This window comes from Phoenix dactylifera, chromosome 6, assembly GCF_051530095.1.
Source record: "Phoenix dactylifera cultivar Ajwa chromosome 6, Ajwa_hap1_PhDact_Kaust_v1.1, whole genome shotgun sequence".
NCBI classification, from domain to species: Eukaryota; Viridiplantae; Streptophyta; class Magnoliopsida; order Arecales; family Arecaceae; genus Phoenix; species Phoenix dactylifera.
Window position 1 is genome coordinate 21,623,797 of NC_143195.1, and position 71,850 is coordinate 21,695,646.

Genomic DNA, 71,850 nt, shown 5'->3' on the forward strand with positions numbered 1-71,850 from the left:
AGTCGACTCGAACTTCCTCGGAGTCGACTCGGCTCTCAGTTTGCGAAACACAGCCTTCTGCCATCTTGGTGTAGCGCTGCCTTGGAGTCGACTCGAGCTGTCTGGGAGTCGACTCGAATCTCAGAGGCAGTAACTTGGTTTTCTGTCTGTTGATGGTCGCGGAGTCTCGGAGTCGACTCGTGCAATGCGGGAGTCGACTCGAATCTCAGAGTCCCAAAAATGCTCTCTGACTTTTTCCTTGTGTTCCGCTGAGAGTCGACTCTTGCTTTCTTTGGAGTCGACCTACCAACCATCGGAGTCGACTCGCGTTCCACTGGAGTCGACTCGAATCTCAGACCCGAAGACTGCTCTCTGATTTTTCTGCTTGTGACTCCTAGGAGTCGACTCATACTTCTCCGGAGTCGACTCGAATTCCACTGGAGTCGACTCGAAGACTGTTCTTTTGAATTTTTCTTTTGATTTTACTCCTCCAATTTGAATCCTTTGAACTTTAAACTTGGGCCAATAAATTGTAGCTTTCTTCCAACTTGAGAGCTTTGGAGGCCTTCTTGTGTTCTTCCAACTTGCTATGTTCCTTGCAAAATAAATATCTTTCTCCTTGCAATATAAACATTAGTATCTATACTTCAAGGTTTTGTGATCATCAAAATCAATCTATGAATCAATCTTTGGGTCATCAATCTCCCCCTTTTTGATGATGACAAAACTTGGAGTATATGCAATATAAAAGATATTGTTTTCTAGAAGTAATACATAGCAAAGTTGCATGAAGTAGAAAACATATATATTTAAAAAACATACTTCATGATAATGCTTTAGATTTAATCAACTTAAGATAATCAATATATGTCAATTCCAGCTGATTTGTATTCAATTCAAAACATAAAGCATTATGAGCATATACTTAGATATTTCTCCCCCTTTTTGACAACATCAAAAAGATAGGGAAACATTAAGCACAAAGATCAGAATACTCATATATTTCTTTTCCTTATTGTACTCTGATTTGAATGTTAAATTATTGCAAGGATATGAATCATATAACTCAAGGCAATAATATTGGAATCAGATTAATGAGCACAGATCAGAGCCAATTAAGATAATTTCAGAACAGAACACATTAAATGTGATTTCAAGAAGTTTTCTAATTTGATACCACAGATAGTTTTCTATTCAAGTGTAGGTGGAATCTTCCTTAGGTTAATCCAAGAAATACTACAAATGATATTCAAAGAAAACACGAGTGGAAATCTAACCTCTCTTCACTGAGTATGAAAGCTTGTTCATTTAAGACCTTTTGCCCAATCTATTAAGTATTTTATCAAACATGAGAGCAATTTTAGTTAATTTTCAGAGTAAAAGATCAAAACTTATATATTTGAGAGACATATCATCATGTTGGATCATTAATTTTTAATGTCTTCAAAGTTCTTTTATTCCTTTAGAAAATAAGCACAATTTGATACATATATAAAAATATGAATTGGCACAGAATTGACGTTCTAAAGAGCAAGCTAATTAGGACTTATTAGTGAATTTCAAAATAAATTTTCTAAGAGATACTCAAGACCATTCAACACGTTATTCTCCCCCTTTGTCATTAAGTTAAAGGCTCTTAAGATCAACTTGCAATTTGGTTCATGATTTATGCATAAGATATACTAACCAAATAACACGCCTCAAGGTGTATCATAAAGGTTTTCAGATTTAAATTTCAGATGATACATATTGGAGAGTATTAGGATCACTTTTCATTTAGTATTCTTTCTCTCTCCTTTATAAATTTATGCAATTAAGTTCCATCAGACCTCTCCTTCTGAAATTTTCTTTCTCCCCCTCAATTGATCATTCCATCTAAGAGTTTTAAAATTTGAAGATAATATTCAATAAAATCGTCAATCTCAAAAATATATTTTCTATAAGTTTCAGCTTATTTTCACAAGACTCAAGGTTTGAGATAAGACAACCTTTATAGAACTCATCTCAAGGTAATTAAAGCATGTCTTGCAATATAAGGAGGTTCATCAAAATCAATCCATAAAGTGCAAGGTATGCATCAAATTGAAGTGACTTTAGGATAAGATACTGAATATCTAAAGCTCCCCCTTAAAAGATGCATTCTTCTTTAATCTTTCTTTTCTTTTGTCGAATTTCAGATTTTAATGATAAACGTGAATAGAGCTGAAACTTTATGATATCAAGAATGTAGAGTGATCTAGAAATATTCACAATTTATAGTAATCACTCTTTTTAATCTTTTAAGAACAAGTTATGCTTTCTCCTAATCTTAGAGAAAATGTATGAAAATATTAATCAAAAGTAATTCATTTGAGGCTTAGTTTCTTTCAAAAGCATTTACATTTTCTTTCTTTTAGATCATTCACTCTATTGATGAAAGTCTTTAATGATATAAGAGAGAAAAAACATATAGATGATCATGGAAGTATATGTATTTATAGAACTCAATTTCTTAATCACAATTTTTCAGCAATGTATACATGAAACTCAATAAATTTTTAAATATTAAAATAAAGTCATATATTTTAAAAATATTTACTTGCAATCAAGATCATTGAAAGACACATCATTTAGACCAATATTGGTACATTTTAATGATAAGAAAAGATATGTTTCGGATGCGTATCGGAGCAATCACCAAAGGCATCAAAATTAATTCTGTTTTTCCTAAAGTAAGACTTTATTTAAAAAATCACATTTAGTTTAAGCTTTTATACAAAATCAGATTCTGAATTACATAGGATTTTCAATAAAGGCTTTCAAAATCACATTATAGCTCATCTTAAATGATTACGATTGAAAATACATATTTCAAACATATAAGAGCATATTCAGAATCTTTGTATTAAATGTTGAGTTTTGGTACTAAATGGAGGATTTTTTAACAAGTATTAGGGTATTATGTATCAAAGTTAAGCAAGTTGATGGATAAGACAAACTCAATTCATTTTGCCTAAATAGAGATATCCTTCTCTTCTCCCTTTTTTTTACAAATTTATTTATCTTTCAGATTTTAACGATGATTGTGAATAACAAATCTGAATTTTCTTTTCAATAAAACCAAACAAAAGATGTTATGCAGCATTTCAAACATTCAATCAAATTGTCCAAGTATGGGGTACTACAAAAGATATTGAGAACCCATAATTTAAAATATCATGCCACATGCAAAATATAGTGTGTGTTGAGTCATACATTAAAATATTAAGAACAAGCATGTCAAGTATCAAAATCAATTCTTTTCAAATAAACTCCCCCTATTTAAACATAATTTTGCACTGATTTCATCCTTAAAGTGTGTTTCCATGTGACTAAAAATTTGAATTGATTCTTTCTTGTATACTTTCATTTACTTTGTCTTTCTTTTAACTTTCTTAAGCTCTATACTCTATTTGCACCCTATCCGGTGGAGTTGGGAAGGGGCACGAGGTACTACTACTAGCCTCCCCATTGGCACCATCCCTATGATGAGCAATATAGAAAGGTTAAAATGTTTACTTCAAACTCTCCCTGTTTGAGTGTAATTAATTATAGATTTTATCCCTTCCAAATGTGCCGAATATATTATGCTTGTTTTGCTTTTCCTTAAGATTGAAGTACTTGCCTTTCCTCAGATTTTTCATCTCTTGAACAATGTCCATTTTCTTTTCTTTATCTCTCTCTCTTTTTGTTATTCTCAAGTAATCTACATGAAAGAGCAGAATAAAGAAATAATGAAATGTATCGTATAGAGGTATATCATGCAAACACTATTTTCATTGTGCCCAAGAATTCGTAGCTTCTCACAAGTCATTCTAAATCAGAGTTTTAATCATATACTTGTGTATTTCATGGTTATGATACAGCCATAGAAATATTTTAGATTGAGCAAACCATGAAACAATTTCTAAAAGTATAAGTCAGTCAATACACATATAGACATGATATCAAAAATTAATAATTAAAGAATTTAATCATGCCATAATAGGATTTAAGTTATTGACCTTGCTCAATTAATTTGTGAGAAAGGTATCTAAAATTACCTATTCATTATATGTTCTTCAAGCCAAACTAGATTTCTTATGTGTGAACTTTTGGCTGAAGAAGATCCTCTCTCTTGTTTGCATGTGAATGTTTAGTGTATCTTACATGAAGATATCCTTCAAGTTGAAATTTCTCATTTTTCTTTCTTGAAGGAAGGTCATTAGTTTCTTTAAGATACAAAGCATTCATCCAACATATATATATATTTTTTTAATTAGATGACTCAATATGAGATATGACAATAGTTGCATGTTGAGTCACTTTACACAAGAGATTGCCTAAATATAAGCAAGCACATATCACTTGAACTAAAGAGATAAATTCATTAACCAAGATAGTTCAAGGACAAGCATGTGAGGCAATAGACAGATTTATCAAGGTCAAATCAATTTAGTTTAGATTCTATTTGCTTAAGATAATTATCAATAAGATGTGTTAACTAAGTTTTAATCAACTTATCTTAAACGTTTGTTTCTATCAAAATTCAGATTGTGACGTATTTGTTATCAATAAAATATGATTAATTAAAGTTAGATTGAAGTCTTGCACAATGTCACATAATGAGCATACAATCTGGTCTACTAGCTGTATGATAAAATAATTATTCTATCATACTTCAATACAGCTTTAAACAATAGATCTACTTTGCTCATCCTTTACAATTTCTACAAGATGGGGTCATAGATATACCTTCTTCACGCCAATCTTCTATAGGAGTTTTCTTGTGGACTAACGTTGGTCAATGAAGATCCCCTTTTCTGTTTGTCTTAATTTTGGAGTTTGAGAGAAGATGTTAATTCATTCATCATACGTATTTCAAACTCTCCTTGCATGAGCTAAGTAAAGTCTTCATATAACTCTTTATTAGTAGAACCAAAAATGATGTCATCAATGTAAACTATGAGCAAGTAAGATATCTCAAATTCTTCTTTTTGATGCAAAGATTTATCACTATTACTTTCTATCAAAAAGGTTGCTTAAGCTTTTGTATCATGCTGTTGATGCTTGTTCCACATTATATATTGCTTTAACATATTTGTAATGAGTGTTTTCAAATATGGTGGTTATTTTTCATAGATCTCCTTTTTAATGAAGTAACCACATAGGAGTGAATTCTACACATTCATTTGACAAAATATAAAGCTCATGAAGCAAGCACATGATAATGATGATCTTTACTTCTAATCATGCAAGAATCTTTATCAAGATCTATTTCCTCTTTTCTTGATTTAGTCTTTTAGTAGTCATCAATTTTTCTTCATTAAGTGCATATCTGAAAAATCCAATTTTGATTCTAATTATTAACAAGTTTTCAGATTGTTATATGTAAAAGATTAACGGTATACATATATAATTTAATTTTAGTATCTTCATAACAAATCATTAGTCTCATAAAGAATAAAATGAAATGATACTTCTACAACTAGAATTTTTCATGAATGTTCTATATGCATTGCTTGATGAATGGTATCCAAGGATAGAAATATCTTTATTAGATTTGGCATTCCTTTTCAAGAGAATATATCAAGCATAACATGTACGACTGAAAAATATGAGAGATACGCAATAGTTCATTTTTTTTTTATTTTTCAGAAGATCAAAAGAAGTTTTCATCAAAAATAGATCTAATAGAAGTCATATGTATGACAAGTATTGATGATAGCTTTTAAAAGGCATTTAAGTAGATGGCTATCATACAACATTGCCTTTTTCAATTCTTCAAAGATTCTATTAATCCTATTTTACTTATAGTGTTCTTGGTGCAGAAACAATTGTATTCAATATTATTTTCTGTGCACAACTTAACACAAAAATTGGTTTTCAAAACTATGCCGTGATTCATAGTTTGCAAACCTTTATCATTTGATCGCTTTTTGTGAGTTTGTGCCAATACAGAAAATATTTCAATTTGAGTGCCAAGAACAAGGCTAATGTAGACTTTTGAAAAATTAGTGTTGGAAACAACATCTCTAGATTTAGAAATTATTTTTGTTTGTTTTCTTAGTTAGCATGCATAGTAAAACTTTGACCTTTAAGAGGATAATCTAAGTGAGCCTATGGCAAGGTTTTTGAGATTAAGTACATACTAGCATGAGCTGATTTCATATGCCAAATATGGTTTCTTTAATCTTGGTATTCATAGTGCATATATTCAAAAGCATACCAAGTACACATTATCATATCTATGATCAATAAACAATAATGCCATAGATAAAAACTTTCAATCAAGCATATAGAAAATTCATAGAGTTATTCTTAATAAGTTGATTAATCATTTAGCACCTTATCCAATAGTGAGTAGAATGAAATGATTTGATTATATTTCCAAAAGTATTTTCTATATCACAAAATTGGTCACTAATAGCAAATCATATCAGATACTAAAGGACAAATAATGATGAGATGCAAGAATTACTGATTTCATTATTTTTTTGTTAATAACTTTTTAAGTTTCTTTATGTTCCATGGGTACCTTGGTACACCTATGTGTACATCCTCATTTTCTCATTTTGGGTACCCAAGCTTGCTTGAGTCCTTGAGAGTTAGGACATATGGTTCCTTTTGGAACCCATATCTGTTTAATAGTAATAACTTTACCATTTGATTTAATTATACTAGAACGATAGGTAAAGTTGTTATTCCCATCCTTTTCATTTTTGAAATAAGTTATCTTATTTAATGGTTTGCTTGATGAATTGATAACCTTTTTCTCTAGAGATTTATTGTTAAGTAAAGGAATCAAGCCAAGTTTTGATTTATCACAAGCAACATATTGGCTTTCAAACATCATTTTTAATCGTTCTGAACTTACGGTGAATTTGTTAATAAAAGATTTTAATTGATTAATTTCTTTACTTAAGTTTTGATTTTCTTTAATTAAGCTATGATTTTTCTGAATCAATTCTTCTGAAAATGACCTCAAACTTTTATTTTCAGAATTTAGTTTGTCTTGTATTTCAGTAATAGAATTTCTTTCTTTTGAAATTTCCAAATTTAGCTTTTTAAGATTTTTATTTTTCCTAGCTAATTTTCTACATTCACTATACAAATCATGAAAAGCATTTAAAAGTTCATCATAAGAATATTCTTCATGAAAGTCATTTGGTGTAAGATTAGATTCAGATTCTACTTTATCTTCTTGTACCATAAGACATAAGTTAGTTACCTCTTGTAGTTCATTGTTGCTCCTAACTTTCAATTCCTTGTCTGACTTTCTCTTGGTCAAGGCTTTCTTGCGCTTTACCTCTTTCTTCCTTTCTTCTTGCTTCCTCTTCTTCTTTGTCTTTAGGAAGCTGATTTGCCTCGGAGTCGACTCGGACCTTATTGGAGTCGACTCGACTAACTTGGGAGTCGACTCTGAGCTACTTGGAGTCGACTCGACTGAGGGAGATTCATCACCCTTTTCTGCAGTCTCATTGTTAGTATATAATTGAAGCATATGAGAGCTAATCTGAGATTTATCATAAATATTTTCTAAAGTATCCCAGATCTCCTTAGCAGATAAGCATGCAGAAATTTCATTAAACTTTGTTTCTTGAATAGCACAATATAATATGTTCATAGCATTAGCATTTAATTGTGCTAAGTCCTTCTCATTAATATGAGAGAGTGTGTGAAGGTCATTTATTATGATTTTCCATAGATAATAGTTTTGTGATTGAATGAAAATGCGCATGCGTATTTTCCAATGTGGGTAGTTTATACCATTAAACAGTGGAGGTGTATCAATTGATTGTCCTTCTCCTAGAAAACTATCTATTTGAGTTGTCATGATCTTTGGCTCTAGTCGGTTAAGACTACAAATAATATTTGAGCACCTGCTCTGATACCACTTGTTGCCCAAGATGACAACCCAAGAGGGGGGGTGAATTGGGTTTTCTAAAAATTATGCTCCCTAATTTTTACTTTGAATAGAATGCAGCGGAATAATAAGATGTTATTTACTTAAGCTCTAGGCAATTATAAGTAAAGCAGTGGAAAATTAAGCTAGAGCAATTATACTATGGCTTTAGGGTGTAATTGATCTAAAATTAACTTATAGTTGTATGATCAATTTTAATCTATGTGTATGGTAAGGATGGAATGGAAGCTAAGCAAATTCTAAACTATCACTTATAACTCTATAGAAAACAAAGCTAGAGATATTACACAATCAAGCATGAATGTAAGGCATGAAATACAAGAGATAAGGCATCACAAACACAAAGATGTATAGTGGTTCGGTGCACCCCAGCACCTACATCCACTCCCCAAGACCTCTTGGGAATTTCACTATAATCCCTCAGATTACAGTCGGTTGTTTTACAAGCTCACAACCCAACTTGTTGTTTTGCGAGATCACAACGAACTCGGTCGGTTTTCACAGGCTCACCGACTAGAACCAACCGATTGTTTTCACGGGCTCACAATCCAACCCAGTTGGTTTTCCCAAAGGCTCACCAACCACAACCTTACAACGATTGTTTTCCGGGTTCACAATCAACCCAGTTGGTTTTCCCCAAAGGCTCACCAACCACAACCTTACAACGTTGGTTTTCCCTTTGGCTCACCAACAAACCTTAACACCGTTGGTTTTTCCTTTGGCTCACCAATAAATCTTAACCTCTTGATTCAATCCCTTGATTGAATCAAGTTACAAGATATTAGACTAAGAATTTAAAGCAAATACAAGCTTCTTAACTAAGCAAATATATCAAATATAAACAAATGGAGTAAAGAGAAGCTCTCAAACGAATTTTGAAGATGAAGGAACTCGGCTTCTTCTTTACTTGACCCTCTTCTGATTTGGCACGAGGTAGAGGATGATTGAGGCAGCACACGGATGGAGAGGAAGCTTTGGGATTCACTTGGATGCTCTTCTTCTCTCTATTTCGCTTTGGATGGCCCTTTTGTGCTTATGGAAGATTTCCCTTGTAATCTCTTTGAAATCTCTTCCCTAAATATTTTCTCCCACTTCCATAACATCTCCCCTAGCTCTCTTCTTGTTTTTATAGCTTTAGATAACGTGGAAACAAGAATATAGCCGTTAGAGACAAAAATAGAGCCGTTGGACACAGTCTGCACTTCCTGATAATATTACCGTTGGGATCGGAGTCGACTCGCGCGATCAGGAGTCGGCTCGCCTGTTGCAGGAGTCGGCTCGTGTTTTACGGGAGACGACTCGGCCACTGTTCCAAATTTGAATTAATGTGCTTGCCTCGACTGGGAGTCGACTCGACTTAACCCGGAGTCGACTCGCCAACTTCTGGAGCTGACTTGGCAATTCTGGAGTCGGCTCTTCCACTGAAGTCCGTGGATCCAATTTTGAATTTTGTCCACTCGAGTCGACTCGACTGTCCTGGGAGTCGACTCGAATCTCAGAGCCCGAACTCTCGATCCTCTGTCTTTTGGCTCATCCAGTCTTGGAGTCGACTCGAACTTCCTCGGAGTCGACTCGGCTCTCAGTTTGCGAAACACAGCCTTCTGCCATCTTGGTGTAGCGCTGCCTTGGAGTCGACTCGAGCTGTCTGGGAGTCGACTCGAATCTCAGAGGCAGTAACTTGGTTTTCTGTCTGTTGATGGTCGCGGAGTCTCGGAGTCGACTCGTGCAATGCGGGAGTCGACTCGAATCTCAGAGTCCCAAAAATGCTCTCTGACTTTTTCCTTGTGTTCCGCTGAGAGTCGACTCTTGCTTTCTTTGGAGTCGACCTACCAACCATCGGAGTCGACTCGCGTTCCACTGGAGTCGACTCGAATCTCAGACCCGAAGACTGCTCTCTGATTTTTCTGCCTGTGACTCCTAGGAGTCGACTCATACTTCTCCGGAGTCGACTCGAATTCCACTGGAGTCGACTCGAAGACTGTTCTTTTGAATTTTTCTTTTGATTTTACTCCTCCAATTTGAATCCTTTGAACTTTAAACTTGGGCCAATAAATTGTAGCTTTCTTCCAACTTGAGAGCTTTGGAGGCCTTCTTGTGTTCTTCCAACTTGCTATGTTCCTTGCAAAATAAATATCTTTCTCCTTGCAACATAAACATTAGTATCTATACTTCAAGGTTTTGTGATCATCAAAATCAATCTATGAATCAATCTTTGGGTCATCAGAATGTTTTGTAAAAAGAGAAAGCATCTCCCCGTTTGTTTTTAAGATACCGCATGAGAAACAATTATTGACATGTTCATAAAATTTCCGTTGAATTTTAGAGAGGAGAGAGAAATAAAGATAAAAAATAAGTCTTATTTTTTGAGATAAAAAATTTATTTGGGAGTCTAAATTAAATATTTATATTTGAGTAGGTTTATGTTTAGATAAATATTTAATATTAAATTTTAAAATTTTATATTCTGAATTAAATATTTTATTAATAAACAACAGGCAAACAATGTTAATATTGCCAACTTTTATATTGAGCAAACTATATTTATAGTAAGCACTGACGTCCCCGATAAAATTGAGGGATGGAGGCAAGGATGATGGTGCGGGAAGATGGGAGTGGATGGGTGAATGCGTTAGCAGTTAGCCTTGCCAAGTCCTACGCTGAGCAAAGTATATATAAAGTAAGCACTGACGTTTTCCTTAGTGAAGTCGTTTTTTTTCTTTTTCAAAATTCTTTTTCTTTGATCCTAAATCACTTCTCCTTTTCTCTCTCTTGGCGTTCCGATGCATTTATACCACCAAGGAGTAGTTCAAAGATACTTTTAGCAATTAGATAGAACGAAATAGCCGTTGAGATATAAAAATGACCGTTCTGATTTATAGAAGAACTAGTCATTCCTGTTGTCAAGCATAGACGAGTCGACTCGACTTCTTTAAGGGTCGACTCATGATCCTTATGGGTCAACTCATAAACTTCAGACGTTGACTCGAAATAACTGTTGTTTTTATTGAGCTCTATCTTTCTCCTATGGCCATGATGGGGTCGACTCTTTTGGTTTAGGGGTCGACTCGTCCATCGATAGGGGTTGACTCGTTATCTGCATAGGTCGACTCGCCAATAAGCTATTTTTGACTGCTCTCTGTCTTCTATCTGTGGCTATTTAGGGATCGACTTGTTTGCTTCTAGGATCAATTCTTGTTTAATTGAGGTTAGCTCGTGAACTTCATTGGTTGGCTCATTAATATGCTATGTTTACTTGCTTTTTGTCTTGTGTTTGTGGTCATTCAGTGGTCGACTCGTTTCAAACGGGTGTCAGCTCATGAACTTCATGGGTCGACACATCAATAAGTTGAATTTTACTGCTCTCTGTCTTTCTTCTAAGATTGTTCTGGGGTCGACTAGTGAAGGCATATCAGTCTATATCAATGTGCTAGGGTTAACTCTTGAGATAGCTCAAGTAAAAATTTACTACCATTGTATGAGTGTTAAAGGGTCACTTCAAGTTGTTCCTAAACATGAATCTTTTTGTGCGGAGCTTTAGATAATTAAGTTTCATTTCTTCATATTGAAAGTTATTAAAAAATTTCTTCTTGGCTTTCTGCAAGCATTTTAATACACTCTAAGCAACTGATTAGTAAATTTTTTTACTCAATTATTTTGTATCATCAAAATCAAATCATTTGGGTCAACATCAAATCATGTCAAAAGCAGCCATGCCATATTGATAATCACAAAGGAGGATTTTCCGACTCTTTTCCACTGACGCTATAAAATAGCGTCGCTAATTTAGCCACCGTGCCAAATTTTATCCGATGGTAGTGGCTAGCGTTGGTATATTACGACGCTTAAAAGCGTCGAAAGTGAAAAGAGAGATACGACGATGCTTATAAGCGTCGTCGAAAGCCTAACCCAACACGATGCTTTATAAAAGCATTGTCGGAAACCATAGTGACTAAGGTGACGTTTTAAAAAGTATCATCAAAAATTTTAGTACGCTAGGGCGGCACTTTAAAAAGCATCGTCAAAAATTTTAGTACGCTAGGGCGGCACTTTAAAAAGCATCGTCGGAGGCCTAATCATCCCCCCCCCCCCCAAAAAAAACATAAATCCCAAATCATCCTGCCCCCTATTTTCTTCCTCCCACCTCCCCATCAAAATCCCTCAACTTAGCCACCATCATCCCAAACACCCCCCCCCCCCCAAAACATAAATCCCAAATCATCCTGCCCCCTATTTTCTTCCTCCCACCTCCCCATCAAAATCCCTCAACCTAGCCACCATTAGCCACCATCATCCCAACCCCCCCCCCCCCCCTCTTCCCGATCCCAGCCCCCTTTGCATCTTCCAAACCCTGCCTTTTCTGTACTGCCTCCATCAGCCGGAATAAGGACAAGGTAGTGGTGGACGTGGAGGAGGGCCGCCGTCAGAGGGAGGAGGAGAGCTTCCAGAAGAAGCGCCGCAAGGGCATGCAGGCCCAGCCCTTCCCCCCCTCCTCGATCCACACCTCTGCCCTCGAAAAGAAGGTGATCTACTTTGCCCTTTTGATCTGTAGTTCTAGGATCCTGGATTGCTAGATCGGCTCGACTGATGGGTTTGCTAGGGTTTTTCTAGTTGTAGGTCTAGGGTTTGGGATTTGGAGCTCACAATTCTTTCTTGTTTTGCTGTGAATTTGGAGTTGGAGAACCTAGGATTTTGTGGTACCTCTTGTCAAGGAGTGGGGAGGAGGAAGAGCTCAAGGAGTGGGACAAGGGCTTCGTCAAAATAGAGAAGCAGGAGCTGTTGGAGATTGCCATAGTCGCCCCCTGCCTCAACTCCCAGCCGCTGTTCGATCTCTACTGCCAGGCGGTGGCCAACACCATCAAAAGGGGATGCATTTGTTTTCCTGAGGTAAGGGTCCTCGCAAGAAAGCATTTTGCCTCTTCTTTTTCACCATTCGTGTGGTGTCAACTGCCGTGTGCCAAGCCCTTAGACGTTGGATGCGTTTCTACAGAGCAGCAAAGCATGATTCCAATATCAGTGATATATATCGAGCCAGAGTATGCATCTTGGAGTGCTTGTAACTGCATCGCATGCTATTTCAACTGGTAGTTTATTCATCGTCTGCTACAAACCAAGGTTGGAAATGCTCCTTCAGTTTGTCACCAGGAGGCCTGTTTGCTCCAATTGTCTTTTTTTGTTTTCGTTTTTGTGAGCTGATGTAATTATTTGCACAAACTTGTGCCCCGCGTCTATGTTATTCATCGTGGGTGTTAACAAATACTTGGAAGCTGTTAAGAACGGATTCACGGTTGGGATGAGATGCAGAATGAGATTTGAGGATGTCCAGTTTTAAAATGAGATATTGGAGTTGTAACTCTAGTTTCCAGTTTGAAATTTTTTCTAAATATATTTTTTAAAAAGAATAATGACCCTTTAAAGTGTCATGCAAAAGCTTCAAATTTGTCGAGCAAAAAAAAAAAAAAGAAGCTTCTGTTTTAGCCGATGCTTTTAATAAGTGTCGGTAAAAAAAATTTCCACTCTCACCTTGCCGAAGTTTTTGCGACATTTTTGTGACGCTTTTGCAACACTTTTGAAAGCGTCGGTATCAAAATTATCAATACTTATATGCGTCGGTATAGGCTCTAAAAAGCGTCAAAAAAGACTATTTTTTGTTGTAGTGCTCTTGAATCTAATTGAACAGTGATTACTTTTACTTGCTTTCCTCTCTATTATCTTTCCACCATCCATTGAAGTTTTGTCACTAATGTCTTCCGTTTCTCAGATGAAAAGAAAAGAGAAAGGAACATAAGAAAGATCTGGCCTGCGCCACTAGGTTCGGGTGCAATCATACTAGCACTAATGCACCGGATGCAATCAGAACTCCGCAGTTAAGTGTGCTTGGACGAGAGTAGTGCTAGGATGGGTGACCCCCTGGGAAGTCCTCGTGTTGCACAAAATTAAATATGTGAGGACCCGTGCGGGCGTGTGTTTAGTTCCACATCGGTTATTTGCTGGGTAGATCTTGGGTACTTATACAGGATCAAGGAACCCAAATAATACTTTTCAGCTAGCCATATTGGGTGAGGTCCTGGGTTGTTACAAATAGTGCCAGAGCTGACCCGGCTATAACCTATGTGGACTATGAGACACTACAGCACGGATCCATCGAGACTGACCACAGGCCGATCGTGGTTTTGTGATTAGATTTGAATGGATTTGAACCCTTAGTTTAACGATGACGTTAGAGCTTAAACTGAAGAGTATGTGAGGATTCGTGCGAGCATATGTTTAGTTCCACATCGGTTATTTGCTGATAGATCTTGGGTACTTATATAGGATCAAGGAATCCAAATAATGTCTTTTGGCTAGCCATTTTGGGTGAGATCCTGAGTTGTTACAGGCCACACGTCTTGCTCTTCCACAGGTGAAAAAAAAAGAAAAAAAAGAAAGTAGGGAAGAAACACAGGAAGGATGCTTTATTTCTCTTTTCTCTCCCTCCGGCACCCCTGTCCGTCTGCCGCCTCTTTCTCCTCCTCCCCACCTTCCCCTCTCTTCTTCTTCCTTACTTCCACCTGAACACACACACACACTCTCTCTCTTGCCAAAGTTCTGAGAAAGGGAGAAAAGAAAGAAAAGAAAGAAGAAAGAGAAAAAGAGAAGGGAAGGTTCCCTCTCTCCCTCTTTAATCCAGGTATTCGTACTCACTCTTTGCTAGACCTAGAGGGGCCTATAAGAGTGCCACAATGGTAATCAGTTGTATCTACACAGTAGGAGTATAAATGCACCGCAGTGAGGGCTGTAAAGCTAAAAGAATTAGGTACCCAGGTTCAAATATATAAACATGAGTATAATTATGATATTAGACATGTATCGGACTCTGATATGCTGTATTGATTCTCTATGTCGATATGATTGAAAAGATCACATATAATTTAGTACATGAATATTATTGAAAAAAATGATATAAACTTTACTTGGAAAGATGTGTTATATCTTATGTGATTTAATTGAATTGCATTACTGAACTAGTTTTATAAAATGAATTTGTTACTTACTAAGACGTGAGGCTTATAATCTTCAGTTGATATAATAATGTGTTATATGTGGATTATATATAAATGGTCTAAATACTGTAAGTTTTGAGATGTAAGTATAATAGTTAGTTATTTATGGTAAACACCTTTGTATGTGTATGTAATATAGTATTTTCCAAATTATATTAGGTTGATTGATAGGTAGAATACCTTGCACGCTTATATGGTAATTCCCTATGAGCATGCGGCGGCTGTTTGCACCCTCGAATAGTAATTTTAGGATTAGGGGCATGATGGTTAGAGGTTTCTGAATGATGTATAAATAGCTTAAATACTATAAGTTTGGATTGTTAAATTTAGAAGAAATTTTGTGGTATGACTTGTATGGTATATATAGTATATGTGATATTTTGGGTTAATAGCTTAATTATTCTGATATTCATTGCCTTCTACATATGACTTGTATAATTTATATAATTTTCAAGTTATATTGGATTCATAAATAGGTGGAACGCATTGCTTTCGAATTGTGATTTTATGGTTGGAGGCGTCATGTAAGCACTGACGTCTAAGGACGGTGAAGGTGGCACGAGAAGATAGAGACGATGGATGAATGATTTTAGTATTGCCCACTCTTATGCTGTGCAAATTATACGTGAAGTAAGCACTGACGTCCCCACCATGAAATTCAGGTACGAACGCGGGGAAGATTAAGAGGATGGAAGAATGGTGTTAATATTGCCAACTCTTATATTGGGCAAATTATATATGAAGTAAGCACTGACGTCCTCCATAGAATTGAGGGACGGAGGCAGGGAAGATGGCCCAAGAAGATAGAGTGGACCGATGACCGATGTTAGCACTGACCGGGTCCATCTAATATTTTCTAATCTAAAACACCTGCAGCCGCACCTGAAGCATGACTGTCAGCTGAGTAAACAGTGCCTGCGTTGGTCACTATATATATCCTGGATAACCCACCATGCAAGGCAATAAAAACCCTGGCATATAACTAATCCAACCCACGAGCAAGGGAAGAAAACCTACTCTTCTGATCGGCTTCAGGCATGGAAGGAACCATTTGCAGCCCCACAGAGAAGAGGTATGCACTCATCTCCTGTTACTCAATCCCTTCGCAAATTAAGCTCACTGCTAAGAACAAATTAAGAGAGCGCTAAGCTTTGATGCATACCTTGTTGCTGCTATCAGGATTGCAGTTGTTACGGGAGGGAACAAAGGGATTGGGCTGGAGATATGTAGGCAGCTGGCTCTTAATGGGGTCAGGGTCATACTAACAGCCAGAGATGAGAAGAGGGGTCAGGAGGCAGTGGAGAAGCTCCGAAAGTGTGGGCTCTTTGATGTACTCTTTCATCAGTTGGATGTGACCGACTCTTCCAGCATTGCTTCCTTTGCGGATTTCGTCGGAACCGAATTTGGCAAGCTTGACATTCTAGTAAGCTCTCCTCTCTCTCTCTCTCTCTGTGTGTGTCTCTCTCTCTCTCTCTGTCTCTGTATCTCTCTCTCTCTTGCATAACCTCTCATAAATTGATATCTACAGGTGAATAATGCGGCTATTGTAGGACTGACAATAGACGTTGAGGCTTTACAGGCCTCAAAACAATCAAATAATGTGGTAATCACTTGTTTTTGAATTCTTTGTCAATTTCTTGTAGAACTAGAATTAAGTAGTTTCTGGTGATAATCAAGTTGTAGAAATTCAGTTCTTATGATACATTGCATATTGATAATCAAGTACTAAAAAATTGAATATGTAAATAGTACGATACAAGATAAAATTGAATTGTCCACCACACTGACTATATGTTGCGGATATCATCATCAATTGAATTATGGACCTTAAAATAGTGTATAGTTTAGATAACATTATTTCTCACATAATATGGTTGAGAAGTTTTGTTCATGTGCAGCAGGAAGCCAAAGATGTTAAAGATATACCAGATTGGAAGAAACCTTACATGCGAGAAACTTTAGAAAGAGCAGAAGAATGCTTCAAGACAAATTATTATGGCACCAGAGATGTTACAGAAGCATTAATTCCCCTTCTCCAGTCATCAATTTCTGGAAGAGTAGTAAATGTTTCTTCTAGCCTTGGGCAACTCAGAGTAAGCAACCTACGCCATCTTCTCGTAATATCATACTCAACAGAAATGAACATATTACCTATTCCTTAAAATATTAGGCTTCTATTTTCTTTCTTGCTTGACAAACCCGAGATTATGCAAAAAGTTTGCCATAGTTTGTCAAATCCTTGCAAGGTCCATCATGGCCTGAGTGAGGCATGAAATCTTTACTCTTTTGATTGCCTAAAAACTGTGCGCTATATATTTTCTTTCTCATTCTTGGTTTCCAGGTTATCTCAAATGAAAAGCTTAAGCAAGATCTATCAAATGTTGATGGCCTAACAGAAGAGAGATTGGTCGAGCTGTTGAATTTGTTTATCAAAGATTTCAAGGAGGGTTTCCTGGATGCCCATGGTTGGCCAACCATTGCTTCAGCATATAAACTATCTAAAGTACTTATCAATGCCTACACCAGGATTCTTGCAAAGAAGTATCCCGCCCTATGCATAAACTGTGTGAATCCTGGTTATGTCAAAACTGATTTAAACGGGAATACCGGGATCCTAAGTACCAAAGAAGGTGCTGAAGGTCCTGTCATGTTAGCCTTGCAAACTGGTACCGGTCCTTCAGGCCTTTTCTTTGACCAAACCGAAGTGTCAACTTTTTGAATGAGATTAATAATACTTTGTGGATGGGAAGATGCGAAAGAAGCCTGTATAACATTGCATAAGCTCTCCCCACCAAGCTCAATATGTTGAAATGAAGAGATCCAATTGTTAGATGTATGTCCTAGAAGCCAATCTGGCGGACACATTATTAATTCTGGGACATAAATTTGCACTTGACTTTATTATTATTGAATAATAAATGGGCATCTTTTCATTCATATTGTTTATGTGTCTATGAATCGTCCAAGAAATTAATAAGATGATGATACATATTCTCAAGAGTTGAGAATTTGAGCCATGTATCATTGATGATTAATTTCTAAATGCTCCTGATCAATGGATCATCACGAGGACGGTGATCGATCCGATCAGTGCACAGATCGCTTCCTTAAGGATGGACGAGACTCGAGTCCACAGTGTAGGGACACTGTTGCCCAGATAGACAACCCAAGAGGGGGGGGGGATGAATTGGGTTTTAAATTAATTTGGATAATTAAAACGTTATGGATGATTAATTAAAAACTATTGCAAGTTATTTAATTAATGCTAAGTGCTGTGAGTGATGTGAGAGGAAGAAGAGAAGAGACAATCCAATGCAAACACAGAGTTTTATAGTGGTTCGGAGCTACCCCTTGCTCCTACGTCCACTCCCCAAGTCTCTCTTGGGAATTCACTATAACCCCCTTGGATTACAGCCGGTTGTTTTGCAAGCTCACAACCAAACTTGTTGTTTTACGAGCTCACAACGAACTCGATCGGTTTTTCCAGGCTCACCGACTAGAACCAACCCCGATGATTTTTCCGGGCTCACAATCAAACCCTTACACACGTTGGTTTTAACTTGGCTCACCAACCAACCTTAATCCCCTTGATTCAATCCCCCGATTGAACCAAGTAAATACAGTGTGTAAAAGAAAACAGAAAATAGCTTCTCAAAAAGCAGATAAAAACAATATGAACAATAAATGAAGTTAAGAAGCCTCAAACGCTTTTAGATCGGAGATGAGGAATGGCTTCTTGAACTTCTGGTCTCCTCTTGAAAGAGTGGTCGACTTGAATGCAGGAGGAGGAAGCTTTTAATGTTGAGAAGATGTAGTTGGATGCAGTTATTGCAGATCTTCCCTCTTTTTCGTTGAAGAACAAGTTGTAGAGTTGAAAGCTTGAATGCTTGGAGTGGAATGGTTGTTCTCTGCCTTGCTACAGTCTTCTGTGGCTATTTAAGCCAACCCCCACGGAAACTAGCCGTTACACTGCTTTTTCTGTCCGTTCTGCACACTCTGCGCAGCCTGACAATATGACCGTTGGTGGGTTGGAGTCGACTCGCGCGATCAGGAGTCGACTCGGCTGTAGCGGGAGTCGACTCAAGCTTTTCCGGAGTCGACTCGGCAACTGTTCCAAATTTGAGTTAAAGTTGCCGTCACGACAGGGAGTCGACTCGTCTTGACCCGGAGTCGACTCGCCAACTTCTGGAGCTGACCTGGCAATTTTGGAGTCGGCTCATCCACTGAAGTCCGTGGATCTAATTTTGAATTTTGTCCACTCGAGTCGACTCGACTGTCCTTGGAGTCGACTCGAATCTCAGAGTCCGAACTCCCGATTCTCTGTCTTTTGGCTCATCCAGTCTTGGAGTCGACTCGAACTTCCTTGGAGTCGACTCGGCTCTCAGTTTCCGAAAGTTGGTCTTCTGCCTTTTGACATGAAGCTTGTCTTGGAGTCGACTCGAGCTGTCTGGGAGTCGACTCGAATCTCAGAGGCAGTAACATGGTTTTCTGTCTGTCGATGGTCGCACAGTCTCGGAGTCGACTCGCGTATTGCGGGAGTCGACTCGAATCTCAGAGTCCATAAAATGCTCTCTGACCTTTTCTTTGTGTACCGCTGAGAGTCGACTCTTGCTTTCTCTGGAGTCGACTTGCCAACCATCGGAGTCGACTCGCGTTCCACTGGAGTCGACTCGAATCTCAGACTCGAAAACTGCTCTCTGACTTTTCTTTGTGTACCTCTTGGAGTCGACTCTTACTACCCTGGAGTCGACTCGTTGAACATTGGAGTCGACTCGCGCACTTCAGGAGTCGACTCGTTGACAGGTTCTGAGATGAGGCTTTCTGTTCTTCTTTCTGTTCTCAGTCGGAGTCGACTCGTACTAGTCTGGAGTCGACTCGAGCTCGTGCCAGTGAACTTGATACGCTTGGAGTCGACTCGTGATACTCGGGAGTCGACTCGAGTCTCAGACTTTGGTTCAGCAGACTTCTTAACTTATCCAAAATACTATGAACCAAATCTAGAGACACTTGGACAGGATTTTCACTGAAACACTCAATTGAATTCATTAGTAATCACAAGATATACTCAAATGCTTTGAGCTCATCAAAATCAAATGGGGTTTTAATCAATCACTCCACAATCTCTCCCTTTTTGATGATGACAAAACTTTGAGTATATGTAAAATGACTTGCTCAATAAATAATGAAATAAAATCCATAAATGAATTCAAATGTCTGATAATTTAATTTATCCAAGTTTGAAAGGAGTGAAACAACAAATTTCGGAGTTAAAGCTCCCCCTTTCATTTGGAATTATATAAGCCTTCATATTATGCAATCAATTGTTTGGCTTATATGTCATTAATGATTTAGCTTGATTAAAATTCAGATTCTCCCCCTCAACATATGCATTCAACTATGTTTTGATTCTCTGAATTTCCTTTTAATGCTTTGAAGTTTTTGAACTGAATTTTTTGTTTTTAGAGGAAAAATCTGTCAATTTGTTCTTGAGTAGGATTCAGCTAATCTCCGAATATCCCTTGAATAGATTCTGGAGATTACTCCATTAGGAGCCCCAAAAGAGAGATAATGAGCCTCGAGGTACCGAATCCACTTAGAACAAATTTGTGTGTGTTTTTAAGAGTTTATCTTTTTATTTATTTCCATTGATTTCTTTTACATATTTTTTTCATATTTCTCCCCTTTTACACATTTTATACATATTTCTCCCCCTTTTTGTCATCATACCAAAAAGGAGGTAATCAACCACAATTAATGGTACAACCAATCATCAAATGGCACATAATTGAAGATAAGATGTCTACTCATTGTATTGATATGAATTGAAGTAGATTTGAGCATACAATAAGTAAAGTAAAACAATACAAAACAGAACTCAAACACATCTATGTCCTCCTCGAGGATGAAGCTCCCCCTCTCGAGGATGCATCTCCTCCTCTAGAGGATGTGGCTCCTCCTCTCGAGGATGTGGCTCCTCCTCTTGAGGATGGTGCTCCTCCTCTCAATCGGCTCTGCTCCATGAGGAGGGTGACTGCATCTGTGACATGGCCAAGCTGTGTGATGATAGACGTGGTGGCTCTGCTATGTGTAGTGGAGAGCTCTGTCACCGACGCCTGAAGCCCAGTCACCGATGTCTGAAGTGCGTCCAGCTTGTCGATGAGTACATTCGACAAGCGCTCGGCCCCCTCGGTGGTGGTGTGCATGTCACGACCTATCTCCTCTCGCATCTGTCGAGTGGAGCTCGTGACCTCACTCATGCTGTGGAACTGGGCCTGGACCAAACTCCGGACATTGTAGATCTCTTTCCGTACATGAGCCGTCATGTCAGTCACGGCTGTCAAGGAAGGGACCAACTGAGAAGATACGGGTGCAGGAGTGGGAGCAGGCACCGCACCTCGGAGCTCCCGAAGCAGCTCATCCCTCACCTCTCTGACTATCTCCTGTCGCAGCTCCCGGAGCTGCTCAGGATCAATCCGGACTGCCATAGAGGGTGGTGCCGAGGAGGAAGGTCCGGCGAAGGTGGTAGGAGCAGGAGGAGTGGATGGGAGGTCTGGATGGTTTGGAAGGTCTGGGTAGTCTGAATCGGGCTCAGGACTAGGTGAAGGTCTGGTGGTCTGAGCGGTGAGGGACGACTTCCTAACCCAGATCCCTTCTCTCTTCCGAAACCCCATCCTGTGCATGGTCCCCGTACACAAGCGATCTGTCCATCGCAATGCACGAGAGGGTTCCCTCTCAGGAATGGGAATCTCGTACTTCCTAAAGAGAAGAGTAAAAATCATGCCGTATGGGAGGGTGAGCCTAGGTCTATCTAGGGGCTCACACATATACCTATAGATGAGTTTGGGGAAGTTGACCGGGGTGTCCTGAAGAATGTAAGACATAATAGCTGTTAGATGTATGCCCTAAAAGCCAATTTGGCTGACACATTGTTGATTCTAGGAACATAATTTTGTACTTGACTATTTATTATTGAATAAATAAAAGGCATCTTTTTCATTCATATTGTTTATGTGTCTATGAATCGTCCAAGAAATTAATAAGATAATGATACATATTCTCAAGAGTTGAGAATTTGAGCCATGTATCATTGGTGATTAATTTCTAAATGCTCCTGATCAAAGGATCATCACGAGGACGGTGATCGATCCGATCAGTGCACAGATCACTCTCCTTCTGGATGGACGAGACTTGAGTCCACAGTGTAGGGACACTGAAGTGATAGTGCAGGTGCTTGTTAGAGAACAAGGGTACTGAGCGTGACCAATATAAGAAGTCACTTGGATGTCTATCCACTCGTCAGTGACTTGCTTGATGTTGCAGTAGTGTGACTGGTCCTTTGACCTGCGGTGCTTTGTCTACTCACAGTGAGGTTATTGTAGTTTGACTGCACACATACATGGTCTCTAGCCATATGGGTCCATGCAGTGTAGATTGGCTGCAGTAAGTTCACTGTAGGAGTAGGGTATGCACCTATATGGAATCTATCGACCTTGATAGATAAGGAGAGATCCTATGTGATTTATAAGACTGAGTTCGTAAGACCTCGGCCGGGGCAGTATACACAGTGGAGAAAGAGTTTTTCACTATCGAACTCGAGTCGAATAAATCTTGACATATGACAGACGATGGGGTTTGACGAGTTGTCCATGACCTCCGTCCTGTAGGGATCCACGATAGTAGGACTGTATCACATGTTAACTGCACCTAGAGGTTCATCATTCCATTCTGCTGGGTAGCCACTACATGCTGCTAGGTGTCACTGGTGGATGGTGGGACTCATAGGGATTATCTTGATGATCGATAAACCCCAATGAGTTGAGTTGGAATCGTTCCAACCCATTGAAAGGAGTTTTCAATGATATAGTGATAGAGATCACAATATATCTCACTACCAGTCAGAATAGAACCTATGGGGTCACACACACTAGAAGTATTGACCGATCCGATGGTTGAAATCGTGATTAGGAATCACAAGAAATCAATTTGATTGATAAAAGGTTGAAGAAGGAAAAAGGAATTAATTAATTGGACTTGAAACAAGAATCCTACTTCGGGTAGGATACCTAGAGTTCTAATTGGATTAGGACTGGGATTCCTACTTGGAATAGGATTCCTCAATCCTAATGAGATTAGGAATTTTGAATCTAAATCGGATTCCTACTTGGAGTAGGATTCCTAGGAATCCTAATTGGATTAGGACTTCGGATTCAAATCTAATCCTAATTGGATTAGGACTAAATACATCCTAATATGGATTAGGGTTTCTTAAGTCACAATTAATTATTAATCTAATGAATCAATAAGACTCCTAATTGGATTAGGATTGAAGAGTTCAATTGAGTCAAAATTGATTCAAGTTCTAATTGAATTAGGACTTACCTAGATTGGATCCATTGGTTCACCCTTGGGCTAAACCTAATAGGATTAGGGCTTGACCACATTAGGGCAATGCAAACCCTAATGTGGACTAGGTTTACCAAGAGGGAGGGGCGCAAGCCCCTCCCCCTTGATCCATTGGTGCGGCACAAGAGAGGGGGCCGGCGCCCCCTCTTTGGAAAGATGTCTAGGGCTCCTACTTAGTAGGAACCCTAGATGGCTATAAAAGGAGGTGTGAGGCCGGCGCCCTAAGCATAGAAGAACTCCTCCTTCTCCTTGCCGTGAGCCTCCCTCTCCTCTCTTCTTGTGATCAGCCGCAAGCAAGGAAGACCAAGGCCAAAGGTTGGCGGCATCCTCTTCCTCCCTTCTTCCTTCCAACGCAGGGAAAAGAAAGAAGGCTGCGTGGGGATTCTTCTTCTTCCTCTTCTTCAACCTTCTTCTTCCTCCTCTCAAGCACTTTCAAGAGTTGAAAGAAAGAGAAGAGATCAGCCATCAAAGGAGTCTTTGCAAGGGAGCTAGCACCCCGGGAAGACAAGAAAGCTTTGATCGGTTCTCTACTTCGTGTGGATACCCGTAGAGGCCGGACGTTTGAACGGCTTCAAGCGAACCCTCTCCCATAACCACGAATTCAAATTCGCGGTGATCGTCTACCCGCGCAAGGTGAAGATTTGATCTTCCTATTGTTTTAAAAGCTTTAATTCTTACCTAATTACGAAAGGTCTCGAAACAAGCGTTCATGCGATGAACGTCGAACCCGTGCATGCCGATTCCGCTGCCATCTGAAATTTTTTGAAATATCAGCGGCATGGGCGGGTTCCCAACAGTGGTATCAGAGCCTAGGCTTCGTAGATTAAGGTAAGAATTAAATATCTAAAGGCATATTAGATCTGAAAATTAAATGATCATGCATGCTGAAAAATTCTGCATGCAGATTTTTTCAGGGGTGCTGATTTTTACATGCTGATTTTTATGTGATAAAAAGATGATTCTAATTGCATTGTTAATGGGATTACAAAGTTTAGAATCATGATTAGCATGATCAGCGACCTATGTCATGATATAATCAGTTAAGTTTCAGATCTGAAAATTATAATTGTAGCATACAGTGATGATCATAGGATTCAAACCCTTTTGGTATCAAATGTAATGACCTGCGATGTGATCTGCGATGTCATGTAATTTTTCAGATGCTTGTATGCATCTTATTTGATGTTTTGAGAGGCCTGCGTGCCTCCTAAAAGGAGATGTAAATTATTTTTATTTTTATTTTACATCTGGTTGTATTTCTGTGATGTGATGTACATCAACGATCAAGTTGAAGCAAAGGCATGAGATGAAAGGTGATCCAAGCGGTTGATGGCGATGGGATCAAGGGTTGATCAAGGATCGAATCAAGGAGGCTTGGAACCAATTCAAGAGTTGAAGACCACTTGATCAATTGATGTGCATGTGCTTGTAATACGACCTAATTAGAATCCATGATCATCACCTAGTTAAAGTTTAGCTTTAATTATTGCCGCGATTATAACTGCCTGCAATGCGCCGTTTGCATGTGATGTGAATGAGAGTCGGATAGATAGGTCTACATGTGATGTAGCAAACCCAATTGAGACCTAAATCAAAAACCTCCTCAATCAAGTCGAGAGTGAACCGACATGAGCAAGTCATATTAGATTAATTGATCTAATTGGTGTCTAGGAAAGCATGAAAGGTGGTTACTTAATTAGGACCTTACTCTCTGAGTAAGGGGAGCCTCCCACCTGCTTACCTGGCCAATTGTTCGATTACCTCTTATGAAAGGCTCAAGTTGCAAACACTAAGACCTGATTAACCAATATTAAGTCAATAGGTCTTCCACTGTAGTAGAGCTGCTAAGGCCTTTCTGATGTTGACTTGTCTCGGCTGGATACAGTGGTCAAGTTGCATTGGGGGGCTGGACCTCTCTATAGACATGAGATGTTGTAGGGTAAAGGTGGGGTTGGGCACCAATAACTGTTAGGTGAGGACCCAATGACGACTTTATTCCTACGGTTATACAGTGGGTCTGACTTAACTAAGAAATGGGACCAATAACTGTTAGGTGAGGTCTTCATGGCTTAGAGACCAAGTTGCACTACAACATGCTTGAGAAGCATTGTACAAGAGTTGTACACTCATCCATCTATGTGTCACCAATAACTGTTAGGTGAGGTGGCATGTAAATTGGTGGGACCGCAGTACCCACTAGAAACCCTAGTCGTGTGGGATTTTCGTTTTCCTACCAGGGGAGTGTGAGGAATTCGAGAAAATAGTGGGAGTCACATTTGTTCTAAAAGACCTTAGGACAGATTAGGATCAAGTACAAGAGTCTAACTAGAATCTTTACTCTCTGCAGATACAATGTCGCTTCAAACCCTTTGACCCGTATTCTTGAGACCAACCGACTGACTGGAACCAATTACAAGGACTGGCTTAGAAATCTCAAAATAGTTTTGGACTGTGAGAAGATAGGCTATATACTCGATTCAGATATCCCCACATTACCAGCACGTCCCACTGATGTTCAGCGTGAGATGCATAAAAAGTGGTTGGACGATGACATTAGAGTAAAATGCTATATGATGGCATCTATGTCTAATGAACTCCAATGCCAGCATGAAAATATAAAGACTGCTAGGGACATACTGGCACACCTACAAGAGTTGTATGGTGAGCAGAGTCGCACAGCTCATTTTGAAGTGTCCAAGAGGCTTTTCAAAGCGAAGATGCGCGAAGGGCAGTCTGTTCATGATCACGGTCTGACCATGATCAAGGACCTAGAGGAGCTTGAGAAGCTCGGTATGGACATGCACAAGGAATTGCAAGTGGATTTGATCCTACAGTCACTTCCTGATTCATTTGGTCAGTTTATAGTAAACTACCACATGAATAAGATTGAATGCACTAAGACTGAACTAATCAACATGTTGGTAACTGCTGAGGGAGCCTTGAAAGGTTCAAGGGGCAATGTCCTCGCTGCTGAGTTGACTTCTGGTTCCAAGAGAAAGTCTACTTGGAAGAAAAAGAAGCCTGCAAAGAAGCAGAAGAAAGACAAGAAGCCAAAGAAGGAAGTTCAAAAGAAAAGGGCTAACGACAAAGGAAAATGTTTCCACTGCAATGTCGAAGGCCACTGGAAGAGAAACTGTCCTTCATACCTCGAGAGCCTGAAGAACAAGAAAGGTGACACACCTTCAGAAGGTATAGACTTGCTCATTATTGAAACTAATCTAACGGTTTCTTCTACTTCTAGTTGGGTTATAGATTCTGGTTCTAGTGCTCATTTGTGCACTACCATGCAGGGTCTAAAGGAAAGTAGAAGGCTGGCAGAAGGTGCGGTAACCCTTCGGGTTGGCAACGGGGCAAAAGTTGCTGCTGTGGCTGTGGGCACCTACCATCTGCGACTACCGTCTGGATTTAGTTTAATACTTAGAGACTGCTATTATGTACCTATTGCTAGCAGAAATTTGATTTCTGTTTCATGTCTAGCACAGGAAGGTCATGTTTTTACATTTGACAAAGACTGCTGTTCTATTTATTTGAGAAATAAAATAGTCGCACGTGGTTTTATGATTGACAGTCTCTATCATTTACATATGGATGTATCTGTGAATGTTACCGAGCAAGATGTGAGTGCCAAAGGATCCAAAAGATCCAGAGATGAGATAAACCAAAGATATTTGTGGCACCTCAGACTTGGCCATATTGGAGAAGATAGAATGAACAAAATGGATAAAGATGGGCTCTTAGGCTCATTGACTTCCGGGTCATATCCAGTTTGCGAGTCCTGTCTTCAAGGAAAAATGGCTAGACTGCCCTTTGTAGGACATGGGGAGAGGACCATTGAAATACTTACCCTAGTACATACAGATGTATGTGGCCCATTCGATGTGCTAGCCAGGGGACGTTATTCTTACTTCATTACCTTTACCGATGATTATTCATGGTATGGGTATGTGTATCTTATGAGACACAAGTCTGAATCCTTTGAAAAGTTCAAAGAGTTCAAGAATGAAGTAGAAAAACAAACTGGAAAACCTCTTAAGGCTCTTCGATCAGATCGAGGAGGAGAATACCTTAGTGGAGAATTCCGGGACTATCTCAAAGAAAACGGCATAGTCTCACAATGGACACCTCCGGGTACACCTCAACTCAACGGGGTGTCAGAGAGGAGAAATCGGACCCTATTGGATATGGTCAGGTCCATGATGAGCTTCACTGATTTACCTATGTTCCTTTGGGGAGATGCCTTACTCACAGCGATTTATTTATTGAATAGAGTTCCCTCTAAATCCGTTCCTACCACACCGTATGAGATATGGCATGGTAAGAAACCAAGTCTGGGTCATCTCAAGATTTGGGGATGTCCGGCCCACGTCAAGCGACTACAGGCGGACAAGTTAGAGGCTAGGACCATAAGTGCTCGTTTTATAGGATATCCTAAAGAGTCATTAGGATACAATTTTTACGTCTCAGAGGATCACAATGTGTTTGTGAGCCGTCATGCCATCTTCTTGGAAAATCAGTTTATCCTTGATAGAGGCAGTGGGAGGAAAATTGAGCTTGAAGAGAAAGTCTCTGAAAAGCAACGAGTCATGGATCCTAAAGAACCTATTCATAAGGAGCCAGTACACGATGTCCCTCAACCACCTCGTAGATCTAGTAGAGTCTCCCATCCTCCCGATAGATACTTAGGTATACTTGAAGAGGATACTGAGGAAATGTTCCTAGTGGGAGATAGGGATCACATACAGGATCCCAAAACCTACAACGAGGCGATATCTGATATCGATTCCGAGAAATGGCTGGAAGCTATGAAGTCAGAGATAGACTCCATGCATTCCAACCAAGTCTGGACCTTAGTAGATCCACCAGAAGGTATTGTACCTATTGGATGCAAATGGATCTACAAAAGGAAGATAGGTTCGGATGGAGAGGTAGAGACCTATAAGGCAAGGCTTGTGGCGAAAGGGTATAGTCAGCGCGAAGGCATTGACTATCAGGAGACCTTTTCACCTGTAGCCATGCTAAAATCCATCCGAACATTGCTTGCCATTGCAGCATTTCATGATTATGAAATCTGGCAGATGGATGTGAAAACTGCTTTCCTGAATGGATATCTTGATGAAGATATCTATATGGAACAGCCTTTGGGTTTTACTTCCAGTGATGGAGATCACAAGGTCTGCAAGCTGCAAAGGTCCATCTATGGACTAAAGCAAGCATCTCGGAGTTGGAACACTCGTTTCGATGATACAATCAAAACGTTTGATTTCATCAAAAACGAGGAGGAACCATGTGTTTATAAAAAGGTTAGTGGGAGTGCTGTCGTTTTTCTCGTACTGTACGTAGATGACATTCTCCTGATTGGGAATGATATTCCCATGCTAACCTCGGTCAAGGTCTGGTTGTCAAAAGAATTCTCCATGAAAGACCTTGGGGAAGCATCCTATATTTTGGGAATAAAGGTCTATAGAGATAGATCTAAAAGGATGCTTGGCCTGTCACAGAAAATGTACATAGAGGAGGTGCTGAAGAGGTTCAGCATGGAAAACTCCAAGAGGGGTCTCTTACCCCTAAGGCATGGAATTCATCTCTCCAAGAAGATGTGCCCCAACACATCTGAGGAAATTCAACGCATGAGCAAGATTCCTTATGCATCGGCAATAGGAAGCCTCATGTATGCCATGTTATGTACACGACCTGATATAGCTCTTGCTGTGAGTGTCACAAGCAGATATCAGTCGAATCCAGGTGAAGAACACTGGACAGCTGTGAAGAATATTCTTAAGTACTTGAGAAGAACTAAAGATTTATTCTTGGTTTTTGGAGGATCATCAGAGTTAAAGGTAGAAGGGTACACAGATTCAGACTTCATGACTGATGTCGATGACAGGAAGTCAACATCTGGATATGTGTTCTTGTGCAATGGTGGTGCGGTAAATTGGAAGAGTTCTAAACAACCGATCATTGCTGATTCTACTATGGAAGCCGAATACATCGCCGCCTCTGAAGCTGCTAAGGAAGGCTTCTGGTTCAAGAAATTCATTGCAGAGTTGGATGTGATGACATCAGATGCCATAACACTCTACTGCGATAATAATGGCGCCATAGCCCTTGCTAAGGAGCCAAGGTCTCATCAGAAGTCTAAGCATATAGAGCGGCGCTTTCACCTCATACGCGACTATGTGGAGAAGAAATATGTAGAGGTGCAGAGAGTAGACTCCGCGGATAACGTGGCAGACCCTTTCACTAAGCAGCTGAGTCAGCAAAAGACTGAAGCCCACCTTGAGAAGATGGGCCTAAGATATATGACCAATTGGCTTTAGTGCAAGTGGGAGATTGTTAGATGTATGCCCTAGAAGCCAATTTGGCTGACACATTGTTGATTTTAGGGACATAATTTTGTACTTGACTATTTATTATTGAATAAATAAAAGGCATCTTTTTCATTCATATTGTTTATGTGTCTATGAATCGTCCAAGAAATTAATAAGATAATGATACATATTCTCAAGAGTTGAGAATTTGAGCCATGTATCATTGGTGATTAATTTCTAAATGCTCCTGATCAAAGGATCATCACGAGGACGGTGATCGATCCGATCAGTGCACAGATCACTCTCCTTCTGGATGGACGAGACTTGAGTCCACAGTGTAGGGACACTGAAGTGATAGTGCAGGTGCTTGTTAGAGAACAAGGGTACTGAGCGTGACCAATACAAGAAGTCACTTGGATGTCTATCCACTCGTCAGTGACTTGCTTGATGTTGCAGTAGTGTGACTGGTCCTTTGACCTGCGGTGCTTCGGCTACTCACAGTGAGGTTATTGTAGTTTGACTGCACACATACATGGTCTCTAGCCATATGGGTCCATGCAGTGTAGATTGGCTGCAGTAAGTTCACTGTAGGAGTAAGGTATGCACCTATATGGAATCTATCGACCTTGATAGATAAGGAGAGATCCTATGTGATTTATAAGACTGAGTTCGTAAGACCTCGGCCGGGGCAGTATACACAGTGGAGAAAGAGTTTTTCACTATCGAACTCGAGTCGAATAAATCTTGACATATGACAGACGATGGGGTTTGACGAGTTGTCCATGACCTCCGTCCTGTAGGGATCCACGATAGTAGGACTGTATCACATGTTAACTGCACCTAGAGGTTCATCATTCCATTCTGCTGGGTAGCCACTACATGCTGCTAGGTGTCACTGGTGGATGGTGGGACTCATAGGGATTATCTTGATGATCGATAAACCCCAATGAGTTGAGTTGGAATCGTTCCAACCCATTGAAAGGAGTTTTCAATGATATAGTGATAGAGATCACAATATATCTCACTACCAGTCAGAATAGAACCTATGGGGTTACACACACTAGAAGTATTGACCGATCCGATGGTTGAAATCGTGATTAGGAATCACAAGAAATCAATTTGATTGATAAAAGGTTGAAGAAGGAAAAAGGAATTAATTAATTGGACTTGAAACAAGAATCCTACTTCGGGTAGGATACCTAGAGTTCTAATTGGATTAGGACTGGGATTCCTACTTGGAATAGGATTCCTCAATCCTAATGAGATTAGAAATTTTGAATCTAAATCGGATTCCTACTTGGAGTAGGATTCCTAGGAATCCTAATTGGATTAGGACTTCGGATTCAAATCTAATCCTAATTGGATTAGGACTAAATACATCCTAATATGGATTAGGGTTTCTTAAGTCACAATTAATTATTAATCTAATGAATCAATAAGACTCCTAATTGGATTAGGATTGAAGAGTTCAATTGAGTCAAAATTGATTCAAGTTCTAATTGGATTAGGACTTACCTAGATTGGATCCATTGGTTCACCCTTGGGCTAAACCTAATAGGATTAGGGCTTGACCACATTAGGGCAATGCAAACCCTAATGTGGACTAGGGTTTACCAAGAGGGAGGGGCGCAAGCCCCTCCCCCTTGATCCATTGGTGCGGCACAAGAGAGGGGGCCGGCGCCCCCTCTTTGGAAAGATGTCTAGGGCTCCTACTTAGTAGGAACCCTAGATGGCTATAAAAGGAGGTGTGAGGCCGGCGCCCTAAGCATAGAAGAACTCCTCCTTCTCCTTGCCGTGAGCCTCCCTCTCCTCTCTTCTTGTGATCAGCCGCAAGCAAGGAAGACCAAGGCCAAAGGTTGGCGGCATCCTCTTCCTCCCTTCTTCCTTCCAACGCAGGGAAAAGAAAGAAGGCTGCGTGGGGATTCTTCTTCTTCCTCTTCTTCAACCTTCTTCTTCCTCCTCTCAAGCACTTTCAAGAGTTGAAAGAAAGAGAAGAGATCAGCCATCAAAGGAGTCTTTGCAAGGGAGCTAGCACCCCGGGAAGACAAGAAAGCTTTGATCGGTTCTCTACTTCGTGTGGATACCCGTAGAGGCCGGACGTTTGAACGGCTTCAAGCGAACCCTCTCCCATAACCACGAATTCAGATTCGCGGTGATCGTCTACCCGCGCAAGGTGAAGATTTGATCTTCCTATTGTTTTAAAAGCTTTAATTCTTACTGTTGCTGGTGGTCCAAACCGAGAACGATTGACACAGCGGTGTGAACGGAGTTCCGTCTGAGTTGTCTTGGTTGGTGTTGGTTACGCTCCACCTTCCACCGGAAAACCTGCAAGCAAGCCTCGCACCACCACTGGGGTAGTGGGGGCCCTCCGACGATCAAGTCAGAGGAGATTGGAGGAGGAGGAGAGATGATAATTGCAAGCAAGAGAGTGCTCTGGAAGATATTGCTTACCCCCCCTTCTCCCCCCAGCCGCATATATACCTGGCTGGGGGGTCTCTCAGGGGGGTTTGTCATCGTGGGGCGCGATGGAGTGGTCACTGACATGGCCGTTACAGGGCGTCGTGGAGCAGCGCTGGGTACGGCCATGACAGGGCGTAGTGGAGTTCCGCTTTGTACGGTTGATACAGGAGATCGTGGAACAGCATCGGATACAGCCGTTGCAGGGAGTAGTGGAGCAGGAGGCCTCGGCGTGCCTCTGGGAAGCAGCCTGTCGTTATCAAGAGATCTCCGACTCGGGGTCGGAGTGCTGGATCAGGGGGCAGCCGACTCGGGGTCGGGCTGCGTTGCTGAGGACATCCGACTTGGGGTCGGATTGCTAGATTAAGGGGCAGCCGACTCGGGGTCGGATTGCTGGATCAAAGGGCAGCCGACTCGAGGTCGGGCTGTGGAGCCGAAGATGTCCGACTCGGGGTCGGATTGCTGGATCAAAGGACAGCCGACTCGAGGTCGGGCTGTGGAGCCGAAGATGTCCGACTCGGGGTCGGATTGCTGGATCAAAGGACGGCCGACTCGAGGTCGGGCTGTGGAGCCGAAGATGTCCGACTCGGGGTCGGATTGCTGGATCAAAGGACAGCCGTAGTCTTCATGGGCGCGCGTGCCGGTCACGTGGAGCATGGCGGCTTAGTTCCCCCGTAACAGTAGCCCCCCACTTCCGAGCCTGGAACCAGAAGGGGAGCGGGTGAAGGGAGTGATGCTTCGAGATTGCCGCCATCCCTCGGAGAGGCGCGCGCGCTTCGAGCTACCCGCCTTCTTTATGGCGTATGGCGGTTGTTGCTGATCTGGCAGTCTGAGGATTTTGGCGGACATCCTTCCTTAATGGTGTCGATTCGCCTTTGGGGCGCGAGCGACCCTTCGGCGGCCAGGCGTCCTCTGGCGTCATCGAGGCATCACCCGCCTTTCCGCCTATTTAACCGGGGACCCTCCCCCGTCCGTCTTCCTCTTTACAGACATTTTCGAGTTTCCCCTTTGCGCCGCCGTTGTTGCCGTCGGACTGTTCGCTTGCTTCTCCTTTGACGCTCTCGGAGCCGTTCTTCCTTCTCTTCCGGTGAGTTACCCCATTCTTCTACTTAGGGCTCTTCATACTTTCTCCTTTTGTACTAGTGTACCCCAGTCGTCCCGGTCTTTCCCCCCTTCTTGTCCCCGTCCTGACCGTAGGTTTATTGGCCATTAGGAATGGGCGAAGTGAGAGCAGACCACATTAAGTCGGAGCTGGTCGCCGAGGACTTAGACAAACTCGTGGCTCGGTACCACCTTCCCGAGGCCTGCAACGTTACGCTCCCGGGGCCTGAGGAGAGGATGTCCCATCCTCCTCCAGGGAAGATCGCCATCAATGAGGGCATTCTCCAGGCTGGGTTCCGCTTTCCCCCTTCGGACTTAGTCGTGCAGGTACTCCGGGGTTTAAGAGTTGCGCCGACGCAACTGGTGCCGAACTCGTGGCATGCCCTGACGGTCTTCCAGGTTCTCTGCCGCATGCACGAGATTCCCGCCACTCTGAATGTTTTTTGGGAGTTCTACAGCCTGAGTGGCCACCCCCAGGACAAAGGGTGGTGGTGCTTTGCGGCGCGGCGAGGGTGCGGCCTCGTCAAAGAGGCTCCTTCCTCCATTCACGGCTGGAAGGAGCGTTTCTTCTTCATCGATGTAGATCCCTCTTGGAAAATCAGGGCGACCTGGGAGACGCCGATGAAGTCCCCGATCGGCCTATCGAGACTGTCGAGGGAGGAATCCGATGGCTTGGCCGCCTTGAAGGGGTTGGTTGCCGAGGGCCAGCTCCCCCCGGTGGCCCGCCTTATTTCCGAGGATACCTTGGTGAATGTCGGTCTGAGCTCGGTCCCCACCGACCGTGAGCCCGCCACCATTTCTTTTTTGACTCTTTTCTCCTCTTTCGTCTCGTTCTTTTCTTCGGTTTCTCAGCCCTCGACCATCTCGTTCTTGTTGCAGAGATTGACGACGTCATGCGGTCGGACAAGGGACCGGCTGTTGGTAGGTCGTCCCTACTGGAAGCGGTCTGGAGGAGGAAACGAGCTCCTCCGAGCGGGGCCCCGCCGGCGAAGAAGTCCCGCAAGGAGGTGCCTCCGACGCCGACCGACGAGTCCGGGCCCACCGATCAGGGAGACGCCGTGGGCACGGACCGGCAGCTGACGCTGTATCAGCCCTCCGGTGGTGAGACTGCCGCTATTCCGGAGGTATCATCCGAGCCCGCTCGAGACGGACGGGTCGGACGTGATCGGTCCCCGGCCCGGCCTTCGACTCAGCCGGCTCCTGATGATCCGAGGAGGGACGCGCCGAGGCCCCGGCCGAGCGGGGCCCTATCAATTCCTGGAGTGACCCCCGCCCTGAGCACAATCAGCAGGACTCTTCCCCAGGCGATGGATAAGGGTAAGGCTGCAGAACCACCATCCGGCTCCGGAGAGAAATCGGGGTCGGCCTTCACTACCGATGGCGCCCGAAACCTCATCGAAACAGTGCTGCTGGAGAAGGACCGTCGGCGGGTCCGGGAGTTGGGGGTCTCTGACGTCGGGGCTGCCAGCTGTGTCTGTCTCATGTCGGTGAGTGTTCTTCTGGCCGCTTTTCACCATTTATTAGCTCTGTTGTTCTCCGCCTGACGCCTTCACTTTTCCTATCTCTTAGCTCGCCCAGTACATGATCCGTCTAGAGGAGTGCTACAAGGAACAGGCGGGGCTTCTGGCGAAGGCCGAGGACCGACTGAAAGCAGTGGAAGAGGGAGGCCAGGCTGTGGCGGGCAGGACGACCGGGGACCTCGAGGCGAGGCTCCGGGAGGCCGAAGAGCAGGCACTCGGCTTCGCCGCCCTCGAGAAGCAACTGTTGGAAGCTCGGGAGCAACTCAAAGTCGCCTCGGGCCTCGAAAGCAGGGTTAAGAAGGCGGAGGAACGAGCTGAAAAGCAGTCCCGGAAGGTCGCGGACTATCGAGAGAGGTGGGAGAAGGCTCAGCGGTCTGCCGACAGCGCCCGCAACCGAACCCGGTCTCTTGAAGCCAAACTGGGCGAATTGGAGTCAGCCTTGGAGAGGTCCCGCGCGAACGACCAAGAGCTCCGTTCGCGCCTGGAGGAAGCTGAGGCCGCTCGCACTGCTGCCGAGGCGGAGCGTAAGGAGGCTCAGGCTAATCTGCTGAGGGTCTCCTCCGAGGCTGAGGACCGGATTGTGGCGAAGGTCTTGGAGGCTAAGGCTCAGATTACGGAGCGAGCAGAGGCGGCGCTGACCGAGAAGAGTGCGGAGATCGGGCGCCAGGCGGTACAGGCTTATCGTCAGTCCGCCGAGTTCACCCGTGATATGTCGGAGGCGGTACGGGCCTATCGTCAGTCTGACGAGTTCGTCCGTGACGCGTCGGACGCGGGGTCCGAATCCTTCATCTTAGGCTTCGAGGAGGGCCTGGCAAGGGTGTCGGCTAAGTACCCCGAAGTTGACCTGAGTGGGATTTCCCTTCTCGACTCCTCTCCGGCGCCATCGCCTGCTGATTCTCCTACCGCCTCCCTACCCCCTGCGGACGAGCCCGACGCTCCCGACCCGGGGGTTCCTCCAAGCTGACCTCTTGTACCTTTCGTTGTCCTCTTTTTTTGTATGTCGGCATTTTGCCAAATTGTATGGGCCTTGGCCCTGAAACAATGAAAATTAATACAAGTCGAATGTTTCTTCATCTCGCTTTCGTCCTCCTCTTTTTTTTTTTCTTTTTAACCCTTGGCAGCGTCTTGCCGACTCCTGACTCTCGAAGTTCTTCCGGCCCTAAGCCAGGCATCCGAGGGTTAGGCCTCAGGAAATTCTTCCGGCGCTAAGCCAGGCATCCGAGGGTTAGGCCTCAGGAAATTCTTCCGGCACTAAGCCAGGCATCCGAGGGTTAGGCCTCAGGAAATTCTTCCGGCGCTAAGCCAGGCATCCGAGGGTTAGGCCTCAGGAAATTCTTCCGGCACTAAGCCAGGCATCCGAGGCACTAAGCCAGGCATCCGAGGGTTAGGCCTCAGGAAATTCTTCCGGCGCTAAGCCAGGCATCCGAGGGTTAGGCCTCAGGAAATTCTTCCGGCACTAAGCCAGGCATCCGAGGGTTAGGCCTCAGGAAATTCTTCCGGCACTAAGCCAGGCATCCGAGGGTTAGGCCTCAGGAAATTCTTCCGGCGCTAAGCCAGGCATCCGAGGGTTAGGCCTCAGGAAATTCTTCCGGCGCTAAGCCAGGCATCCGAGGGTTAGGCCTCAGGAAATTCTTCCGGCACTAAGCCAGGCATCCGAGGGTTAGGCCTCAGGAAATTCTTCCGGCGCTAAGCCAGGCATCCGAGGGTTAGGCCTCAGGAAATTCTTCCGGCACTAAGCCAGGCATCCGAGGGTTAGGCCTCAGGAAATTCTTCCGGCACTAAGCCAGGCATCCGAGGGTTAGGCCTCAGGAAATTCCGCTCGTTGGTCGGCCAAGGCTGGCGCAAGCCAAGGCGACCGGTCGGGGCTTCAGGCTAGTCTGCTCCCGGGATGATCATCGGGTTAGCCTGGCATCCGAGGGCCGAGCCTCGGGAGATTCCGCTCGTTGGTCGGCCAAGGCTGGCGCAAGCCAAGACGACCGGTCGGGGCTTCAGGCTAGTCTGCTCCCGGGATGATCATCGGGTTAGCCTGGCATTCGAGGGCCGTGCCTCGGGAAATTCCGCTCGTTGGTCGGCCAAGGCTGGCGCAAGCCGAGGCGACCGGTCGGGGCTTCAGGCTAGTCTGGTCCCGGGATGGTCATCGGGTTAGCCTGGCATCCGAGGGCCGAGCCTCGGGAGATTCCGCTCGTTGGTCGGCCAAGGCTGGCGCAAGCCGAGGCGACCGGTCGGGGCTTCAGGCTAGTCTGCTCCCGGGATGGTCATCGGGTTAGCCTGGCATCCGAGGGCCGAGCCTCGGGAGATTCCGCTCGTTGGTCGGCCAAGGCTGGCGCAAGCCGAGGCGACCGGTCGGGGCTTCAGGCTAGTCTGGTCCCGGGATGGTCATCGGGTTAGCCTGGCATCCGAGGGCCGAGCCTCGGGAGATTCCGCTCGTTGGTCGGCCAAGGCTGGCGCAAGCCGAGGCGACCGGTCGGGGCTTCAGGCTAGTCTGCTCCCGGGATGGTCATCGGGTTAGCCTGGCATCCGAGGGCCGAGCCTCGGGAGATTCCGCTCGTTGGTCGGCCAAGGCTGGCGCAAGCCGAGGCGACCGGTCGGGGCTTCAGGCTAGTCTGGTCCCGGGATGGTCATCGGGTTAGCCTGGCATCCGAGGGCCGAGCCTCGGGAGATTCCGCTCGTTGGTCGGCCAAGGCTGGCACAAGCCGAGGCGACCGGTCGGGGCTTCAGGCTAGTCTGCTCCCGGGATGGTCATCGGGTTAGCCTGGCATCCGAGGGCCGAGCCTCGGGAGATTCCGCTCGTTGGTCGGCCAAGGCTGGCGCAAGCCAAGGCGACCGGTCGGGGCTTCAGGCTAGTCTGCTCCCGGGATGGTCATCGGGTTAGCCTGGCATCCGAGGGCCGAGCCTCGGGAGATTCCGCTCGTTGGTCATGCGCCTGTCGCTTGCAGCCCGACGGGGTTTCTCCGTGGCCAGCTGCGATCGTGTTTCTCCTCTTCTCCAAGCGTTGCCTGGGGAACACCAGAAGGGCATTAAACGCTAATAGATGCGTTACCTGGGAAATCGGATCGCCAGTTGCTGCTTGCGAGGAGTGTCAGTTAAGCGGCCGCGATGCGCGCGTTCTTCGAAGCGGATGCGGCCTGGGCGCGAGCGGAGATACGTGGACCTAGGGGTACAGGCCACCCGGAGTGTCCTGCACAAAGAATGCGGTTAAGGAGAATGACGCTTAGGAAATCGCGGGAAAATACGCCTCGAGAGTCAGAACGGCTCCGGATTCAATGCGTCCGCATTTATGGGAGCCACCCGCATCGGAACGACCGGGGGGCTGCAGTTTGGCTATAAATACAGGTGCAGGTGCGATGGAGTTTGCCAAGCTGGAGCTGTTCAAGTTGTCATGGATCGTGGACCTTCTCTCTGGCGCATGGCTGAGAGACTCCTGCCGAAGGAACGGGAGGCGCGCCCCTCGCGACTTCAGCCAACTAGCCGTTTCATCTGGGATCAGCAAGGAGGGTCTCCCCGGCGGAACTCCGCTCTAGGCGTTTCATCCGGGATCACATCTCCCCTCCTTGAAGTTCAGCCTCCCGATTGAGCTCTGCACCAGACGCCTGATCCGGGACCGCGCCTCCATATGCTCTTCCCCCTTGTATTCCTTCTCTCCCCTAACACTGGGATGGACCGGAATATCCCTTGGAGGTGGCGTTCCTCTGGAGGCAGCGGGAGCTTCGTCGGCGGCGGCTCCTCATCCTCTTCATGGGGCGTGGATGGCGCCTCCGGTTGGAGGCAGTGTGGACTTCTCCTTCGTCCACTTCTTCTTCATCCGCGCCGGCTCCTCGTCTCTTTCGTGAGACGCCGATGGCGCCTCCGGTTGGAAGCACCCACTTCCGACGGGATTGCAACCGCTTCAGATGGAGGTTTCGGGATCCCAGATCTTCAGCTCCTCGGAGTCTCCACCTCTTCTTTACTTTCTTTACACCCTAATTCCCCTCTGGGAATTCCTTGTAATCACACGAGCACGCCGTTGTAACCAGAAATTATTGAAATGCAAAATGTTATACATTTTTGAACTGTCTTTCTGGCATCGTCGTTCTACTGGTGATACATCCGCAGGTTAGCGGAATTCCAGCTCCTTAGAATTTCTCGACCATCTAGGGCCTCCAACTGGTAGGAGCCAGGTCGGTTTACCCAGCGAACCTTATATGGGCCTTCCCAATTTGGCGCTAGCTTCCCACCTTCCGCAGGTCGAGACGCTTTAGCTCGCCTTAGCACCAGATCTCCGATTCTGAAAAGCTTCGGTCGGACCTTGGAGTTGTAATATCGGGCCACCCTCCGCTGATACATCGCCATCCGAACCTGCGCCATTTCCCTCGCTTCTTCCAAGAGATCCAGGTTCCCTCGGAGTTGTTCCGAATTGGCCTCGGGTCGGTGCGCGGCCACCCGAGGTGAGGGGAGTCCGAGCTCCACGGGGACAACGGCTTCCGTGCCATAGGTTAGGCTGAAAGGCGTCTCCCCGGTAGGAGTCCGATGCGTGGTCCGATACGCCCAAAGGACATTCTCGAGTTCTTCGACCCAAGCTTGCCCCATCCGACCGATTCGCGCTTTGATTCCTTGGAGGATTGTCCGATTTGTGACCTCGGCCTCACCGTTGGTTTGGGGATGCGACACAGATGTGAACCGATGCTCGATCCCGAACTCCTCGCAGAAGTCACGGAAATGCTTGTTGTCGAACTGTCGCCCATTATCCGAGATGAGGACCCGAGGTACCCCAAATCGGACAATGATGTTCTTCTTCACGAACTTCCGGACTTGCACCTCCGTGATAGTGGCCAGCGGCTCTGCCTCCACCCACTTGGTGAAGTAGTCGATTGCAACAATCAAAAATTTTCGCTGAGCTGAAGCGACGGGGAATGGTCCGAGGATATCCATTCCCCACTGGGCGAAGGGCCAGGGTGCAGTGATTGGTGCCAAGGGGACAGAAGGGACTCTCTGGACGTTGGCGTGGCGCTGGCAGGCGTCGCATTTCCGCACATGATCCTTTGAGTCCTCCAACAAGGTAGGCCAATAATAGCCTTGCCTCATGATCTTATGCGCCAAGGACCTAGCCCCCAGGTGCGATCCGCAGATGCCTTCGTGGACTTCGCTGAGGGCATAGGCCGCTTCCGAGGGGCGGAGGCACCTTAAGAGGGGGGCGGTGAACGAGGTCCGATACAGCCTCCCTTCATAGAGTACGTAGTGGGCGGACTTCATGACGAGTCGCCGAGCTTGATCTTCGTCCTCTGGGAGGATCCCTTCGGCGAGGTAGGCGACGAGCGGGTCCATCCAAGATGGCTCCGGATCAATCGCCATCACCGCTCCGGCCTCGCCGATGCTCGGGGCATCCAGGGTCTCCAGGTAAGTCGCCCTCGACAAGTTGTGCGCGTCTGCGCCCACCAAGCGGGACAGCCTGTCGGCCCTGGCATTTTCGCTTCTTGGGACCTGCTGAATGTCAACACTGCCGAGGTCGGGAATGAGTGCTTGCACCTTCCAGACATAGCTCTGCATGGTTGGGCTCCGAGCCTCGAACTCCCCTCGGACCTGCTCGACCACCAGCTGGGAGTCGGTGAAGACCTTCAAACGCCGGATGCCGAGCTCCTTGGTGAGTTTGAGTCCTGTGACTAGGGCCTCGTATTCCGCCTCGTTGTTGGTCACTGGAAATCCGAACCTCAAGGCATACTCGGCTATCACTCCATCGGGACTGGTAAGGACCAGCCCGGCCCCTCCACCTTCGGGGTTCGACGACCCATCAATGTGAAGCGTCCAGATTGGGAGGTCGAGGCTGGGTGTTTCCGGCAGCCTAGGTTCCGCCTCCTGCACAGTGCACTCAGCGAGGAAGTCCGCGAGCACCTGGGCCTTGATGGCGGGTCGGGGCTGGTAGCGGATGTCGAACTCACCAAGTTCTACTGCCCACTTCACCAGCCGTCCCGCATTCTCAGGATTGCTGAGGATCTGCCGCAGTGGTTGATCGGTCAAGAGGGTGACGGGATGAGCCTGGAAATAGGGGCGAAGCCTCCTGGCCGCGGTGAGCAGCGCGAAGGCGATCTTTTCCGCCTTCGTATACCGCGTCTCGACATCTCGTAGGACCCGACTGATGTAGTACACAGGCTTCTGGAGCTTTGCCTCTTTCCGAACCAGTACTGCGCTGACTGCGGTTGGGGAGACCGCCAGATAGAGGTAGAGCATCTCCCCTCTTGCGGCTTGGACAGCAGGGGAGGAGACGCCAAGTACTCCTTGAGTTGGTCGAATGCCACTTGACATTCGGCCGTCCAAAGGAAGTCTTTCGGGCGCTTCAACACCTTGAAGAACGGTTGGCAGCGTTCGGCCGATTTTGCCACAAATCGTCCGAGCGCGGCGACCCTTCCAGCGAGCTCCTGAACCTCCTTCACTTTGGTCGGAGGGGACATATCTTGGATGGCCTTGATTTTGTCAGGGTTGGCTTCGATCCCCCGCTGGTTGACAATGAAACCGAGGAACCTCCCGGCCGAAGCGCCAAAGGCGCACTTCGCTGGGTTCAGCTTCATGCGAAACTTCCGCAGGGTGGCAAAAGTCTCCTCCAGATCCGCGATGTGCTGGTCGGCATGGCGGCTCTTCACCAGCATATCGTCCACGTAGACCTCCATGTTCCGGCCGATTTGCCCTTTGAAGATTTTGTTGACGAGGCGCTGGTAAGTGGCGCCAGCATTCTTCAGACCAAAGGGCATTACCTTGTAACAGTACAGCCCCCGGTCTGTTATAAAGGCAGTTTTCTCCTCGTCCTGTGGAGCCATCATTATTTGGTTGTAGCCGGAGAAGGCGTCCATGAAAGACAGCAGCTGATATCCGGAAGTCGCGTCGACCAGTTGGTCTATCCGTGGAAGCGGAAAGCTATCCTTGGGGCACGCCTTGTTCAGGTCGGTGTAGTCGACGCACATCCTCCACTTCCCGCTCGCCTTCCGGACAAGTACGACATTTGCCAGCCATTCGGGGTAGCTGACCTCCCTTATGAATCCTGCCTCCAAGAGCTTGTCTACCTCCTGGTCGACCACTCGGATCCGATCCGGGGCACAGTGTCTCTTCTTCTGCTTTACTGGTCGGTGGGTTGGGTCGACGTTGAGGGCGTGAGAAATGACCTCCGGGTCGATCCCAGGTACATCGGCCGCCGACCAGGCAAATACATCAGCATTGGCTCGGAGGAATTCCACTAACCTGAGCCGAGCTTCCGAGTCGAGGTTGGCACCGACCCGGACCGTACGGTCCGGGCGACCCTCTTCAAGGGGAACTTCGATCACACCCTCGGCCGGCTCCCCGTGCCGCAAAGCCACCTCGTCTCTGGCGTCAAGGGACTCGACGCTTAGGGCCTCCACGGGCTTCTTCCCTTTGAGAGTTGCTAGGAAACATTGCCGTGCGGTCGGTTGGTCACCTCGGACCTCTCCAATCCCGGCCGCCGTGGGGAACCGCATTAGCAAATGGTATGTAGAGACTACCGCGCGAAGGGCGTTCAGTCCGGGTCGTCCGAGGATAGCGTTGTAGGCCGAGGGAACACGGACGACCAAGAACCCGAGCCGCACCGTGGCTTCTGCGGGTGCAACGCCCGCAGTCACAGGCAGCTCAACGACACCTTCGGCCGAGATAGCGTCTCCAGTGAATCCTATGAGGGGGGTGGATGTTTTGTGCAACACTTGTCGGGACAAGCTCATCTTTTGGAAGGCCTCGTAAAACAAAATATCAGCTGAGCTTCCACTATCCACAAGAACACGCCTTACATCATAGTTCGCCATAGTGAGGGAGATCACCATGGCATCATCATGGGGGGTCTGAACCCCCTTTACATCCTCATCACAAAAAGTGATTACATTTCCGACCCGCTGCCTCTTCGCGACGGCCACCCCTGATGCTTCCACCGAGCCCCCTGCGTTCCTCACGGGCCGAGAGCAGCCCCCAGTGATGGTGTGGATCACGCCCGCGACGGGTCGATTCTGCTCCCGAGGCTCCTGAGGGGCCGGGTCGGCCGGACGCGGGTCTGCGGGGGGACGTCGGTCGTTTACATATCGACCGAGACGCCCTCGGCGGATGAGAGCCTCGATCTCGTCCCGAAGCTGGAAGCAGTCTTCGGTGTCGTGGCCGTGGTCTCGGTGGTACTCACAGTACGCTCGAGAGGGCCTCCTCCCAGGGATTTTCTTCATCTGCCTCGGGACCGGGAGGTTCTCCCGCCCCTTGACCTCCATAAGGATCTGGGCCCGGGGGGCCAGGAATGGGGTGTACCGGTTGAAGCGTCGGTGCGGAGAACGAGGGCGTGGGGCGCCGTGGTTCCTCGTCGGTGACGGGCTTCTGCGCCGATGTTGAGGCGTCGGGCTCCTCCTCTGGGGTGCCTCTTTTCGCCTTTTCTTCCCGAGCTTTAGAGGGGCCTCGGCGGCCTCCTTGTTCCGGTGGGCGGCTGCCTCCTCGGCGTCTGCATACTGGTTCGCCCGAGACAACAGCTCCGGAAAGCTCCGCGGCAGGCGTTTGTCCAGGGAGAAGGTGAGTCTGCCCTTCCGGAAGCCACGCTTCAGGGCTGAGAGAGCCACCTCCTGGCTCAGGTTCCGGACCTCCAATGTAGCCTTGTTGAAGCGGGTAAGGTAATCCCGCAGGCTTTCTCCCTCGTTTTGCCGGACATCAAAGAGGGAGTCGGAAACCAATCGCCGCCGGCTACTGACGGCGAAATGGCTGATGAAGAGGCGAGTGAACTGGTCAAAGGACTGGATAGAGTCAGCCTCCAGGCCGGCGAACCACGCCCTGGCTGGGCCACGGAGGGTCGCCGGGAAGGCCTTGCAGAGGAGAGGATCTGATGCTCCATGGAGGAGCATAAGAGTCCTGAAACTCTCCACGTGATCCCGTGGGTCCGCCGCCCCGTCATAGGGCTCGATCGCCGGCATTTTGAATCCCGGCGGATTTGGGGTCCGCAGGATCCTCGAGGCAAGCGCCGGTTGGGAGGAGATCTCCAAGTCGGCGAAGGGATCTTTAGAGTGGCCCTTCAGGACCTGGAGTTGTCGGTGGAGATCGTCCACCCGCCGGTCCAGGGAGCGCGACCGATGGGTGGGGGACAAGGAGCACCGAGAGGGGGACCGACTGGAGCGCGGGTTCCTTGAGGACTGGGGGGTCTGGGAACGCGCCCGGGCCCGCCTCTTGTACCCCGCGCAGCTTCGATGGGACGGTCCCGGCAGAATGGACCGTGCTCGAGAATCTCCCTCGCGCCGGCGCTCCTCCCCATGGGAGAGGAAGGAGCGCGGGTTAAGGAGGACAGGTGAGCGCTCAGGGAGCAGCGGCTCCTGGGCCCGCTGCGGTGCCCGAGACATCACACCCTGCAGGTTCTGCACCGCCTCCGCGAGGGTGCGGACCTGCTGGGCTAACTGGTCGAACTGAGCGGCTTCGACCATTTGAATCGGGGGTGGAACGGTGGAGTGTTGCTGAGAATGTGTTGGAGACGCAGCGGCCTTCCGGCCGGAGGCGCGAGAGGCCCCGCGACCGGAGGCATTGGAAGCTCCACGACCACCTCGCCGTGCCATTACGATCGCTCTGAGATCAGGCCCTCCTTCTAGCGCCAACTGTTGCTGGTGGTCCAAACCGAGAACGATTGACACAGCGGTGTGAACGGGGTTCCGTCTGAGTTGTCTTGGTTGGTGTTGGTTACGCTCCACCTTCCACCGGGAAACCTGCAAGCAAGCCTCGCACCACCACTGGGGTAGTGGGGGCCCTCCGACGATCAAGTCAGAGGAGATTGGAGGAGGAGGAGAGATGATAATCGCAAGCAAGAGAGTGCTCTGGAAGATATTGCTTACCCCCCCTCTTCTCCCCCCAGCCGCATATATACCTGGCTGGGGGGTCTCTCAGGGGGGTTTGTCATCGTGGGGCGCGATGGAGTGGTCACTGACATGGCCGTTACAGGGCGTCGTGGAGCAGCGCTTGGTACGGCCATGACAGGGCGTAGTGGAGTTCTGCTTTGTACGGTTGATACAGGAGATCGTGGAACAGCATCGGATACAGCCGTTGCAGGGAGTAGTGGAGCAGGAGGCCTTGGCGTGCCTCTGGGAAGCAGCCTGTCGTTATCAAGAGATCTCCGACTCGGGGTCGGAGTGCTGGATCAGGGGGCAGCCGACTCGGGGTCGGGCTGCGTTGCTGAGGACATCCGACTTGGGGTCGGATTGCTAGATTAAGGGGCAGCCGACTCGGGGTCGGGCTGCGAAGCCGAAGATGTCCGACTCGGGGTCGGATTGCTGGATCAAAGGGCAGCCGACTCGAGGTCGGGCTGTGGAGCCGAAGATGTTCGACTCAGGGTCGGATTGCTGGATCAAAGGACAGCCGACTCGAGGTCGGGCTGTGGAGCCGAAGATGTCCGACTCGGGGTCGGATTGCTGGATCAAAGGACGGCCGACTCGAGGTCGGGCTGTGGAGCCGAAGATGTCCGACTCGGGGTCGGATTGCTGGATCAAAGGACAGCCGTAGTCTTCATGGGCGCGCGTGCCGGTCACGTGGAGCATGGCGGCTTAGTTCCCCCGTAACACTTACCTAATTACGAAAGGTCTCGAAACAAGCGTTTATGCGATGAACGTCGAACCCGTGCATGCCGATTCTGCTGCCATCTGAAATTTTTTGAAATATCAGCGGCATGGGCGGGTTCCCAACAATAGCTAGGTCCCTCTCATTTACAAAATCAAATCTTCCTGTCTTAGGAAAGATGGACCTGGACAGAATACTCAAAAGGATTCTCACTTCAATAGGAAGTGAGCTAGCAGATACCTCGTATAGGGGGGACTGAGGTGGATGCCCTAAGACGACCGTAAGGGCCTCAACTCTATCCTCAGGGTGTGCGGGAGCCACCCCTACTAATGGAAGGTGGAGGATGTGGGCAATGAGATCCTCCGTGACACGCACAGGGACACCTACTACTGTGCCCTCGATACCTCCATCTCCCCGATGGACGGTACTATAAAACTCTTGAACAAGGCCAGGGTAAGTGGGAAGGTCCAAAGTGAGGAAGTACTCTAGGCCCTGGGCTCTAAGCCTATCACCTATGGTGAACCCTTCCCGGGAGAGATAGTCAAAGTCGACATACCTCCCGGGGGTGACGGCCTTCCCGGCCAACGGCCTTGCGGGAACCGCCCTAGGCGGGGAACGAGCCGGAGGTGGTTGCCTCGCGGGATCGTGCCGCGCCTTGGAGCGCCGCTCGGGACCGGCCTCGGGACGGGACCTCTTCCTAACCACGGTCTTACGAGGTATCTTGACCTAAACGGGAAGAAACACCTAAAGGACGGAGAAAGGTCGACGGAGGAGACTCGGGACGGACCGGAGACGACCTAGGAACGGACGAAAACCCTAAGAACCGGTGAAAAATCGATCGAACAGAGGTTGGAGACGATCGGGGACGACCTAGGAGTCGGCTCTAGGGCTTTTTGAACAGTGGCGGCTTGAAAGAAAAGTGTTTGCGAAACGACAAACCTAGGGTTAAAAAGTCGGATCCCGACTGCGAGTCGACTCCCCTGAGTCGCGAGTCGACTCGACCTCGAGTCTACTCCAGAATATGCGCGAGTCGACTCTCCTTATGCACCTGTAGACTTCGAGTCGACTCCCGACAATGTGCGAGTCGACTCCCCCTCAGCTGCCATCTTTGCGAGTCGACTCCCGCAAATGCGCGAGTCGACTCCCCCTTAGGAGCCGGCTCTGAAACTTACTCGAGTCGTCTCTAACCTTGGCACGCACCTAAAAGTCATGCTATAACCGTGCCAAATGAGGGAAAATCACCTAATTGGGATCTGATTTGATGATCATTGAATAGAAACTCTATTTTAACCGCATTCTAATCATCAAAATCAATTAATCTAGTGGAAACTCCCACTAGGATGGATCAATCACTCCTAATCCCCTCCTAAGCACGCTAAACCTCTCTTCACTTAGGGGTTTTGTAAAAATATCTGCTAATTGATTATCAGTACAAACAAATTGGAGTGACACATCACCATTCAATACATGATCTCTTATGAAGTGATGTCTTATCTCAATGTGTTTAGTTCTTGAATGTTGAATTGGATTTTTAGTTAGATTTATGGCACTTGTATTATCACAATTAATGGGGATTTTATCTTGTTTAATCCCATAATCTTCTAATTGTTGTTTAATCCACAAGATTTGAGCACAACAACTCCCGGCTGCCACATATTCAGCTTCTGCAGTGGATAATGCAACCGAGTTTTGTTTCTTGCTAAACCATGAGATTAGGTTTTCTCCTAGAAACTGACACGACCCGCTGGTACTTTTTTTATCAAGCTTACATCCAGCGAAGTCTGAATCTGTGTACCCTATTAAGTTTAGGCTAGATTCTTTAGAGTACCATAGCCCTATGTTCTTAGTTCCTATTAAGTATTTAAAAATTCTCTTAACTGCAGCTAGGTGTGATTCTTTAGGATTAGCCTGATATCTAGCACACATGCAAACACTAAACATAATATCAGGTCTACTTGCAGTAAGATACAGTAAAGATCCTATCATACCTCTATAAAGTTTTTGATCTACAGATTTACCTGATTCATCTTGATCTAATTTGCATGATGAGCTCATGGGGGTGCTGATTGACTTGTTTCCCTCCATATCAAACTTCTTGAGCATCTCCTTGATATATTTTGCTTGATTGATGAAGATTCCTCCTTCAGATTGTTTGATTTGAAGCCCTAGAAAGTAGTTCAGCTCTCCCATCATGCTCATCTCAAACTCACTCTGCATCAAATCAGCAAACTCTTCGCAGAGGCGATTGTTAGTAGCACCGAAAATGATATCATCAACATAAATCTGTACGAATAACATATCTTTGTTTTGCTTTTTCAGAAATAATGTTGTGTCTACATTTCTCCTAGAGAATTCATGTTCTAATAGGAATTTACTAAGTCTCTCATACCATGCTCTAGGTGCTTGTTTTAATCCATAAAGTGCTTTGTTCAGTTTATACACATGATTAGGGTATTGATGATTTTCAAAACCAGGAGGTTGTTCTACATACACTTCCTCATTAATATACCCATTTAAAAATGCACTTTTTACATCCATTTGAAATAGTTTGAAATCCTTAGAGCATGCATATGCTAATAATAGTCTAATAGCCTCAAGTCTAGCTACGGGAGCAAAGGTTTCATCAAAATCTATGCCTTCTTCTTGATTATAACCCTTTGCCACTAGTCTAGCCTTATTCCTTATAACAATTCCATTTTCATCTAGCTTATTTTTATATATCCATTTTGTACCTATAATTGGATATTCAGAAGGCCTCTCTACTAGATCCCACACTTTGTTTCTAGTAAATTGGTTTAGTTCTTCTTGCATTGCATTTATCCAATTTACATCATTTTCGGCTTCTTCTATATGTTTGGGCTCAAAGTGTGAAACAAAAGCTAGATAGTTATTCAAATTTCTAAGTGAAGCTCTAGTCCTAACCGGTTGAGATGGATCATCTAGAATGAGTTCCTTAGGATGCCCGTGAGCATACCTCCAAGCTTTTGTTAGCCCATGATCCACAATAGGCTCTTGGCTTGATGATGCTTCTTCAATCAATTTTTGATTATCATCTTGTAATCCCATCTCATCTATCTTTTCTTCAAGTATTTCAACATCATCATCAAAATTAACCTTCTTACTAGATGAGATGTTACTAGAGTCATCAAAAAACAACATGTATAGATTCTTCTATAACTAGGGTTCTTTTATTAAAGACTCTATAGGCTTTACTAGTTGTAGAATAACCTAAGAATATTCCTTCATCAGATTTAGGATCAAATTTTCCTAGATTATCTTTCCCATTATTATGTACAAAACACCTACATCCAAAGACATAAAAGTAATTAACTTTTGGTTTTCTGTTTTTCCAAAGTTCATAAGGTGTTTTCTTTATAATGGGTCTTAATAAAACTCTATTTAATATGTGACAAGAGGTATTAATGGCTTCTCCCCAAAAGTACTTAGGGAGGTTACTTTCACATAACATAGTCCTAGCCATTTCCTCTAGTGTTCTATTCTTCCTTTCCACAACTCCATTTTGTTGTGGTGTCCTAGGTGCAGAAAAATTATGGGTTATCCCCTTTTTACTACAAAATTCGTCAAATAATTGATTTTCGAATTCGGTACCATGATCACTTCTAATGGCTATGACTGAAGACTCTCTAGCATTTGTTACTTCCTTATGGAACTTCTTAAACATAGAAAATGCTTGATCCTTATGCGCTAGAAACATGACCCATGTGTACCTAGAGTAATCATCTACTATAACTAGACCATATTTATTTCCACCTAGGCTTGTTGTTCTAGTTGGACCAAATAGGTCCATGTGTAGTAATTCTAGAGGCCTAGAAGTAGAGACACATTTTATGGATTTAAAAGAGTTCCTAGATTGTTTGCCAAATTGACATGCTTCACATATTTTGTTCTTTTCAAATTTTAATTTTGGCAAACCTATCACGGAGTCTCTTTTAACTAGTTTAGTTATTGTGTCCATGCTTGCATGACCTAACTTACGGTGCCATAACCAACTAGCATCATTATCTTTAGTTTCATTTACAACTAGACATTGGTTATGTTTTGCAAGATCTTCTAGGTCTACAACATATACATTTCCACGTCTAATTTCTTTAAAAACTAAACTATTATCATTAGGATTTGTTATAATGCATAGTGATGGTTTAAACATAACATCATATCCTTTATCACATAATTGACTAATGCTTAACAAGTTATGCTTAAGACCATCAACATATCTAACATTATCTACAAAAGTAGAAGGGGTGATTTGAACTTTACCAATACCAATGATGTGACTTTGGTTGTTGTCTCCAAACGTCACAGCACCTCCCTTCTTAGCTTCAAGGGTGAAAAATTGATCTTTATCACCCGTCATGTGCCTTGAGCAGCCACTATCCAAATACCAGCAGTTTTTGTTGACTTTGGCTGCAAGACACTCCTACACAAGCAAATCATGTTATCTTAGGTACCCAAGTTTTCTTGGGTCCTTCATGGTTAGTCAAGTTGGTTCCTTTTGGAACCCATACCTTTTTAATTTTTCTTTTAGTTTTACTTTTCCTAAAATTACACACATTTGCTTTATGACCTACTGTACCACAACAAAAGCAAGTTATTTTCTTAATTTTAGTTTCCCCAGCTTTAACAAAGAAGTTACTAAGAAGTTTTTGTTTATTTCTTGGTTTATATCCTAAACCCGCTTTATTAAATACGGCTCGTTGATTATTAAGTATCATATTTAACTTTTCAGAACTATACGTAAACTTTTCAACTAAAGGTTTGTATTTTCCAAGTTCTTTAGTTAATATTTGATTTTCTGCTTTTAAATCATTTAGTTCTTTTGTGAGATCCTTGTTTAAGATTTGTTTATGGTTTTTAAGTTCTGAAAGTTCCTTAGTTAGTTTTTCATTATCTTTCGTTAAGTTGTTAGTCTTCTTAATTAAGAGTTGGTTGCTTGTCTTAAGTTCTAGATTTTCTTTGGTAAGATTATCTTTATCCTTAATTAATGAATCATGCTTATGAATGTAAGTTTGGTTAGTTACTTTTAGTTCTCTGTTTTTAACATTTATATTCTTATATTCAATCATTAATTCATTAAACGCATCATAAAGTTCATCAAATGTAAAATCAAAATGCGTATCGGAAGTTACCTCGTTTTCGTTGGCCATGAAGCAGAAATTGGCCTTCTCTTCTTGTTCTTCATCCGATGATGAAGATGATGCGTCGGAGTCCGATAGGGTGGTGACAAGGGCTTTCTTCTTCTTCTTGTACTTGCTGCCCTTCTTTAGTAAGGGACACTCAGCTCTGATGTGTCCCGGCTTTTTGCACTCATAGCACCCAATCCCCTCATTTTCTCTTTCCTTACCTTTGTCCTTGCGGTAGGAATTTGAGGGGCCTCTCCTTTGATGATAGGACTTCTTGTGGTTGATGAATTTCTTGAACTTGCGCACAAGAAGTGCCTCACCACCATCTTCCTCATCTTCTTCTTCTTCACTACTGCTACTGCAAGATAAGTCTTTGTTAGATGAAGTAGATTTTAAAGCTATTACCTTTTTCTTATGGGAGGACTCTTCCTTGTTGTGTTGTTTTATGGTGAGCTCGTGCGTCATAAGGGATCCAAGAAGCTCCTCAAGTGGTAGCTTGTTCAAGTCCTTGGCTTCTTGGATTGCCGTCACTTTAGCTTCCCACGACCTTGGTAGACACCGAAGGATTTTCCTGACAAGCTCACTGTTAGTATAGTTCTTGCCAAGGCTTTTTAGGCCATTGACAATATCAGTAAACCTAGTGAACATGCATGTGATTGTTTCATTTGAATCCATTTTAAATAGTTCATATTTATGAACCAAGATGTTTATTTTGGATTCCTTGACTTGATTCGTGCCCTCATGGGTCACTTCAAGTCTGTCCCAAATTTCTTTTGCAGAATTACAAGTTGAAACCCTATTGAATTCATTACGGTCTAAGGCACAATAAAACACATTCATAGCTTTAGAGTTTAATTGTGCCTTTCTCATGTCATGTTCATCCCAATCCTTTTCTAATTTGGGTACCTTAACACCCTCTACATATGTGGATGGGATGTATGGGCCATTCACTACATTGGTCCACATCTCATAGTCTTGGGCTTGGATGAATATTCTCATCCTAGCCTTCCAGTATGAGTAGTCGGATCCATTGAAGAAAGGGGGTCTTTGGGTGGACTGACCCTCAATGTGAGAAGATCCAAATGGGGTTGTCATTTTGATCTTTTAACTCTTGAGTGGAAGAGTTTTTGGCTCTGATACCACTTGTTGCCCAGATAGACAACCCAAGAGGGGGGGGGGGTGAATTGGGTTTTAAATTAATTTGGATAATTAAAATGTTATGGATGATTAATTAAAAACTATTGCAAGTTATTTAATTAATGCTAAGTGCTGTGAGTGATGTGAGAGGAAGAAGAGAAGAGACAATCCAATGCAAACACAGAGTTTTATAGTGGTTCGGAGCTACCCCTTGCTCCTACGTCCACTCCCCAAGTCTCTCTTGGGAATTCACTATAACCCCCTTGGATTACAGCCAGTTGTTTTGCAAGCTCACAACCAAACTTGTTGTTTTACGAGCTCACAACGAACTCGGTCGGTTTTCCCAGGCTCACCGACTAGAACCAACCCCGATTGTTTTTCCGGGCTCACAATCAAACCCTTACACACGTTGGTTTTAACTTGGCTCACCAACCAACCTTAATCCCCTTGATTCAATCCTTCGATTGAACCAAGTAAATACAGTGTGTAAAAGAAAACAGAAAACAGCTTCTCAAAAAGCAGATAAAAACAATATGAACAATAAATGAAGTTAAGAAGCCTCAAACGCTTTTAGATCGGAGATGAGGAATGGCTTCTTGAACTTCTGGTCTCCTCTTGAAAGAGTGGTCGACTTGAATGCAGGAGGAGGAAGCTTTTAATGTTGAGAAGATGTAGTTGGATGCAGTTATTGCAGATCTTCCCTCTTTTTCGTTGAAGAACAAGTTGCAGAGTTGAAAGCTTGAATGCTTGGAGTGGAATGGTTGTTCTCTGCCTTGCTACAGTCTTCTGTGGCTATTTAAGCCAACCCCCACGGAAACTAGCCGTTACACTGCTTTTTCTGTCCGTTCTGCACACTCTGCGCAGCCTGACAATATGACCGTTGGTGGGTTGGAGTCGACTCGCGCGATCAGGAGTCGACTCGGCTGTAGTGGGAGTCGACTCAAGCTTTTCCGGAGTCGACTCGGCAACTGTTCCAAATTTGAGTTAAAGTTGCCGTCACGACTGGGAGTCGACTCGTCTTGACCCGGAGTCGACTCGCCAACTTCTGGAGCTGACCTGGCAATTTTGGAGTCGGCTCATCCACTGAAGTCCGTGGATCTAATTTTGAATTTTGTCCACTCGAGTCGACTCGACTGTCCTTGGAGTCGACTCGAATCTCAGAGCCCGAACTCCCGATTCTCTGTCTTTTGGCTCATCCAGTCTTGGAGTCGACTCGAACTTCCTTGGAGTCGACTCGGCTCTCAGTTTCCGAAAGTTGGTCTTCTGCCTTTTGACATGAAGCTTGTCTTAGAGTCGACTCGAGCTGTCTGGGAGTCGACTCGAATCTCAGAGGCAGTAACATGGTTTTCTGTCTGTCGATGGTCGCACAGTCTCGGAGTCGACTCGCGTATTGCGGGAGTCGACTCGAATCTCAGAGTCCATAAAATGCTCTCTGACCTTTTCTTTGTGTACCGCTGAGAGTCGACTCTTGCTTTCTCTGGAGTCGACTTGCCAACCATCGGAGTCGACTCGCGTTCCACTGGAGTCGACTCGAATCTCGACTCGAAAACTGCTCTCTGACTTTTCTTTGTGTACCTCTTGGAGTCGACTCTTACTACCCTGGAGTCGACTCGTTGAACATTGGAGTCGACTCGCGCACTTCAGGAGTCGACTCGTTGACAGGTTCTGAGATGAGGCTTTCTGTTCTTCTTTCTGTTCTCAGTCGGAGTCGACTCGTACTAGTCTGGAGTCGACTCGAGCTCGTGCCAGTGAACTTGATACGCTTGGAGTCGACTCGTGATACTCGGGAGTCGACTCGAGTCTCAGACTTTGGTTCAGCAGACTTCTTAACTTATCCAAAATACTATGAACCAAATCTAGAGACACTTGGACAGGATTTTCACTGAAACACTCAATTGAATTCATTAGTAATCACAAGATATACTCAAATGCTTTGAGCTCATCAAAATCAAATGGGGTTTTAATCAATCACTCCACAGACACTGAAGTGAGAGTGCAAGTGCTTGTTAGAGAACAAGGGTACTGAGCGTGACCAAGACAAGAAATCACTTGGATGTCTATCCACTCGTCAGTGATTTACTTGATGTTGCAGTAGTATGACTGGTCCTTTGACCTGCGGTGCTTCGACTACTCACAGTGAGGTTATTGTAGTTTGACTGCACATACACATGGTCTCTAGTCATATGGGTCCTTGTAGTGTAGATTGGCTGCAGTAGGTTCACTGTAGGAGTAGGGTATGCACCTACATGGAATCTATCGACCTTGATAGATGAGGAGTGATCCTATGTGATTTATTAGACTGAGTTCTAAGACCTTGGCCAGAGCAATAATATACAGTGGAAAAGAGTTTTCTACTCTCGAACTCAAGTCGAATAAATCTAGACATATGACAGACAACGGGGTTTGACGAGTTATCCATGACCTCCGGTCTGTAGGGATCCATGATAGAAGGATTGCACCTAGAGGTTCATCATTCTATTCTGCTGGGTAGTCACTACATACTGCTAGGTGTCACTGGTGGATCGTGAGACTCACAGGGATCATCTTGATGGTCGATGAACCCTGATGAGTTGAGTTGGAATTGTTTCAACCCACTGAAAGAAGTTTTCAATGATATTATGATAGAGATCACAATATATCTCACTACCAGTCAGAATAGAACCTATGGGGTCACATACATTAGAGGTAATGACCGATCCGATGGTTGAATGTGATTAGGAATCACAAATAATCAATTAGATTGATAAATGAAAACCTGCTAAGAGTTAGTGGTTAGAATAAGGAATAATTGCAATCGGATTGCAATTTAATTTAATTAATTGGATTTAATTAATTGGACTTGTTCATGAGTCCTACTTGGAGTGGGATTCATGAAGTCCTAATTGGATTTGGATTTTAAATTAAATTAGAGTCCTACTTGGAATAGGATTTCCAAAGTTCTAATTGTCTTAGGGCTGAATTTGAACAAGTCCTGATTAAATTAGGATTTTCTCAAATCCTAATTAATTTTAATTTTAATCTAATTAATTAAATGATTCCTAATTGGATCAGGATTGAAGAGTTCAATAGATTCATGGTTCAATTAAATTCTAATTGGATTAGGATTTGGAGGAATTAAATTGGGTTCATTTAATCCTTTTTAGAAAAGGATTGGGTCCCTAACTATTTGGCTAAACCCACCCCACTTAATATGATTAAGTGGGGTGTGAGAATAGAAGGGAGAAGAGGGAGGGGCCCACGCCCCTCCCTTGCTTGCGCGAGATGAAAAGGAGGGGCTACGCCCCTCCTCTCTTGGAAAATAATATGATAATGATGAGCTCCTAAAAAGTAGGAGCTCATCCTTATCTATTATGGCATTAAAAGGAGAGGGGTTTTGGCCCCTCTATTCATGCCATTTTCTGGGAGTTCATGGCAGCAAGTACCCTCTTCCTTCCTCCTTTCAGCCGCAAGGGAAAAGAAAAAGAAAGGGAGGCGTGGTGGCCCTTCTTCCTCCCATTTATGGTTCCAACAAAAGGCTGAAAGTGTTTTGTTCTTGTTCCCTTTGATCCATCCTTCTTCCTCCTCCTCCCTAGGCATTCAAGAGTTGATTGAAAGGGAGGACTTCAGCCATCAAAAGCCATCTCTGCAAGGGAGCTAGCACCCCGGGGAGATCCAAAGGCTTCGATCGACTCATTACTTCGTGTGGATACCCGTAGAGGCCGGACGCGTGTGCGGCTTCCATTGAACCTTCACCAAATACCTCGTGAATCAGATTTGCGGAGGCCATCTACCCGCACAAGGTGAAGATCTGATCTTCTTAATGATTTTAAAATGATTTAAAATAATTTAATTCTAATCTATCTACAAACAAAAGGTTTTAAAATACGTTCATGCGATGAACGGATCCCGCATAGATTTTTCCGCTAAAATCTGAAAATTATTTCAAAATTTTCATGGCATATGTGGGATGCTAATAGTGGTATCAGAGCCATGGTTATGTAGATTAAGATTAGAATTAAATTTTTTAAGAGATTTTAGATCTGAAATTTAAGGGATTATGCTTGCTGAAATTTATGTATGCAGAATTTTCAGCTTGCTGATTTTTCTGCATACTAATTTTTAGATGCTTAGATTAATGATTCTAATGCTTTGATAATATGATTACAAATGTTTAGAATCAAATCTTGAATGATCAGTAAGTTATGAGATGAAATAATCAGTTAAATTACAGATCTGAAAATAATTTTTATGCATGTGATGCATATGGTGATGATCATGGATGGACCCTTTTGAATGTGCTGAAATGTTCTGCGATGTTCTGTGATGCATGTAATTTTAATTTCAGATGCCTGCGTGCATCTTAAATTCATGTATTAGAGATCTGCGTGTCTCATGAAAAAGGATTGTAATTTATTCTTTAAATTTTATTTAATTTTTAAAGTAATATGGGATGTAATCTGTGATGTGTGTTGCACGTCGATGGTTGATCGATATGTACATCAACAAGCTTAACATGCGCGGATCGAGATCAAGGGTTGATTGAAGATGGATCAAGGAGTTGATCACAATTGGACCTAGAGGATCAAGATCGAGTCAAGAGTTGAAGACGATCAAACCAATTGACGTGCATGTGCTTATAAAATGACCCCATCCTGGATCCATGATCATCACCATTATATTTATTTTTGATAAATGTCTGGATGTTTAATGCTTATGTTTATGCGGGTAGATTTATATTTGCATGAGATGTGAATACGCGATCGAGTGAGACCTAAATCAAAACCTCCCTAATCAGTTGAGGGTGAACCAACATGAGTTAGTCATATTAGATTAATTGATCTAATTGGTGTCTAGGCAAGCCTAAAAGGTGGTTACTTAATTAGGACCTTACTCTCTGAGTAAGGGGAGCATCCCACCTGCTTACCTGGCCAATTGTTCGATTACCTCTTATGAGGAACTCAAGTTGCAAATACTGAGACATGATTATGCAATATTAGGTCCATAGATCTTCCACCGTAGTAGAGCTACTAAGGTCTTTTCGGTGTTGATTTGTCTCGGCTGGACACAGTGGGCAAGTTGCATCGGGGGACTGGACCTCTCTATTAGACATGAGATGTTGCGGGGTAAAGGTGGGGTTGGGCACCAATAACTGTTAGGTGAGGACCCAATGACAACTTTATTTCTGCGGTTATATGGTGGGTCTGACTTAACTAAGTAATGGGGCCAATAACTGTTAGGTGAGGTCTTCATGACTTAGAGACCAAGTACCACTGCAATTTGCTTGAGAAGCATTGTACAAGAGTTGTACACTCATCCATTTATATGTCACCAATAACTGTTAGGTGAGGCGGCATGTAAATCGATGAGACCGCAGTACCCACTAGAAATCCTAGTCGCGTAGGGTTTTCGTTTCTCCATCAGGGGAGTATGAGGGATTCGACAAAATAGTGGAAGCATATTTGTTTTAAAAGTCTCTAGAACAAATAGAGTTTAAGTACAAAGTCTAACTAGAATCTTTAATCTCTACAGATCACAATGTCAGCTTCGAACCCTTTAACCCGTATCCTTGAGACCAACCGACTGACTGGAACTAATTACAAAGACTGGCTTAGAAACCTGAAAATTATTCTGAATTGTGAGAAACTAGGGTATGTGCTCGAGAATGATATCCCCAGGTTACCAGCACGTCCTACTGATGATCAGCGTGAGATGCATCAAAAGTGGACAGATGATGACATTAGGGTCAAGTGCTACATCATGGCATCCATGACTAATGAACTTCAATGCCAGCATGAGAGCATGAAGACTGCTAGGAAAATACTGGCTCACCTGCAAGAGTTGTATGGTGAGTAGAGCCGCACTGCACGCTTTGAAGTGTCCAAGAGGCTCTTCAAGGCAAAGATGCACGAGGGGTAGTCTGTCCACGATCACTGTTTGACTATGATCAAGGACCTTGAGGAGCTTGAGAAGCTTGGTATGACCATGCATAAGGAACTGCAGATAGATCTGATCCTGCAATCCCTTTCTGATTCATTTGGGCAGTTTATAGTACACTACCACATGAATAAGATTGATTGTACTAAGATGGAATTGTTGAACATGTTGGTAACTGCTAAGGGAGCCTTGAAAGGTTCAAGGGGCTCTGTTCTAGCTGCTGAGCTAACTTCTGGTTCTAAGAGAAAGTCTACTTGGAAGAAAAAGAAGCCTGCAAAGAAGCAGAAGAAAGACAAGAAGCCTAAGAAGGAAGTTCATAAGAAAAAGGCTGATGACAAAGGAAAATATTTCCACTACAATGTCAACGGCCACTGGAAAAGGAACTGCCCTTCATACCTCGAGAGCCTGAAGAACAAAAAGGCAGACACACCTTCTGAAGGTATGTTAGACTTGCTCGTAATTGAAACTAATCTTATGGTTTCTTCTACTTCTAGTTGGGTTATAGATTCTGGTTCTAGTGCTCATTTGTGCACTACTATGCAGGGTCTAAAGGAAAGTAGGAGGCTGGTGAAGGTGCAGTGACCCTTCGGGTTGGCAACGGGGCAAGAGTTGCTGCTATAGCTGTGGGCACCTATCCTCTGCGATTACCGTCTGGATTTAGTTTATTGCTTAGAGACTGTTATTATGTCCCTGCTGCAAGCAGAAATTTGATTTATGTTTTGTGTTTAACACAGGATGGTCATGTTTTGACCTTTGACAAAGACTGCTGTTCTATTTATTTCAGAAATAAATTAGTTGCACGTGGTTTCATGATTGACAGTCTCTATCACTTGCATGTTGATATGTCAGTGAATGTGTCTGAGCAAGTAGTGAGTGCCATAGGATCTAAAAGATCCAGAGATGAGATAAACCAGAAGTATTTGTGGCACCTCAGGCTTGGCCATATTGGAGAGGACAGAATGAACAAAATGGAGAAAGATGGGCTTCTCGGCCCATTGATTTTCGAGTCATATCCAGTTTGTGAGTCTTGTCTTCAAGGAAAAATGGCTAGATTGCCCTTTGTAGGACATGGGGAGAGGACCACTGAAATACTTATCCTGGTACATACTGATGTGTGTGGCCCATTTGATGTATCAACCAGGGTTCGTTATTCATACTTCATTACCTTTACCGATGACTATTCACGATATGGGTATGTGTATCTTATGAGATACAAATCTGAGTCTTTTGAAAAGTTCAAAAAATTCAGAAATGAAGTAGAAAAACAGACCGGAAAAACCCTTAAGGTTCTTCGATCAGATCGAGGAGGAGAATACCTTAGTGAGGAATTCCGGAACTATCTCAAAGAGAATGGCATAGTCTCACAATGGATGCCTTCGGGTACACCTCAACTCAACGGGGTGTCAGAAAGGAGAAATCGGACTCTATTGGATATGGTCCAATCCATGATGAGCTTCACTGATCAACCTATGTTTCTTTGGGAAGATACCTTATTATCCGCAATTTACTTATTGAATAGAGTTTCCTCTAAATCCGTTCCTACCACACCGTATGAGATATGGCATGGTAAGAAGCCGAGTCTTGGTCATCTCAAGATTTGGGGATGTCCGGCCCACGTCAAACGACAGCAGGCGGATAAGTTAGAGCCTAGGACCATAAGTGCTCATTTCATTGGATATCCTAAAGAGTCATTAAGATCCAATTTTTATGTCTCAGAGGATCACAATGTGTTTGTGAGACGACATGCCGTCTTCTTGAAAAAACAGTTTATCCTTGATAGAGGCAGTGGGAGGAAAATTGAGCTTGAAGAGAAAGTCTCTGAAAAGCAACGAGTAATGGATCCTATAGAACCTATTCACAAAGAGCCAGTACATGTAGTACCTCCTCCACCTCGTAGATCAAGTAGGATCTTCCATCCTCCCGATAGATACTTAGGTATACTAGTAGAGGACACCGAGGAAATGTTCCTCATGAGAGATAGGGAACATGTACAGGATCCCAATACCTACAACGAGGCAATATCAGATATTGATTCCGAGAAATGGCTGGAAGCCATGAAGTCAGAGATAGACTTCATGTATTCCAACCAAGTCTAGATCTTAGTAGATCCACCAGAGGGTATAGTACCTATTGGATGCAAATGGATCTACAAAAGAAAGATAGGTTCGGATGGAAAGGTAGAGACCTATAAGGCAAGGCTAGTGACGAAAGGGTATAGTCAGTGCGAAGGCATTGACTATCAGGAGACTTTTTCATCTGTAGCCATGCTGAAATCCATTCGAACATTGCTTGCCATTGCAGCATTTCATGATTATAAAATATGGCAGATGGATGTAAAAACTGCTTTCCTGAATGGATATCTTGATGAAGATATCTATATGGAGCAGCCTTTGGGTTTCATTTCCAGCGATGGAGATCACAAGGTCTGCAAGCTGCAAAGGTCCATCTATGGACTAAAGCAAGCATCTCGGAGTTGGAACACTCGTTTCAATGACGCGATCAAATCGTTTGATTTCATCAAGAACGAAGAGGAACCGTGTGTTTACAAGAAAGTTAGTGGGAGTGCTGTCGTGTTTCTCATACTGTACGTGGATGACATCCTCTTGATTGGGAATGATGTTCCCATGCTAACCTCGGTCAAGATCTGGTTGTCAAAAAAGTTCTCCATGAAAGATCTTGGGGAAGCATCCTACATTTTGGAATTAAGGTCTATAGAGATAGATCTAAGAGGTTGCTTGGCCTATCACAGAAGATGTACATAGAGGAGGTGCTGAAAAGGTTCAGCATGGAAAACTCCAAAAGGAGTCTATTACCCCTTAGGCATGGGATTCATCTCTCCAAAAAAATGTGCCCCAACACATCTGAAGAGATTCAACGCATGAGCAGGATCCCTTATGCTTCTGCAATAGGGAGCCTCATGTATGCCATGCTGTGTACACGACCTGATATAGCTCTTGTTGTGAGTGTCACTAGCAGATATCAGTCGAATCCAGGCGAAGAGCACTGGACAGCTGTGAAGAACATTCTTAAGTACTTAAGAAGAACTAAAGATTTGTTCTTGATTTTTGGAGGATCATCAGAGTTAAAGGTAGAAGGATACACAGATTCAGACTTTATGACTGATATTGATGATAGAAAGTCTACATCTGGATATGTTTTCTTGTACAATGGTGGTACGGTAAATTGGAAGAGTTCCAAACAACCGATCACTGCTGATTCTACCATGGAAGCGGAGTATATCGCCGCCTCTGAAGCTGCAAAGGAAGCCTTCTGGTTCAAGAAATTCATTGCAGAGCTAGATGTAATGCCATCAGATGCCATCACACTCTACTGCGATAATAATGGCGCCATAGCTCTTGCTAAGGAGCCTAGATCTCATCAGAAGTCCAAGCACATAGAGCGGCGTTTTCACCTCATACGCGACTACCTCGAGAAGAAATATATCGAGGTGCAGAGAGTAGACTCCACGGATAACGTGGCGGACCCGCTCACTAAGCAGTTAAATCAGCAGAAGACTGAATCCCACCTTGAGAAGATGGACTTAGATATATGTCTGATTGGCTTTAGTGCAAGTGGGAGATTGTTAGATGTATGCCCTAGAAGCTAATCTGACGGACACATTATTAATTCTAGGACATAAATTTGTACTTGACTTTATTATTATTGAATAATAAATGGGCATCTTTTCATTCATATTGTTTATGTGTCTATGAATCGTCCAAGGAATTAATAAGATGATGATACATATTCTCAAGAGTCGAGAATTTGAGCCATGTATCATTGGTGATTAATTTCTAAATGCTCCTGACCAATGGATCATCACGAGGACGGTGATCGATCCGATCAGTGCACAGATCGCTTTCCTTAAGGATGGACGATGTTGCCCAGATAGACAACCCAAGAGGGGGGGGGGGTGAATTGGGTTTTAAAATAATTTGAATAATTAAAACGATGTGGTTGACTAATTAAAAACTATTGCAAGTTATTTAATTAATGCTAAGTGCTGTGAGTGATGTGAGGGGAAGAAGAAGAGAGACAATCCAACACAAACACAAGGTTTTATAGTGGTTCGGAGCTAACCCTTGCTCCTACGTCCACTCCCCAAGTCTCACTTGGGAATTCACTATAACCCCCTTGGATTACAGCCGGTTGTTTTCCAAGCTCACAACCAAACTTGTTGTTTTACGAGCTCACAACGAACTTGGTCGGTTTTTCCAGGCTCACCGACTAGAACCGCCCCGATTGTTTTCCCGGGATCACAATCAAACCCTTACACACGTTGGTTTTAACTCGGCTCACCAACCAACCTCAATCCCCTTGATTCAATCCCCGATTGAACCAAGTAAATACAAGTTGTAGAAAGAAAACAGAAAATGAGCTTCTCAAAAAGCAGATGAAAACAATATGAACAATAAATGAAGTTAAGAAGCCTCAAACGCTTTTAGATTGGAGATGAGGAATGGCTTTTTAAACTTCTGGTCTCCTCTTGAAAGAGTAGTCGACTTGAATGCAGGAGAAGGAGGCTTTAATTGCTGGGAAGATGTAGTTGGAAGCAGTAAATGCAGATCTTCCTCTTTTTCGTTGAAGAGCACGTTGCAGAGCTTGAATGCTTGATTAGTTGGAGTGGAATGGTTGTTCTCTACCTTGCTACAGTCCTCTGTGGCTATTTAAGCCAACCCCCACGGAAACTAGCCGTTAGAGTGCTTTTTCTGCCCGTTCTGAACACTCTGCGCAGCCTGACAATATGACCGTTGGTGGGTTGGAGTCGACTCGCGCGATCAGGAGTCGACTCGGCTGTAGCGGGAGTCGACTCAAGCTTTTCCAGAGTCGACTCGGCAACTATTCCAAATTTGAATTAAAGTTGCCTTCACGACTGGGAGTCGACTCGTCTTGACCTGGAGTCGACTCGCCAACTTCTGGAGCTGACTTGGCAATTTTGGAGTCGGCTCATCCACTGAAGTCCGTGGATCCAATTTTGAATTTTGTCCACTCGAGTCGACTCGACTGTCCTGGGAGTCGACTCGAATCTCAGAGCCCGAACTCCTGATCCTCTGTCTTTTGGCTCGTCCAGTCTTGGAGTCGACTCGAATTTCCTCGGAGTCGACTCGGCTCTCAGTTTCCGAAACTTGGTCTTCTGCCTTTTGATGTGAAGCTGTCTTGGAGTCGACTCGAGATGTCTGGGAGTCGACTCGAATCTCAGAGGCAGTAACTTGATCTTCTGTCTGTTGATGATCTCGGAGTCTCGGAGTCGACTCGCGTACTGCGGGAGTCGACTCGAATCTCAGAGTCCCAAAAATGCTCTCTGACTTTTTCTTTGTGTTCCGCTGAGAGTCGACTCATGCTTTCTTTGGAGTCGACTTGCCACCTGTTACGGGGGAATTTAGCCACCATGCCCCACGTGACCGGCACGCGCGCCCAGGAAGACTACGGCAGTCCCTTGATCCAGCAATCCGACCCCGAGTCGGATATCTTCGGCTCCGCAGCCCGACCCTGAGTCGGCTGCCCCTTGATCCAGCAATCCGACCCCGAGTCGGATATCTTCGGCTCCGCAGCCCGACCCCGAGTCGGCTGCCCCCTAATCCAGTCATCCGACCCCGAGTCGGCAATCTCCCGACAACGACAGGCTGTTCCCCTGAGGCACGCCGCGGCCCCCTGCTCCACTACTCCCTGCAACGGTCGCATCCGGCGCTGCTCCACGATCCCCTGTAACAGCCGTACAAAGCGGAGCCCCACTACGCCCTGTCATGGCCGTACCCAGCGCTGCCCCACGACGCCCTGTAACGGCCATGCCAGTGGCAACTCCATCGTGCCACACGATGACCAACCCCCCAGAAAAACCCCCCAGCCTGGTATATATGCGGCTGGGGGGAGAAGGGGGAGGGTAAGCAAAGGTTTTCCAGAGTATTCTCTTACCTGCTGCTGCTATCTCTCCTTCTCCTTCAATCTCCTCTGACTTGATCGTCGGAGGGCCCCCACTACCCCAGTGGTGGTGCGAGGCTTGCTTGCAGGTTTTCCGGTGGAAGGTGGAGCGCAATCAACCCAACTCCAAGGGAACCCCGTTCACACCGCTGTGCCAATCGTTCTCGGTTTGGACCACCAGCAACAGTTGGCGCTAGAGGAAGGGCCGGATCTCAGAGCGATCGTAATGGCACGGCGAGGTGGTCGTGGAGCTTCCAATGCTTCCGGTCGCGGGGCCTCTCGCGCCACTGGCCGGGAGGCCGCTGCATCCCCAACACGCTCTCAGCAACACTCCACCGCCCCACCGCCCATTCAGATGGTCGAGGCCGCCCAATTCGACCAGCTAACCCAGCAGGTTCGCACCCTCGCGGAGGCGGTGCAGAATCTGTAGGGAACCCGCCCATGCCGCTGATATTTCAAAAATTTTTCAGATGGCAGCGGAATCGGCATGCACGAGTTCGACGTTCATCGCATGAACGTTGTTTCGAGACCTTTCGTAATTAGGTAAGAATTAAAACTTTTAAAACTAATAGGAAGATCAAATCTTCACCTTGCGCGGGTAGATGATCACCGCAAATCTGAATTCGTGGTTTTGGAAGAGGGTTCGTTTGAAGCCGTTCAAACGTCCGGCCTCTACGGATATCCACACGAAGTAGAGAACCGATCAAAGCTTTCTTGTCTTCCCGGGGTGCTAGCTCCCTTGCAAAGACTTCTTTTATGGCTGATCTCTTCTCTTTCTTTCAACTCTTGAAAGTGCTTGAGAGGAGGAAGAAGAAGAAGGAACTCAAGGAAGAAGAACACAGCTTCTGCAGCCTTCTTTCTTTTCCCTGCGTTGGAAGAAGGATTGGAGGAAGAGGATGACGCCAACGCTTGGACCTTGCTCTCCCTTTGCTTGCGGCTGAACCAAGGGGGAAGAGAGGCTGGTGGCGGCAGCAAGAGGAGGAAGAAAAGGCTTCACCTAGGGCGCCGGCCCTAGTCCTCTTTTAATAAGGTTTGGAGCTCCTAACAATTAGGAGCTCCAAGACAATTTTCCAAAGAGGGGGCGCCGGCCCCCCTCTTCTTCATGTCGCCCTAGCCTTGTGAGAGGGGCTGATGTCCCTCTTACTTGGTTAACCTAATCCTCTTCCAAAGAGGATTAGGTGCCTCTCTCATGGTTTAATCCCAATCCAATTAGGATTAGCCAATTGGGTTCAATCTATGCTAGTCCTAATCCAATTAGGACTTGAATGAACCATGACTCAATTGAACTCTTCAATCCTAATCCAATTAGGAGTCATGTTGATTCATTAGATTAATAATTAATTTAGACTTAAGGAATCCTAATCCAATTAGGATTTGTTTAATTTTAGTCCTAATCCAATTAGGACTCTTATTTGAATCCGAAGTCCTAATCCAATTAGGATTTCTAGGAATCCTACTCCAAGTAGGAATCCAATTTTAATTCAAAATTCCTAATCTCATTAGGATTGTAGGAATCCTATTCTAAGTAGGAATTCCAGTCCTACTCCAACTAGGATTCCCAGCCCTTAATCCAATTAGGACTCTAGGAATCCTACCCGAAGTAGGATTTGTGTTTAAGTCTAATTAATTAATTCCCTTTGTTCACTTCTTCAACTTCTATCAATCAAATTGATTTCTTTGTGATTCCTAATCACGATTTCAACCATCGGATCGGTCAATACTTCTAGTGTGTGTGACCCCATAGGTTCTATTCTGACTGGTAGTGAGATATATTGTGATCTCTATCACTATATCATTGAAAACTCCTTTCAATGGGTTGGAACGATTCCAACTCAACTCATTAGGGTTTATCGATCATCAAGATAATCCCTATGAGTCCCACCATCCACCAGTGACACCTAGCAGCATGTAGTGGCTACCCAGCAGAATGGAATGATGAACCTCTAGGTGCAGTTAACATGTGATACAGTCCTACTATCGTGGATCCCTACAGGACGGAGGTCATGGACAACTCGTCAAACCCCATCGTCTGTCATATGTCAAGATTTATTCGACTTGAGTTCGATAGTGGAAAACTCTTTCTCCACTTTACTGCCCTGGCCAAGGTCTTAGAACTCAGTCTAACAAATCACATAGGATCACTCCTCTTCTATCAAGGTCGATAGATTCCTTATAGGTGCATACCCTACTCCTACAGTGAACCTACTGCAACCAATCTACACTGCATGGACCCATATGGCTAGAGACCATGTATGTGTGCAGTCAAACTACAATAACCTCACTGTGAGTAGCCGAAGCACCGCAGGTCAAAGGACCAGTCACACTACTGCAACATCAAGTAAGTCACTGACGAGTGGATAGACATCCAAGTGACTTCTTGTCTTGGTCACGCTCAGTACCCTTGTTCTCTAACAAGCACCTGCACTATCACTTCAGTGTCCCTACACTGTGGACTCAAGTCTCGTCCATCCAGAAGGAAAGTGATCTGTGCACTGATCGGATCGATCACCGTCCTCGTGATGATCCATTGATCAGGAGCATTTAGAAATTAATCACCAATGATACATGGCTCAAATTTTCAACTCTTGAGAATATGTATCATCATCTTATTAATTTCTTGGACGATTCATAGACACATAAACAATATGAATGAAAAAGATGCCTTTTATTTATTCAATAATAAATAGTCAAGTACAAAATTATGTCCCTAGAATCAACAATGTGTCAGCCAAATTGGCTTCTAGGGCATACATCTAACAATCTCCCACTTGCACTAAAGCCAATTGGTCATATATCTTAGGCCCATCTTCTCAAGGTGGGCTTCAGTCTTTTGCTGACTCAGCTGCTTAGTGAAAGGGTCTGCCACGTTATCCGCGGAGTCTACTCTCTGCACCTCTACATATTTCTTCTCCACATAGTCGCGTATGAGGTGAAAGCGCCGCTCTATATGCTTAGACTTCTGATGAGACCTTGGCTCCTTAGCAAGGGCTATGGCGCCATTGTTATCGCAGTAGAGTGTTATGGCATCTGATGTCATCACATCCAGCTCTGCAATGAATTTCTTGAACCAGAAGCCTTCCTTAGCAGCTTCAGAGGCGGCGATGTATTCGGCTTCCATAGTAGAATCAGCAATGATCGGTTGTTTAGAACTCTTCCAATTCACCGTACCACCATTGCACAAGAACACGTATCCAGATGTTGACTTCCTGTCATCGACATCAGTCATGAAGTCTGAATCTGTGTACCCTTCTACCTTTAACTCTGATGATCCTCCAAAAACCAAGAATAAATCTTTAGTTCTTCTCAAGTACTTAAGAATATTCTTCACAGCTGTCCAGTGTTCTTCACCTGGATTCGACTGATATCTGCTTGTGACACTCACAGCAAGAGCTATATCAGGTCGTGTACATAGCATGGCATACATGAGGCTTCCTATTGCCGATGCATAAGGAATCTTGCTCATGCGTTGAATCTCCTCAGATGTGTTGGGGCACATCTTCTTGGAGAGATGAATTCCATGCCTTAGGGGTAAGAGACCCCTCTTGGAGTTTTCCATGCTGAACCTCTTCAGCACCTCCTCTATGTACATCTTCTGTGAAAGGCCAAGCATCCTTTTAGATCTATCTCTATAGACCTTTATTCCCAAAATATAGGATGCTTCCCCAAGGTCTTTCATGGAGAATTCTTTTGACAACCAGACCTTGACCGAGGTTAGCATGGGAATATCATTCCCAATCAGGAGAATGTCATCTACGTACAGTACGAGAAAAACGACAGCACTCCCACTAACCTTTTTATAAACACATGGTTCCTCTTCGTTTTTGATGAAATCAAACGTTTTGATTGCATCATCGAAACGAGTGTTCCAACTCCGAGAGGCTTGCTTTAGTCCATAGATGGACCTTTGCAGCTTGCAGACCTTGTGATCTCCATCACTGGAAGTGAAACCCAAAGGCTGTTCCATATAGATATCTTCATCAAGATATCCATTCAGGAAAGCAGTTTTCACATCCATCTGCCAGATTTCATAGTCATGAAATACTGCAATGGCAAGCAATGTCCGGATGGATTTTAGCATGGCTACAGGTGAAAAGGTCTCCTGATAGTCAATACCTTCGCGCTGACTATACCCTTTCGCCACAAGCCTTGCCTTATAGGTCTCTACCTCTCCATCCGAACCTATCTTCCTTTTGTAGATCCATTTGCATCCAATAGGTACAATACCTTCTGGTGGATCTACTAAGGTCCAGACTTGGTTGGAATGCATGGAGTCTATCTCTGACTTCATAGCTTCCAGCCATTTCTCGGAATCGATATCAGATATCGCCTCGTTGTAGGTTTTGGGATCCTGTATGTGATCCCTATCTCCCATCAGGAATATTTCCTCGGTATCCTCTTCTAGTATACCTAAGTATCTATCGGGAGGATGGGAGACCCTACTAGATCTACGAGGTGGTCGAGGGACATCGTGTACTGGCTCTTTATGAATGGGTTCAATAGGATCCATGACTCGTTGCTTTTCAGAGACTTTCTCTTCAAGCTCAATTTTCCTCCCACTGCCTTTATCAAGGATAAACTGATTTTCCAAGAAGATGGCATGACGGCTCACAAACACATTGTGATCCTCTGAGACGTAAAAATTGTATCCTAATGACTCTTTAGGATATCCTATAAAACGAGCACTTATGGTCCTAGCCTCTAACTTGTCCGCCTGTAGTCGCTTGACGTGGGCCGGACATCCCCAAATCTTGAGATGACCCAGACTTGGTTTCTTACCATGCCATATCTCATACGGTGTGGTAGGAACGGATTTAGAGGGAACTCTATTCAATAAATAAATCGCTGTGAGTAAGGCATCTCCCCAAAGGAACATAGGTAGATCAGTGAAGCTCATCATGGACCTGACCATATCCAATAGGGTCCGATTCCTCCTCTCTGACACTCCGTTGAGTTGAGGTGTACCCGGAGGTGTCCATTGTGAGACTATGCCGTTTTCTTTGAGATAGTCCCGAAATTCCCCACTAAGGTATTCTCCTCCTCGATCTGATCGAAGAGCTTTAAGAGGTTTTCCAGTTTGTTTTTCTACTTCATTCTTGAACTCTTTGAACTTTTCAAAAGAGTCAGACTTGTGTCTCATAAGATACACATACCCATACCGTGAATAATCATCGGTAAAGGTAATAAAGTAAGAATAACGTCCCCTGGCTAGCACATTGAATGGGCCACATACATCTGTATGTACTAGGGTAAGTATTTCAGTGGTCCTCTCCCCATGTCCTACAAAGGGCAGTCTAGCCATCTTTCCTTGAAGACAGGACTCGCAAACTGGATATGACTCGGAAGTCAATGAGCCTAAGAGCCCATCTTTATCCATTTTGTTCATCCTATCTTCTCCAATATGGCCAAGTCTGAGGTGCCACAAATATCTTTGGTTTATCTCATCTCTGGATCTTTTGGATCCTTTGGCACTCACATCTTGCTCGGTAACATTCACAGATACATCCATATGTAAATGATAGAGACTGTCAATCATGAAACCACGTGCGACTATTTTATTTCTTAAATAAATAGAACAGCAGTCTTTGTCAAATGTAAAAACATGACCTTCCTGTGCTAGACATGAAACAGAAATCAAATTTCTGCTAGCAACAGGTACATAATAACAGTCTCTAAGTATTAAACTAAATCCAGACGGTAGTCGCAGATGGTAGGTGCCCACAGCCACAGCAGCAACTTTTGCCCCGTTGCCAACCCGAAGGGTTACCGCACCTTCCGCCAGCCTTCTACTTTCCTTTAGACCCTGCATGGTAGTGCACAAATGAGCACTAGAACCAGAATCTATAACCCAACTAGAAGTAGAAGAAACCGTTAGATTAGTTTCAATAATGAGCAAGTCTATACCTTCTGAAGGTGTGTCACCTTTCTTGTTCTTCAGGCTCTCGAGGTATGAAGGACAGTTTCTCTTCCAGTGGCCTTCGACATTGCAGTGGAAACATTTTCCTTTGTCGTTAGCCCTTTTCTTTTGAACTTCCTTCTTTGGCTTCTTGTCTTTCTTCTGCTTCTTTGCAGGCTTCTTTTTCTTCCAAGTAGACTTTCTCTTGGAACCAGAAGTCAACTCAGCAGCGAGGACATTGCCCCTTGAACCTTTCAAGGCTCCCTCAGCAGTTACCAACATGTTGATTAGTTCAGTCTTAGTGCATTCAATCTTATTCATGTGGTAGTTTACTATAAACTGACCAAATGAATCAGGAAGTGACTGTAGGATCAAATCCACTTGCAATTCCTTGTGCATGTCCATACCGAGCTTCTCAAGCTCCTCTAGGTCCTTGATCATGGTCAGACCGTGATCATGGACAGACTGCCCCTCGCGCATCTTCGCTTTGAAAAGCCTCTTGGACACTTCAAAACGAGCTGTGCGACTTTGCTCACCATACAACTCTTGCAGGTGTGCCAGTATGTCCCTAGCAGTCTTTATATTTTCATGCTGGCATTGGAGTTCATTAGACATAGATGCCATCATATAGCATTTTACTCTAATGTCATCGTCCAACCACTTTTTATGCATCTCACGCTGAACATCAGTGGGACGTGCTGGTAATGTGGGGATATCTGAATCGAGTATGTAGCCTATCTTCTCACAGTCCAAAACTATTTTGAGATTTCTAAGCCAGTCCTTGTAATTGGTTCCGGTCAGTCGGTTGGTCTCAAGAATACGGGTCAAAGGGTTTGAAGCCGACATTGTATCTGCAGAGAGTAAAGATTCTAGTTAGACTTTTGTACTTGATCCTAATCTGTCCTAAGGTCTTTTAGAACAAATATGACTCCCACTATTTTCTCGAATCCCTCACACTCCCCTGGTAGGGAAACGGAAATCCTACGCGACTAGGGTTTCTAGTGGGTACTGCGGTCCCACCGATTTACATGCCACCTCACCTAACAGTTATTGGTGACACATAGATGGATGAGTGTACAACTCTTGTACAATGCTTCTCAAGCATGGTGCAGTGTAACTTGGTCTCTAAGCCATGAAGACCTCACCTAACAGTTATTGGTCCCATTTCTTAGTTAAGTCAGACCCACTGTATAACCGTAGGAATAAAGTCGTCATTGGGTCCTCACCTAACAGTTATTGGTGCCCAACCCCACCTTTACCCTACAACATCTCATGTCTATAGAGAGGTCCAACCCCCCAATGCAACTTGACCACTGTATCCAGCCGAGACAAGTCAACATCAGAAAGGCCTTAGCAGCTCTACTACAGTGGAAGACCTATTGACTTAATATTGGTTAATCAGGTCTTAGTGTTTGCAACTTGAGCCCTTCATAAGAGGTAATCGAACAATTGGCCAGGTAAGCAGGTGGGAGGCTCCCCTTACTCAGAGAGTAAGGTCCTAATTAAGTAACCACCTTTCATGCTTTCCTAGACACCAATTAGATCAATTAATCTAATATGACTTGCTCATGTCGGTTCACTCTCGACTTGATTGAGGAGGTTTTGATTTAGGTCTCAATTGGGTTTGCTACATCACATGTAGACCTATCTACCCGACTCTCATTCACATCACATGCAAACGGCGCATTGCAGGCAGTTATAATCGCGGCAATAATTAAAGCTAAACTTTAACTAGGTGATGATCATGGATTCTAATTAGGTCGTATTACAAGCACATGCACATCAATCGATCAAGTGGTCTTCAACTCTTGAATTGGTTCCAAGCTTCCTTGATTCGATCCTTGATCAACTCTTGATCCCATCGCCATCAACCGCTTAGATCACCTTTCATCTCATGCCTTTGCTTCAACTTGATCGTTGATGTACATCACATCACAGAAATACAACCAGATGTAAAATAAAAATAAAAATAAATTACATCCCCTTTTAGGAGGCACGCAGGCCTCTCAAAACATCAAATAAGATGCATGCAAGCATCTGAAAATTTACATGACATCGCAGATCACATCGCAGGTCATTACATTTGATACCAAAAGGGTTTGAATCCTTTGATCATCACCGTATGCTACAATTATAATTTCAGATCTGAAAACTAACTGATTATATCATGACATAGGTCGCTGATCATGCTAATCATGATTCTAAACTTTGTAATCCCATTAACAATGCAATTAGAATCATCTTTTTATCACATAAAAATCAGCATGTAAAAATCAGCACCCCTGAAAAATCTGCATGCAGAATTTTTCAGCATGCATGATCAATCAATTTTCAGATCTAATAAGCCTTTAGATATTTAATTCTTACCTTAATCTACGAAGCCTAGGCTCTGATACCACTGTAGGGAACCCGCCCATGCCGCTGATATTTCAAAAATTTTTCAGATGGCAGCGGAATCGGCATGCACGAGTTCGACGTTCATCGCATGAACGTTGTTTCGAGACCTTTCGTAATTAGGTAAGAATTAAAACTTTTAAAACTAATAGGAAGATCAAATCTTCACCTTGCGCGGGTAGATGATCACC

At 44.5% G+C, this 71,850-nt stretch overlaps 2 protein-coding genes, 1 long non-coding RNA gene and 1 pseudogene across 4 annotated transcripts; all 4 read left to right on the plus strand.

Moving 5' to 3' along the window:
* The first annotated feature begins 12,099 nt into the window (after window positions 1-12,099).
* Window positions 12,100-13,253, plus strand: LOC148703147 (uncharacterized). Its single transcript, XR_015987893.2, has 2 exons — window positions 12,100-12,787; window positions 12,891-13,253. It is a non-coding gene; the product is annotated as an uncharacterized LOC148703147 (long non-coding RNA).
* Window positions 13,254-13,716: 463 nt separating this feature from the next.
* On the plus strand, window positions 13,717-13,835 carry LOC120109723 (5S ribosomal RNA; annotated as a pseudogene).
* Window positions 13,836-15,867: 2,032 nt separating this feature from the next.
* On the plus strand, window positions 15,868-19,301 carry LOC120109722 (short-chain dehydrogenase/reductase 1-like). Of its 2 annotated transcripts, none has more exons than XM_088723360.2 (5): window positions 15,868-16,015; window positions 16,123-16,366; window positions 16,472-16,546; window positions 16,842-17,036; window positions 17,285-19,301. In XM_088723360.2, the coding sequence occupies exons 1-5, from the start codon at window positions 15,981-15,983 to the stop codon at window positions 17,660-17,662; spliced, it is 927 nt and encodes a 308-aa protein (XP_088579486.1). In that variant the 5' UTR covers window positions 15,868-15,980; the 3' UTR covers window positions 17,663-19,301. The 2 variants fall into 2 exon arrangements, with proteins under 2 accessions (XP_088579486.1, XP_088579487.1); XM_088723361.2 differs by having other exon boundaries at window positions 16,845-17,036.
* A 15,217-nt stretch (window positions 19,302-34,518) lies between these two features.
* Window positions 34,519-36,139, plus strand: LOC149753347 (uncharacterized). Its single transcript, XM_089923887.1, has 2 exons — window positions 34,519-34,699; window positions 34,782-36,139. Exons 1-2 carry the CDS (start codon window positions 34,520-34,522, stop codon window positions 35,694-35,696), a joined length of 1,095 nt encoding a protein of 364 aa, XP_089780013.1. The 5' UTR covers window position 34,519; the 3' UTR covers window positions 35,697-36,139.
* The last annotated feature ends 35,711 nt before the right edge of the window (window positions 36,140-71,850 follow it).

Excerpts from the sequence above, each read along its gene's own strand:
- LOC120109722 (XM_088723360.2), top strand. The coding sequence starts at position 15,981 with ATGGAAGGAACCATTTGCAGCCCCACAGAGAAGAG. Across the intron at positions 16,367-16,471 it reads TTGGCAAGCTTGACATTCTA|GTGAATAATGCGGCTATTGT; the intron begins GTAAGCTCTCCT and ends TGATATCTACAG. Across the intron at positions 17,037-17,284 it reads CTAGCCTTGGGCAACTCAGA|GTTATCTCAAATGAAAAGCT; the intron begins GTAAGCAACCTA and ends CTTGGTTTCCAG.
- LOC149753347 (XM_089923887.1), top strand. The coding sequence starts at position 34,520 with ATGGATAAGGGTAAGGCTGCAGAACCACCATCCGGCTCCGGAGAGAAA. Across the intron at positions 34,700-34,781 it reads GCTGTGTCTGTCTCATGTCG|CTCGCCCAGTACATGATCCG; the intron begins GTGAGTGTTCTT and ends CCTATCTCTTAG.